At 42.3% G+C, this 72089-nt stretch overlaps 1 protein-coding gene across 2 annotated transcripts; it reads right to left on the reverse strand.

Annotated features, from left to right (window-relative positions):
* Positions 1 to 46539: 46539 nt before the first annotated feature.
* On the reverse strand, positions 46540 to 60369 carry DYRK2 (dual specificity tyrosine phosphorylation regulated kinase 2). 2 transcript variants are annotated; one of them, XM_070409773.1, is made up of 3 exons: positions 59922 to 60369; positions 59212 to 59360; positions 46540 to 52165 (listed from the first exon to the last, which is right to left on the reverse strand). In XM_070409773.1, the coding sequence occupies exons 1-3, from the start codon at positions 59968 to 59970 to the stop codon at positions 50558 to 50560; spliced, it is 1806 nt and encodes a 601-aa protein (XP_070265874.1). In that variant the 5' UTR covers positions 59971 to 60369; the 3' UTR covers positions 46540 to 50557. The 2 variants fall into 2 exon arrangements, with proteins under 2 accessions (XP_070265874.1, XP_070265875.1); XM_070409774.1 differs by lacking the exon at positions 59212 to 59360 and having other exon boundaries at positions 59922 to 59950.
* Positions 60370 to 72089: the final 11720 nt, after the last annotated feature.

Here is a 72089-nt window from a genome sequence, read left to right on the forward strand (position 1 = left end):
AAGGCGCCATTTATAAACCCAGAAGAGACCCTTTACCACACTGGGACTTTGCTGGCACCTTGATCTTGGGCTTCCCAGCCTCCAGAACTGTGAGAAATAAATGTCTGTGTTTGCAGGCCACCCAGGCTCTCTCTCTCTCTCTCTCTCTCTCTCTCTCTCTCTCTCTCTCTGTATGTGTGTGTGTGTGGCAGCCCAATGGACTGAGACAGTTTGCACAACCAGTGGAAAATTAGGAGGGCTGATAGGATACTTCTCTGGGGACTAGAATATAAAAGTCCTTCTTGCCTCTGTCTCGTGTGCTCTTGGGTGACTTGCTGGAAGCCAGTGGAGGGCCCGCCTAGTGAGAAACGGGGGCCTCCAACCAATAGCTTGAGAGCCTGAGAGCGAGGCTTCTTGGACGCAGATCCCCCACCCCAGTCGAGCCTCCAGAGGACTGAGCCCCAGCCCAGCATCTAGACTGCAGCTTCACAGGAGACCCCGAGCCACAACAACTTGGTTAAGTTGCTCCCAGATTCCCGATGCTCAGAAACTGTGTGACAAATAAATGATGTCTTAGACTGAAATGTTTCAGAGCAAATTTTTGTTCAGCAATAGATAACAAATATAAACTCCTTGTCCTATATAACTAATATAACCGCTTTCCCTGCAGCAGAGCCCACCACTCCCAAACGTATTGCTGAAACTCCTCTGAGGTCATCCAACTTCCCTTAGAACAGAAAACAAACAACGTGTACTTTAAAATTATTTGACTGTCATTTTATTACCAAATGGCATATGCAGCAAAGCCAAGCAACCTAACTCTCCTTATCAGGTTTGACTATATTATAATGGAAAGCAAAACATAAAATACATTTTCATTTTTTTCTCTAGAGAATCAAAGTTTTAAGAAAAATACATTAAAAGAACTTGAAGAAAACTGCAGCAACTGGTATTTTGAAAGTCATATGCCCTTGGCCATTATAAACCACAATATGGAAGTTAAAAACCATAAATCAGCCTATTAGGATACGCTTGTCATCCAAACGGAATGTTTCTCACAATAGATTGATACGGTGTACATGATGGGCACACATTCCACTCCTACTGAGTGTCCCCAATGTGCCAGGCACGAGGACAGGAATTTAAAACGTTTCCTCCAGAATCTAGAGGGCCCAGAGAGAGTGGACCATTAGGTCACAATTTTGCAAGCTGTTTTATCACACGATATGTCAAATATGAGCTATTTTAATAAAAGTATTAATTTATAACTACTTGCTACATAGACGTGATCCTCAAAGCAGATGGTTAGAAATGAGGCAAATTCCAAGGAATTTCAAAGTCAGGCTTCACTTTATAAGTTAGAAAAACATGACAGGCAGTACCAGCTACATAATTTGTAGGGGTCCGTGTCAAATGAAACCGAAATCCCTTTGTTTGAAAATTAGTAAGAATTTCAAGATGACAGCAGACCATTAAACAAAGCACAGGGCCCTTCTGAGCGTGGGGCCCATGGGACGGCCCAGGCCGTGCACCCATGAAGCCACCTAATGACGGGGTAAATGATGGAGCTGGTTAGAGGGATTTCTCAGGTGCTAAGTACCAGAAGCAAAAGCTAGGTACGACCAGAAGGCCTCAGGGTACGGGTTATCGAGTGACACAGAGGATCATTGGCTGACTAAACAGCAACAGGTATTTCTGTTGTACTTTATAGTTAACCGTACAGAGCACTTCCACCAGATCCGGTAACTCACTAAACCGAAGCAATTAATTCTGTGAGATAGTAACATTTTCCCTCTTTGCATAGAAGGCAAACTGGGGTTCAAAGAGGTCAAAGCCACTCATCTCACGTAGGACCCAGAGGCAGGTCATCTGCCCTCAAATCCAATTCTCTTGCCACAAAATCAACACAGCCTGGTGCTAGGAGTTGTGTTATAAAGAGGTGCAGAATGTTGCATGTTCAGTGAAAGCTGGAAGGTGCCAGTTGGGGCCCTGGCAGACGGCATCCCCTGGTTGTTTTCACGTCTGTGGTGCTGACACTTCAGAGCAAACAGCAGACCAAATTCCACGTTCCTGATCTCTGCTCACCACCCTCCCCGCCACCCCCACCCTCCAACAATAGCTTCATATCTCAGTATTCCATCAGTATCTGAAAGGAACAAGTAAAACACCAGTCAACCTAGCAATCTCCGGCTAAGGTTTGCCTTATTACAATATCCAGGAATCTGAAGCAAATGTTTACCTTTAAGAGCAGTTTAAAGGACTCTTAAATATTCCAGACATTATCTTAACAGATCCCTCATCTCTTCCCAAAAGGTAGATGGTAGCTAGTATGGAATTTGCCAGCATAATTTTGCACTTGAATAAAATAAATTTAATAATCTTCCTTAAGCTCATTTTATTGTCTCCACTCTTGCACTAAAACCATGAAAATTTATGTTTTTATGACAAATTTTAATTATGAGAAATCAAGAAGCAAATACTAAAAAAATATATTGTTTTTTGTTAGCACCAGTCTTCAATGACATTGCTTATGAATCATTAGCTTGTAATTAGTATGTACACAAACTTGATTAAAATACTTCTGCAACCTTCGTCTATAATTTTCCCTTCTTATTTCATGTTTCCCAGTACAGGAAGTCCAATGTGGAATGTAAGATATTTCCCTTGAATTCCAGCTTTATTCCTGACTTACTGTAAGGCTCTGGCTCCAGTTCTTAACTTCTCTATATTCCGGTTTGCTCAGCTACAAAATCCTAAGTACATAGTGTTGCCTGGCTTGCAAGGATGCTTGGGAAATTCTGGCTGGAGGAGTGCAATACTTTAAAAGCACAAAGTAGCATCACATTTATGATTACAACTTGCTCGGCAGCTTCATTGTGCTGTCTTATAGGAAATATGTATTTCAAAATAATGGCAACAGAAATTGTACAGTTTTGGGAATAAGTGTCCTGAGATCCAGCAAGAGTCAGAATGTCCTTAAGAACAGAGCGAACCTTCAAGTGCCAAGATAAAACTCAAATCCGCAGTTCACTCATGGTGTACGATAAAAGAGAGAAGACTTTTGAGAATGGTATATACTTATTCTCAACTTCTAAGTCAATATCAACATACATTAGGATATATAATGTATCATGGTATACATTATATAACAAATCACATACAAATGTGTGTGTTACTATCAACCTTTGTTTTTATCACTATTATCCTATTTCCTACATCCATTCCTTGTGGCAATTGGATGAGGAGTATGAAACATCAGAAGTGGCCAGTGGGAAAGTTTTATGAAAGAATGGAAAAGCATGGCAAAAAGTGAAGGAAGGGATGTGAAGGGACAGGGCTGAGAACTCAAAGGATGGAGAGAGAAACAGAGGGACCCTCTTGGGAGACTTCCTGTGACATTTGTTCGCTCCTGTTTGGGGCTTTTGTCTGATCTGTGCGGCTGTTTTTGTTTTGTTTTTCTCCTTGAGCCAAAATCCCCAGAGAGAAATTTCCCTAAGGTTACATGAGGAGAGGTCAAGGTCCAAGCCTTTGAATAAGTTGCTTTTCTAATGAATGAAACTCACCTCCCCCTACCCTAGCAATCTCGCAGTGTTATGAGTTTGCTTGACTTTTTCTAGGCTCTTTATAAAAACAAACACACAAAAAACAAAAACAAACAAAAAACACCTTAATTTTTAGAGCAGTTTTAGGTCCACAGCAAAATTAAGAGGAAAGCATGGAGATTTCCCATATACGTCCAGCACCCACACCTGCACAGCCTCCCCCATTATCCACATCCCCACCAGAACGATACACTCTCACTTTTTATTATTCAATATTTTCCCCTGGCTTGTCCCCAAGTAGTCACTTCCTCCCAGTTCATCCTGTGTTTGATTCCCTCCCTATTTCCCTTCATTTGTTTTCCTCGGGGCTCTCCTACCCTTTATTTTGTTTATCTTCTGAGCCATCACATCCTCAATTAGCTGGGGTTATCTCTGGGTGCTGGCTCCTCTCTAGACAACATTCATTTTCTTCTAACCCTACTTTAAAAGACAATTTCAATTAATCATTCATACTTTTTTTTTCTCCCAAAGGGGTGATTGCTCAGATTTGCTTAGTCTCTGCCTGTCTTGCATTGTTACAGAGTTCCATCCGCTGGAAGCCAGCTGCCAGGGAGCAGGCAGGCACACCCTTCTCTTTGCCTAAGGATGGTCCCACTCCTGGCGGTGACTACCCAGCCTGCGTCCACCCATGCCTGTCCCTCCCTGGCTGTTTTCCAAGCTCCTTCCTCCATCACGAGGCCTTGTCAGTTGCAAATACAAGCACGAGAGAGAAAAAAACTACTCTGAATTCCATTCCATCGCAGGACACTAAACATTATCAAGATAAGCTCGGCTTGCCCTGGCCTGATGGCTCAGTTAATTGGAGCGTCATCCTATACACTGCAAGATTGTGGGTTCGATTCCCGTCAGGGCACATACCCAGGTCTTGGGTTCAGTCCCGGTTGGGGCACATGTGGGAGGCAACTGATCAATGTTTCTCTTTCACTTTCTCTCTCCCTCATGCTCTCTCTAAAAAAAGAAAAATCGGTAAAATCTTGGGTGAGGATTTAATAGAAAAGATGAACTCGGTTTTAACCCTAGGTATATTAACTGATGGCTTTTAATTTCATTTCCCCCCAATGACGTCTTTGATGAAGCTGGGTTCATACCCAAGCTGCGGCATGGACCTGGGAGCAACCGGAGAAGAAACTGTGAAGGCAAAGGGACCTTTTCCTCAGAGAGCCTTCTCTAGGGGCTGTTCTCGGCAGCTTTGGCAGCATGTGGCCTGGTGGGGATTTCTTCTGCTTCCTCCCTACCGTGAAACAACAACAAAACCCAAAAACTACTGTGATGGTTTCCAAGCACACACACACCATCTTACCTGGGCTCAGGACGTTTCTGTGGCATCTCTTTTAAAATAGCTGCCTTTTGTCCAAGGATTTAAAGCACTTACAAGACAGGCTCCTGTGTGTAAGGTGGAGAAATGCCAGGGTCGTGGAAACTGGGACCTAGAGAAGCTAAATCACTTATTCCTTAGGAAGGACTGATGGGAACAGCGGGATTAGACATTGAGCTGCTGGTTCTTTCGCTGATGCCCTGTCCCTGTGCTCCAGGCTCAGGTCCACTAGTGATACATTACAGTGGCTGCTACAGGAAATGGTGGACTTCTTAAACCAGAGACTCCTGATATTCCCTCTCATAACAGCACTCTGTGTGGGGGTTTTTCTTCATAACATTGCCACAATTACAATTAAAAATGTATCTGTTGCCCCTGCCTAGGTAGCTCAGTTGGTTAAGAGCAGCATCCCAATACACCAAGGTTGTATGTTCAATCCCAGGTCAGACCACATACAAGAATCAATGAATGGCCCTGACCGGTTTGGTTCAGTGGATAGAGCGTCGGCCTGTGGACTCAAGGGTCCCAGGTTTGATTCCGGTCAAGGGCATATACCTTGGTTTCGGGCACATCCCCAGTGGGGGGTGTGCAGGAGGCAGCTGGTCGATGTTTCTCTCTCATAGATGTTTCTAACTCTCTTTCCCTCTCCCGTCCTCTCTGTAAAAAATCAATAAAATATATTTTTAAAAAAGAATCAATGAATGAATACATAAATAAGTGAAGCAACAAATCGATGTTCCTCCCTCTATCTCTCTCTCAAATTAATAAATTTTAAAAAATTAATGTGTATGTTATTGCAGGGGTAATTTGCAGCAAACCAGCACTTCTGTCCAGTAAAGCAAGAAAGGTCCAATTAAATTCAGACGCCATCTGTTTGGAGGCGGCGGAGAGCTGTTGAGGCAGTGAGAACTGGAAGGGCTGAGACTGGAGCATGTAGACCCTCTGTGCTCAGAGCACGGAGCTGTCTCCAGCAGCCAGGACATCCCCCTATTCTGGTCACAGCAAAGCAGAGAGTCTGGGGACAGAGAAACCAGAGAAAGTCTAAGAGACACAGGGGGCCTCAGACACATAGCTGATTTTCCCTTCACATCATTTCCTGAACTGAGGGTGGATGAGGAGGGGAGACTGAAAAACAGATGCAGAAAGTCTCTGAAATCATCTCAGAGTTTATAGCAGTTTCAGGAGAGGAAAATCAGACAGAGTTCGGGACCTGCTGAGGGGAGGGGCCAGGCAAAGGCCCCCGGCTCCAGGCTGGGCCAGGGATGGAGCTTTACCGGGCCTCACAGCATATGGAAAATTAAAATGAAATGGGTGGAGACCTACATGCAAACGGCAAAGCCATAAAACTAAAAGAAAACAGGAAGAGACCTTCACGACCTTGAGGTAAAGCTTCTTTTTCCCCAGTTAAGAAATATAATCCATTTTCCTCTAGGAGCATTTCAGCACTCTGAAAGAAATCAAACCTTCATATTAGGAATGAGGAAGGAGGTCATCTTTGGGGAGAAGGGGAAGCTTGAAGTGGGAATGAGGGGTGAACTGGGAGCTGCTCATTCTGGGTGGTTATCACCCACGTGTGTTTTCTTTGTGAAAACTCATGGAGCTCCATGCTGGTTATCCATGCTCCTTTGTATTACGTTATGCTTCAATGAAAAGAAGGTCTTAGCTGCTAAAAATACCAGAAAACAACAGAAAGCTGTGGCTTGTGTGTTTAAGGACATCAAAGCAGTGGCTATTCACTATTCTCCTGACAAGGAAGAGTTTTACAGTTTGTTTTAAAACTACCAGGTTTAACGAAAAATGATCAGAGCACTTCTCGTGCCGCCGATGTCCCTTTCCCACAGCTAAGAATATCAGCAGACTGTTCTGTCACTGTAAACAGAAACAGGAGACAACCTGGAGCAGTGCTGACAGGGTTGGCCTCATCCCTGCAGGCTCTTCCAAAGGTGTCACCCCCCCCACCACATCACAGAACCAGTCATGGGCCACAAGAGTTTGCCTACTTTGCTTTGTTCTTTTTATAGATTGTAGATGTATGTAATTGGTAACTCAGGATTTCTAATTGATAACATTACATTACAAGTAAATTGCAAATATATATATATATGTATATATATTTTAATTCCAGGAACATTTTACATTCCCCTCTCACATGAATCTCTTAAATTCATGGAGTGGGGAAAACAAAAGAGTGTCTTCTTATTTTAAAAATATTTAGAAATATGAACTATTTTGAAAGAATTTCTGGGTGTTTGTGACACCCATAAACACATCATGGAGACCACTGGCAATTTCTAGAGCATTTCAAAAACTGCAATGGGATCATTTTCCAGTTGTGGAATTAAACTCAGTGAGAGCAACGGACACCTTCTCACATGAGAGGTGGGTCAATTATGGCATCTGTCCTACATGTATTCACATGGAGACAGTAAAACAGTTTTGTTAATTATTCTCCTGCTCAACCTCTTTATCCCTTTCTCCTCCACCACCTTTTTTCTTGGGAATGTTAGAGGACCCTTTATCACCTCACTTTTCTTCAGATTATACTTGGCAATACCCTTCTCATTCATGTCCTTCAACTTTGTTACCTTGTTATGAGGTGGCTTTTCACTATCACTCAGATTATTCCTTATGTTTTATTTTTTGTCACTGTGTAACAAATTATTACAAATTTAGCAGTTTAAATCATTGCCCATTTATTAGCTCATAAATCTATAGGTCAGAATCTAGCACAGATCAAGCAAGATTATCAGCCAAGCTCTAAGTAAGAATCTCTTCCACACTCATTCAGTCTGTTGGCAGGATTTAGTTCCTTGTGGGTGTAGGACTGTTTCCTTGATGGTTCTTGGCCAGGGCCCTCTCTCAGTTCTTTAAGTTTGCCTGAATTCCTTCTCATGTGACCTCCTGCACCTTCAAGTCAAATCCCCTTCATTCTTCAAACTCTAACTTCTTCTTTCACCACCAGCTGGAGAAAGCTCTCTGCTTACAGACACTTGATTGATCAAATCATAGGTACCTGGACAAACTCCTCATTAAGTCCAGTTCTACCTTGAATACTACACAATCGAATGAGTGAGTGATGTCTCATCCCATTTATAGATTCCAGGGATCAGGATAAAGTATCTCTTTGGGGGCATTAGAAATGCTGCATACCATAATATGTCACGAGTTTTGGGGTCATATCTCCAATGAAAATGCCTACCTTTGTGTATTTAATCTTTGACAGAGCTCTAAGTAGAAGCGGAAGAAGACAGATGGCCATATGAGGGTATTGGGGTTGTTATGATCTTTCTTCTGGCCTCCCTGAGCTGGTCTCCAATCCTTCATTTGTGATCGTAGTGCATTCTCTCTCTTCTGTATTTCTCTTTCCCACACATTGTATTCCACCTCTCAGAGCACTTGGAAAATGCAAAGTGTGCAGGGGTCTCTGGATTGTTCTTTGTATGTCCCTCCCAGCATGTCTTCACACAGAAGGCATGAACAGGTATCTTATCTTTTGGTTTCTTAGGGCTGCCTTTAGCTATACTGACTAAATGGTTTGCTAGTCCAGGCAACACAGTGCTTAACAATTTCCCAGTCTTGCACCAGCTGCCTCCACAAGAACCGCCCCAAGCAAAGATTTCTTAAGACATAAAAAGCAATAACCATAAAGGGGAAAAAATATTGATCAATTGAACTACATTGAAATTAAGAACTTTACTTCAAAACCATTAAGAGAGTAAAAAAATAAGCCACAGACTGTGAGAAGAGAGTTTCAACATATATCTGACAAAGGACTCTTACCTGGAATACACAAAGCATTCCTTCAAATTAATAAGAAAAAGGAACAGAACTCAATGAAAAATGGGCAGATAGCAGAAGAGATACTTCACAACAAAAGATATCTAAACAGAAACTAAATATGTGAAGAGGCATTCAATTTCACTTGTTTTGGGGAAAATGTAGCTTGCTATCATAATGCAGATAGCACAGCATACCCTCCAAAATGGCTAACATGGAGAAGACAGACACTGTAGAGCAACCAGAACGCATACTCTGCTGAGCATTGTGTCAATTGTTACAACTATGGTGGGAATCTGCTTGACAGTATCTACTAAAACTCAACATAGCCATATCTTATACCAGCAGTTCCATCCCTATGTATATACTCAACAGAAATTCACACACACACACACACACACACACACAAGAAATGCACACATATAGCCAACAAATGGCATGTACAAGAATGTCAACTGCAGTATTATTTGTTATAGTCCCAAACTGGAAACAACCCTTATGTCCATCAATAGTAGAGTGGGTATAGAAATCATTGATATTCATACAGTGGAGTAATATGCAGGAATGAGAATAAATAAACTACAATTATACACAAAAAATGGATGAATCTCACATAAGTATAATATTATATTTATAAAGCCAGTCACAAAAGAGTACATGCCATGATTCCTTTTTGTAGAGGGTAAAAGCAGGCAAAAGTAATCCGTGGCTGTAGAAATCAGAAAAATATTTACCCCACTGGTGAGTTGTTGTGAGTGGAAGGGGGCACAGGGAGGTGTCTCGGGCTGGTAAGATTCTGATTATTGATCTGCGTACAGTGATGTAGTGTGTTCATTTTATGATCGGTAACAGGAATAGGGAATAGAACTGCTAAAGTCAATTGAGTTGTACACTTGATTACTTGTGCACTTTCTATATGCACTTTATACTTCAACAAAAGGCTTATATGATGTACCTAATGTCTTTCCTGTCCAAGAGCATGGAACCATACCCTCACTATAATACCAACAGCCCCATACACAGAGCCTAACATGTTGTTGCTTGTTGAGTGGTTGATTAATGACATTTTCAGAGTTTCCCTAATACAACTGTTGCTTTTCTTATCCCTCCTCATCAGTGGAGCAATAGTTACCCATGTTTTACCAAATGTTTTTAGATGATATAAGGCAGGTGTTTGAGGTCAGGTAGACCAGCTTGAAGAGGAGAAAATGGAGAGCAAAATGCAATGAGGAAGTTGAAATTTAAGTTCCCTGAAGGCCAGAACTTTTGTATTGCTCATTCACTGTTCTGGTAACTTTACATGTATGTCATTAAATCCTCACAACCACCAATGAAGTTCCTCACACATGAGGTAACTGGTAGTAAACAGGCTTAGAAAGGATCGGTAACGGGAATAGAGAATAGAACTGCTAGAATTCAAACCATGAATATGAGCTTAATCAGGACATTGTCATTCATGACCTATGAACATGGTAAGCACTTGAAAACTATTTGTGGAAGGAATCCATATCGACCTTTCCATCACCCTTTACTTTTCTCCTCCCTGCTTCACAGTTGCAATTACATACTAATAGTTGGGTCTCGGTGGTGGGTTTGGGGCAGAGCTGCTGGGGGACCGAGGGCAGGAGAGCTTCTCAGCCAGCCTTCCAGGTTAGAAAGGATCTCAAATAAAGACTTTTGACATCGTTCCTAAATAAGCCTCTGCATGCAGTGCATTCCCTCCTTTGACTGGAAGGAGTCATTCATCACACGCCCTTAAATTTGGGTCTCACACTCTATAGTACATCCTACATAAACATTGCTTATAAATGTTGTAATCTCTGGGGGTGGGGTGGGATAATTACATTGCACTTAGTTAAATGCATGTGTTAAAATTACTCGTTTAAAACTTAAACGTTAAAAAAATGCACCACGATGTTTGTAACTCTGTTTTGGCATTTCACTTTTGAACATGCCAGGAGTATTAAGAAAGAAAAACTGGAAGTAAGTCAAGGAGAGACCCTGGAGAATGCACAAGCGGTTTCTGTGTGCACAGCGGCGTTTCATCTCGCGCCAACCCGGGGTGTAAGCGCTGCTACACGGGGAGAGACAAAAGGGGAGCCCTCGGGCTAATGGGAATCACCGAAACCCACAGAAACCGAAAGCCTCATTTAGTTTCAACTCTTTAGCCTGCAAGGCTTGTTACTAGGGTGGCTTTTAAATAGCAACAAACGCTTGATTCTACTTTCACTTCCTTCCTTCTCCATCTCTAGCCTCTCGTGGAGGCTCTCAAGAGGTTTTACTGACACAGAAACAATAACTACACCTTCCACTCACACGGGCTTTCCAGCAGTTTACAAAACCTTTTTGTCCAGGCCTCTCAAGAGCCCTGTCAGCAGCAATCACTGCTCCTGCTTGACATTGGTGATGACTGAGTCCCTCTCCAAAAGGGGGACTTGCCCCCGGTCTCAGAACTACTGCACAGCCAGGCGAGGGTCTCATCCCCCACGATGAGAAAAAGAAACATAATACAGCCCCCGGACCCAGATCTTCAGCATCGCCTTCAAACTGCTTTGCTTATTGGTGCCCTCAACTCCAATTGCAAGGGGGCGGGGGAGGGAAAGGTGTTTTAAAATTTCAGTTTGGCCATTTTACCATTTTTATCTACTGGAAAAAAAAAAACACCTGACTCGTTTTTAACTTCTTCTGATATGCAGCATAAGCCTGTGGAACTGTCCATGTGAAACAGGTGAAAATTAATTTTCATTTGCTGCAGAAATATAAAGAGGGAAAACACATTCCGTAGAGGGTGAAGACATGTTATTTCAAAAGGGAAAAAAAAATGAATATAACATAAAAGGGAAAATATTTCAAGTTTGTAAGGAAAAATATTTTTTCACTAGAAAAATTTCCTCATGCTCTCATTTTGCCTGGCTCAGCCTCCCCGTGGCATTCGGGCAATCTGTCTGTCAGCACCACAGCTGGGAAATGTATGCACTGGAGGAGATTCGGGCAGCTAGAGCCCCCCTTTCCCTAGTGGTATTAGCCTCCTCTCTTTTCCTGGGTTTCTCTGTGGGCAGTGTCTTGCCAATGGCTCTCACACTGTGCTGTCTGAACTCGAGCATAATTCTGTTTTATAGAATAACATTTTAATCTAGTAGAAGTTAACATAATTGGGGAAATGGTAACAATCAGAATATACAGTCACAAAACCACATTGCCATATTTGAACAAATTATTATGCACATTATCATACTTAGAAGAATGGGCTGGTTTAAGAGGAAACCTAACTACAGTTGACCCTGAACAACACGGGAGTTAGAGGCAGTTGAAAATCCATGTATAACTTTTTACTCCCTCAAAACCTAACTAATAATAGCCTACTATTGACCAGAAGTCTTACCAGTAACATAACAGTCAATTAACACATATTTTGTAGTTTATATGTATTATATACTACTAGAGGCCCGGTGCACAAAAATTTGTGCACTCGGGAGGGGGGGTCCCCCAGCCTGGCCTGTGCCCTCTCGCAGCCTGGGACCCCTTTGGGAGATAACGACCTGCAATCCCTAGGTGCAGCCCATGGTCAGGCTCAGAGCAGGGCCGATTGGGGAGTTGGGGTGCCGCCCCCTGTCATGAACAGAGCAGGGCGGATGGGGAGGTTGCGATGCCACCCTCAGTCACGCTCAGGGTAGGGCCGATTGGGGGGTTGGGGCACCGCCCCTGTCACACTCAAGGCAGGGTCGATGGGGAGGTTGTGGCGCCACCCCCTGTCATGCACAGAGCAGGCCCAATCAGGGGGTTGGGGCGCTGCCCCCTGTCACTCACAGAGCAGGGTCAATCAGGGGGTTGGGGAGCTCCCCCCTGTCATGCACAGAGCAGGCCCAAACAGGGGGTTGGGGCGCTGCCCCCTGTCACTCACAGAGCAGGGTCAATCAGGGGGTTGAGGAGCTCTCCCCTGTCACTCACAGAGCAGGGCCGATAGGGGAGTTGGGGCACCGCCCCCGTCACACACAGAGCAGGGCGGATCAGGGGGTTGGGGCGCTGCACCCTGTCACACTCAGGGCAGGGCCAATGGGGAGGTTATGGCTCTACCCCGTTACACACAGAGCAAGGCCCGTGGAGGGGGGCTGGGGCACCACACCCTGTCATACACAGAGCCGCAGGGCAATCAGGGGATTGGGGAGCTCCCCCCTATCAGGCACAGAGCAGGTCTGATCAGGGGGTTGGGGCGCCTTCCCCTGTCATGAACAGAGCAGGGCAGATAGGGAGGTTGTGGCCCCACCCCCTGTCACACACAGAGCCGCAGGGTGATCAGGGGGTTTGGGTGCTGCCCCCTGTCACGTTGATCCCGGTGCCGGGAGCCACGCTGCTCCGCTGATCCCAGTGCTGGGAGGCATATTACCCTTTTACTATATAGAATAGAAGCCTGGTGCACGGGTGGGGGCCGGCTGGTTTGCCCTGAAGGGTGTCCTGGATCAGGGTGGGGGTCCCCACTGGGATGCCTGGCCAGTCTGGCTAAGGTGCTGAGGGCCGTTTTCAGGCTGGTGGGTGACTGAAGCTCCCAACTGCTCCTTTTTTTCTTTTTCTTTTTTCTATTCTGGGCCAGCTTTAGCTCTGAGGCCTCACTGCTGAAAGCAGGTTTCTGGCCTTTACCTTCTGTATTTGATACAATGTTGCGGTCCGGCTGGCTGAAACCCGGCTGACAGCTGACTGAAAGCCAGTTTCTGGGGTTTTGTTTAGCTTCTATATTTGCAACATAGTTGCTTAGAGTTGCAGCTGAGAGGCCAGCAAGTCAGATGGGGAACGTTGGAGTCTGCCATCACTGGAGCAAGCAAGCCTCCCTGTTCGCTTCAGTGCATGGCTGCCGGCTGCCATCTTGGCTGACAGTTAATTTGCATAAGGATATGCTGATTAGCCAATGGGAAGGGTAGCGGTTGTACGCTAATTACCATGTTTCTCTTTTATTAGTGTAGATATCCTTACAATAAAGTAAGCCACAGAAAAGAAATTGTTATCAAGTAAATCATAAGGAAGAGTGAATTCATTTGTAGTATTTATTTAAAAAAAAACAACTGCATATAAGTAGATCCACATAGCTCAAACCCGTGTTGTTCAAAGGTCAACTATATACAGAAATTTGCATCTCCTAGGTTAGGAGTCTAAAAAATTTTTTGTAAAGGGCTAGATAGCTAATAACTTAAGCTTTGCCAGCTCTGTTATCTCTATCGACTACTCAACTCTGCTCTTCCAGGAAAAGCCACCAGAGACAGTAGTCAATATATAAATGGATGGATATAGTTGTTTTTAACTAAATGTTACATAAGTTCTTCCTTATTTGCAAGGGATACGTTCCAAGACCCCCAGTGGATGCCTGAAACTGCAAATAGTACAAGCCTTACATATACTATGTTTTCACTTATACATACATACACTTTATAGCTTCTTTCCTTGATATTTCTTTTTTTTAATGTGTTTTTATTTATTTCAGAGAGGAAGGGAGAGGGAGAGAGAGACAGAAACATCAATGATGAGAGAGACTCATTGATTGGCTGCCTCCTGCAAGCCCTACACTGGGGATCGAGCCCACAATCTGGGCATGTGCCCTGACCGGGAATCAAACATGACCTCCTGGTTCATAGTTGGACACTCAACCACTGAGCTACGCCGGCTGGACTCCTTGACATTTCTTAATTGCCAGCATCACTACTCTTGTACTTTGGGGCTATTACTAAGTAAAATAAGGGTGACTTGAACACAAGCACTGTGATACAGTGACAGTTGATCTGATAACAGAAATATAAAGTGTCCAGCAGGAGGGCAGTGAGTACAGAGTGGATGTACTGAACAAAGGGATGATTCAGGTCCCAGGCAGGACAGAGCAGACAGTGAGAGATCTCATCACTCCACTCAGAACAGCACACACTATTTAAAACTTATGAATTGTTTACTTCTGTAATTTTGCATTTAATATCTTTGGACCGCCGTGGTTGACTGTGGGTAACCAAAACTGAGGAAAGTGAAACCAGGGATAAGGTGGCCTCTGGGGTTGGGCTGGCCTTGTTTCAAATCTTAGACATCCCACTGCCTGTGATCTTGGGTAAGTCGCCACTTTGAGATTGTTTTTATGTAAAAATGGAGATTTGATATCTGCCTCATAGCATGTTGTTGGGATTAAAAGAGATACTGCACATAAATACCTAGCACAATGCCAGCACTTACTTACTAAATAAATATTAGGCACTTTACTATTATAACTTCCTCCTCCCCCTCTTCCCCCTCCTCCCCCTCCTCCTCCTCTTCCTTCTCCTCCTCCTCCTCTGCCTTCTTCTTCTTCTTCTTCTTCTTCTTCTTCTTCTTCTTCTTCCTCTTCTTCTTCTCCTCCTCCTCCTCCTCCTCCTTCTTCTTCATCCCAGGAGGAAAGGATACTAGAAGCAGCCCTGCATCTTCTTACCAGAGAATACAAAAGCAGGAAAGACTTCTTGAAGGGAAACCTCATCATAGGATTCATGTTAAAAGCAGCTGGTGGCATGATTATGCACTGGGAATGAATTTATTACATGAACTGGGATGAGTCTAAAGCAGGGGTCCTCAAACTACGGCCCGCAGGCCACATGCAAATACAAATATTGTCTTTGTTCCCATTTTGTTTTTTTACTTCAAAATAAGATATGTGCAGTATGCATAGGAATTTGTTCATAGTTTTTTTTTTAAACTATAGTCCGGCCCTCCAACGGTCTGAGGGACAGTGAACTGGACCCCTGTTTAAAAAGTTTGAGGACCCCTGGTCTAAAGAGATGTCTTTTCAGTAATTCAGATCCCTAGGAATTTGGTTCAGCTGTGAAACAGGCGTTATGGTGGATAACGTACATCTATAGGAAAGAAGATAGAATTCTGGAAAAACGTGATGATGATTCCACATTAAAAACAAATATAGGAGACCTTGTATGACTTGGATAAAGACTGTAATGTATTAGCAGTTCCAGGAAAAGCAGAAGACAGATTTGTAACTGAGCAATACAAAAATGACAGTGCGGTGCCAAGGAAGAAGGGATTGAGGTAATCAGCTGCCAAGTGCTTTTCCATTTGGGACACACAAGGCTTACAGCAGGCAGCAGGAACAGCCAAAGACTTGATGTACATGAATCTCATAAAATTATCTGAGTATATTCTGGACTGTTGTGGCATCTGCCACTTTTTTTGTTTGGCATCCTTTACTGCAGACAACTGTCCCTGGCCAATTCCATGTGATTCTCTTGAATCTACTAATCAAGGGGCCCCATGCTCCACACCAGAGGGGTGGACTTGTGACCCAGGGTGTTCAGTGCCCCATTTCCTGGGCCACAGTGATTGATCCAGAGGAGGGCACGTGGTCCACGCATGGCCAATCAGGGTTTCCTGGAGGGATTGATGTGGGTGCAGAAAGTTAGCCCGCCCTTTTGAGATTGCTGGCTATCAGTAGCACGTAAGCCTGGAGCTGCTTGGAGCCTTGCTGTTATCACCTAGAAAAAAACAACAAAAAACTAAGAATTAACCCCAAATCTAGACAAGAAAAATTCAAAGAGAAGAGGGGCAGGAAGAAGAGACAGAGAGACACAGAGAGGTGTTCCTGTGGATATTGTTTCATTGCTTGCACCCCTTGATTCAGTCATGCCTGAACCTGCCACTTCTTAGAACTTTCAGTCATGTGAGCCAATGGGTTACTTTTTTGTTATTTTGCTACTTTCAGTATGAATGAGGTGTTTTTTTTTTTTCATTTAGAATCAAAAGAATCAATTGAAAAAAGTTTAAAAGAAATGAAGACTCTAACCAAGTAATAAAGGCAATCTGTGACAAACTAAATGGAAGTACATAATTCAGTCTACCCAAAAAAGATAAATGTTTTAAGATATTACAAAGACCAAGGTAAGGGTGTAGTTTGGGGGTGTAATGGCCAGGGGACACAGTCTGCCAAATCAATCCCAAGAATAGGACAGGAGCCTGGCTTCCCCATGAACATGGCAGATGGAACTATACTCTCTCTGTCTGTGGCATGGGCAGCATTTGTAGCCCCATGACTCAGGTCCTGGTCTCAAACTTCTGATAAGTAACTATATCACAACCCTAAGTCTATCAAGCCAGTAACCTCAGCATAGCTGACCATGATCATGAAGTAAATTGGACTCTTTAGTTATACATTTAGAAATAGAAGTTATAAATTGTGTGTTTAAATTGTTAGAAATGTTTAAGAAAATCTGACATAGTATTACAGAATCTAACAAATTTAGCTTCGTGGTTTTAATTTGAAATCTATACTTAATGTTATTCTCATTGTCTTAAGTTGCAAAGTTCTGATAATTTCATAATGTTTATAAAGTCTTTGAATATCTTAATTTGATATGTTTTTAAGGGTGAATTTTTAGATTTACAAGTATTTTTCCTTTGCTGCTTAAAGTTTAAGTGAGTCTTGTCAGGCATTGGTGTTGCTTGATGTATTAAATTATAAATGTTTTAAAACATTTTTTGGAATTTACTTAATGGCTTATTAAAATGACTAATTGTATGTTAATTTCAACTTGCTAAGATTGAATTAAGTAAGTGGAAGGATGGTTTTAATTTCAATTAAAATTGTTTGGTTTCTAAGGAAAATCAGAATTTCAAAGTGAACTTAAAGGCCTTAGAAAATTATTGTTTCAAATTTGTAATTTAACTTAATTAAATGTTATTTTGATACTCAAATATATATTTTCTTTCTATGCATAAAACCCCTCACTTTCCAACCATTGAAAAAAGTACAACAATCATGGTAAGGAAAATCATTATAGATGCAAAAGCTCAGGATACAAAAGCACTTCCTGTAGAGAATGAGAAGTGTGTGGCTTGTATGAGGCTTGAGGTAAGGCAACTATATACAAATATCCATAAACAATGATGAGCCAACTGGACCAGCTTCCAGGACTTAAAATAAAATCAAAGAGTCATCAGCCAAGATGGTAATACAAAACATTCATTCATTCACTCATTTATTCTTTCATTGAATAAATATTTGCTATATATCTATGATATGTAAGACTCTGTTGCGGCAGTTCTAAGATACAGATGAAGAAAGAAAAATATGGATTACAGTTTGGATGTGGAAAAGACAAAAAGAGAGTAAACGAAGTAATTGGAAATGCAGGAGAGATGCCAGCAGAAGACTGCTTTGGTGGAGGAAAGACGAGGTTGTCTTGTCTCGGATTCCTTAGCTCTGCCTGATGTCAGTAAGCATGGGAAATAAAGAACAGGGGCATCGAAGACATCCACAGAAGGAAAAGAAAAACACAAAATAAAAAAGAAAGAAAACGAGAACAACGCATTCAGTCATAGTAGACTGCAGACCCCAAAGAAGACAGGTGTATGCGGAAGGGAATGGAGCCTGAGACAAGTGGAGGAGGCAGTCAGCAGTCCATCGATGAAAAGGAAGCAGGGGGGAGGGGAAGTTTCAAACAAAGTCTGACAGAACTAATTAAAATAATACAAATATGAGTGAAGCACAGCATAAAATAGGAACAGGCAGTACAAATAACAAGAAGGAAAAAAACTCTGAAAGGGTAAGTCTGTGAGATTCTGAGAAGAAAATCTTCTCAGAACATGGGTTGAGGCACAAGACACAAGACAACATCAGAACGCCTTGTTCCAAAGGACGGGGGTTGAACCCTGCATATCAATCCGGAGAGAGAGGGAGATACATGGTACAGGGCCAGCTCAGGAAGAGAGGAATATGATCACGTTGCAGAGAAAAAGGGCGAACTTGCTCCTGAGACCTTACTGCTGCTAAAGTACAAGACTTTGGCCTGGCCGATGTGGCTCAGTGGTTGAGCGCATAGACTTATGAACCAGGAGGTCATGGTTTGATTCCTGGTCAGGGCACATGCCCAGGTTGCCAGCTGGATCCCAAGTGGGAGGCGTGCAGGAGGCAGCTGATCAATGACTCTCTCTCATCATTGATTCTCTCTCCTTCTCCATTCCTCTCCGAAATCAATAAAAATATATTTTAAAAGTTAAGAAAAAAAATAAAAGTATACAACTTTGGAAGTCTGGCTGATGACACCTCTGGCCATCCTTCCAGTAACCCAGAGGCAAACAGCCAGAAAAAAATGGAATAAATAAAGTAAACGATTATTTGGGGGTTGGGGGGAGGTGTAATTTTGTTCTAATTGTTTTAAAAATATTCTTAATATATAAGTTAAATAAGTTCATTCTAGAAAAATTAGAAAAGACAGGTAACCAAATAAAATACAAGAAAATAAAAGTCATAGCCCTATGTAGTGATATTTCTGAGAGAGAAAGGGCCACTGACTTTTCTAATTAGTTATTTAAAGGTTTTTGCAGGGATTACCAATCCATCTCCATCCTATCCTGAAAGTCAGTAGTGATGGTCCATACAGGAGAAAAGTAATAAACAAGATCCCAAGTTCCAAGCAAGAAAAACGCTTTTAATCAGCTAATTAAAAATATTCCCTTCAAGTACCTGCAAAGATAAGGTGGCAAGATTTGCAGAGGGTTTATCTCAAGAATTCATCAGACTACTGATAAATATGTGCAGGTCAGGAAACAACCCAAGAGCCGGGAAGGAACCATCCTAGGACTAGAGGGAACAGTATCAAGTGCTCACACATGGCTTGGCGAGTCCTATTCCCACCAGCCAGATTGGAAAATCTCAGTTCATGGATCATTGGGCAGAGTGCTCGGTACTGAGGCAAAATCAGCCTTAAATACTACCCTGGTGCTGCCTAATAAGTATTAACAGTATGGCCTGAAAGAATCAAACTATTTCTAAGTAATCTAGCTGCATCCCTAAACAAAGCTCAATAATATGTATAGGACTAAAATAATCCACCACTCAATGTGGAAAAATATTCAATGTCTGCATACTATAAAAAAATTACCAGGAAAACAAAGAAGCAGAAAAAATATAATATGATGAGGAAAAAGAAATCATCAATCAAAACCAAACAAGAACTGAGGCAGATGTTACAGTTAACAGACAAAGCTATTAAAACAACTATTATAGCCAAGCCAGTGTGGTTCAGTGGTTGAGTGTCAAATTATGAACCAGGAGGTCACAGTTCAATTCCCAGTCAGGGTGCATGCCCTAGTGGGGTGAGGGGGGGCATGCAGGAGGCAGCCGATCAATGATTCTCTCTCATCATTGATGTTTCTACCTCTCTCTCTGCCTCTCCTTTCCTCTCTGAAATCAATAAAAATACATTTTTTTAAAAAAGCTATTATAGCTGTATATTTTATGTTAAAAACTTAAGACATGGAAGATATTCTAGAAATAAAAAATATTTGAAATGAAAAATACACTGAGTAGGGTTAACAGCAGATTAAATATTACAGAAGAAAAGATGAGTGAACCTGAAAACATAGCAAGAGAAACTATCCAAAATGATATATATAAAATACTACATGGGAAGCAGAAAAATATCTCTTGAAGGTAGATTGTAATAAGTTAAAGATGTATACTATAAACCCAAAGCAACTAATATATGTCTCTCTCTCTCTCTCTCTCTCTCTCTATATATATATATATATATATATATATATATATGTTTGTGTGTCTGTTATAACTAATAAACCAACAAAAAGATATAATGTGGAATCATAAAATTAATTCAATCAATTTGAAAAGGCAGAAAAAGAGGAAAAAAGGAATAGATAATAGTTGGAGATGGAAAGCAGATAGCACGATGATTAATTTAAACCTTAACGTATCAATAGTTATATTAAATGTTATTATTCAAACATCCCAATTGAGATTGTCAAGATTGGGCCAAAAAGCAAAATCCAACTATATTTTTCCTATAAGAATGCTCTATCCATATAAAAGAATAAGTAAACATAAAAGGACTGAAAATATAAACCATCCTGTTACGGACTGCAGTGTATTTTCCTAATACTCTTCTGTTGAAGCCCTAATTCCCAATGTTTTGGAGACAGGGCCTTTAAGGAAGTGATTGAGGTAAAGTGAGATCATAAGGGTGGAGCCCAAATCTCATAGGAATGGTGTCCTTATAAAAAGAGGAAGAGATACCAGAAACCCCTCTTTGCAAGCTCACAGAGTAAAGGCCACATGAGACACAGTAAGAAGGCAGCCATCTGTATGCCAGGAGGAGAGGTCTCACCAGACACAACTGTGCTGGTACATTTTCCTCAACTTCCAGTCTCCAGAACTGTGAAAAAAATAAATTTCTATTGGTTAAGGCACCAGCCTGTGGTAATTTGTTATGGCAGCCCAAACAGACTAAAAAACATGCCAGGATTAATGGAAAGGAAGCTGAAGTGGTTATATTAATGTCAGACAAAGCAGATATCAAAGCAAAGAATAGCACCAGAGACAAAGTTAATTTCATAATGATTAGGGAGTCAGTTTATCAAGATTATATAACAATCCTAAATGTTTATATACCTAAAAAAGTAATCTGAAATCCATAAAGCAAAGAGAAATAGACAAACCTATAACCAAAGATAAAAATACCAATATCTTCTCTCAATAATCAGTAGAATCGTAGAGAGAAAAATCAGTAAAGATATAGAAGATCTGAACAAAACTATCCACCAACATGACTTAATCAACATTTACTATAGAATACCTCACCAAACTACAGCTATATACACATTCTTTAAGTGCACACGTTACTTAACCAAGACAGATCATGTCCAAGACCATAAAATATATCTGATTAAATGCAAATGGTTCAAATCCAACAATGTATGTTTTCTAACTATACTCAAATTAAATTAGAAATCCATAACAAAGACTTCTGGAAAATTCCAAAATTTTGGCAAACAAAATAATATACTTCTAAATAACCCATGGATAAAGGAAGAAATCAAAACAGAAAGCAAAAAGTATTTTGAACTAATTAAAAATGAAAACAGAACACATAAGTATCTGTGGGATGCCACCAAAGAAGTACTTGGCGGCGGGGGCGGGGGGGGGGGGGGGGAGTATTTCCAGAACTAAATGTTTTTATTGAAAGAGAACAAGTGTCTCAAATCAATGATCTCATCTTCCCCTTAAGAAACAAAACAAAAAAAAAGAAAGAAAGAACAAATAAGTCCCAAATAAGTAGAAGAAAGGAAATACTAAAGATGACAGTGGAATTCCATAAATAGAAATCAGAAAAACAATGAGAAAATCAGAGAAGCTGTAAGTGGGATATTAAAGAAGACCAATAAAAATGATAAGCCTCTAGCCAGATTGATTAGAATAGAAGAGGAAAGAAACAGGAATGGGAATGGTCACATCACCATAGATTTTATAGATATTAATCGTATATCATGAAAGGCTAATATGTAAATTGACTGAACAGCAGAATGATCGGTCACTATGATGCGCACTGACCCCCAAGGGGCAGATGCTCAACGCAGGAGCTGTCCCCTGGTGGTCATTGCGCTCCCACAGGGGGAGCACTGCTGCCTCTCCTACCTCTGCGGCAGCACTAAAGATGTCCTACTGCTGGCTTAGGCCAGCTCCCCCAAGGGCTCCCGGACTGTGGGAGGGCACAAGCCAGGCTGAGGAATGAATTTCGTGCACTGAGTCTCTAGTAAGATAATAAGGGCATATTATGAACAACTCCATGCCAAAATTAACGACAATTTATTTTTATTTTAAAATATATTTTTATTTATTTCAGAGAGGAATGGAGAGGGAGAGAGAGATAGTAACATCAATGATGAGAGAGAATCATTGATCAGCTGCCTCCTGCCCACCCCCTACTGGGGATAGAGACCACAACTTGGGCATGTGTCCTTGACTGAAATCAAACCCAGGACCCTTCAGTCCACGGGCTGACACCCTATCTACTGAGCCAAACTAGGTAGGGCAAAATTATTGACAATTTAGATGAAACAACATTTTTGAGAGACACAAACTACCAAAGCTAATTCTAAATTTCATATGGAACCACAAAAGACCCTGAGTAGTCTAAGCAATCCTGAGGAAGAAGAACAAATCACTTCCTGATTTAAAGATATATTACAAAATATAATTAATATAATATAATATAATATAATATAATATAATATAAAATATAATATAAATAAAACAGTATGGTACTAGCTTAACAACTGACCAATGGAACAGAATAAAGAGCCCAGAAATAAACCCATGCATAATACAGTCAACTGATCTTTGACAAAGGTGCCAAGAATACACCATGGAGAAAGGACAGTGTTGGGAAAACTGGATATTCACATGCAAAAGACAAATTAGACCCTTATCTTACACCATACATAAACATCAACTCGAATGACTTAAAGACTTAAGTATAAAACTTGAAACCATAAAACTAGAAGAAAACATAGGTGAAAAGCTTCATGGCATTGGTCTACTCTAGGCAAAGCTTTTTTTGGTTGACACCAAAAGCACATGAAACAAAAGCAAAAAGAGACAAGTGGGACCACATCACATTAAGAAGCTTCTGCACAGCAAAGGAAACCATCAACATAGTAAAAAGGCAATCTACAGGATGGAAGAAAATATTTGCAAATCATACATCTGAGAAGGGGTTAATATCCAAAATATATAAGGAACTCCTATAATCTAATAACAAAACAAACAAACAAACCAAAAACACCACATAATTTAATTTTAAAAATGGCAAACTACTTGCGTAGACATTTCTCCAAAAAAATACATACAAATGGCCAACAGGTATATGAGAAGATGCTCAACTTCATTAATCATCAGGGAAATGTAAACCAAATCCATAATGAAATACTACCTCACACCTATTAGTATATATACTGTATGTAAAGCAGCAGGTGTTGGTGAAGATGTGGAGAAATTGGGACCTGTGTACACTGTTGGTGGGAGTATAAAAATGATGCAGTCACATGGACAACAGTATGGAGGTTTCTCAAAAATTTAAAAATTCAACTACCATATGATTCAGCAATTTCACTTCTGGGTATATATTCCATTGAAACCAGAATTTCAGAGAGATATCTGCATTTCCATTTTTATTACAGTATAATTCATAATAGCCAAGATAGTAACATAATCTACTGTCCATTGATGGATAAATGGATAAATAAAATGTGGTATATACATACAATTGAATGTTATTTAGCCTTAAAAATAATCCTGCCATATGTAACAACATGGATGAACCTAGAGGACGTTATGCTAAATGAAGTACACCAGTCACAGGAGGACAAATACAGCCTGATTCTACTTAGATAAGGTATCTAAAATAGTCAGACTCAAAGAAACAGAGTAGAGTGGTGGTTGCCAGGGACTTAGGAGAAGGAAATGAAAAGTTGCTATTCAATGGTATAAATTTTCTGCAAGATGAATAAGTTCTAGCGATTCACTGTACAACACTATGCCTATAGTTAATAACACTGCATTGTTCACTTAAAAATTTGTTAAGGGATAGATGTCATGTTAAGCATTCTTACCACAATAATTTGAAAAAAAGGAAGATAAAAGAGTAACGATATAATCTGAGTAGTCCCATAGCTATTAACGAAATTAGATTATTAGATGAAAATCTTTCAACAAAGAAAACTCCAGGCTCAGATAGCTTCAGTGGCGAATTCTATCAAATCAACACAAACTCTTCCAAAGTAGCTGAAGAGGAGATAACATTTCCCTACTTACTCTATGTGGCCAGCAATGCCCTGGGACCGAAACTAGTTAAAGACATTAAAAGAAAAGAAGTCTATAGATCAATATCTCTCATGAACATAGATGCAAAAATTCAAAACAATGTTTTAAGAAATCAAACCCAACAATACATAAAAAGGGCAATACACAGTAACTAAAAGAAGTTTATCCCAAGAATGCCAGATTGGCTTAACATTCAAAAATCAATGTCATTCCATCATATTAATGAGTTAAAGAGAAAAACTATATGATTCTATCAGTAGATTCAGAGAAAGCATTTGACATATTCTAACAGGCATTCCTGATGAAAACTCTCACCAAACTAGGCATTGAAGGGAACTTCCTCAACCTGATAAAGGGCATATAAAAAGTTACAGCGAATACCATGCGCAATGGTGAAAGACTTCATGCTTTACTTCTAAAATCAGGAACAAGACAGGGATGTCCATTTTCAACACTTCTGCTGAACAATATACAAGAGGCTCCAGGCAGTGCAATCAGACAACGAAAATAAAGAAAGAAACCCAGATTAGATAAGAAGTAAAACTGTCTTCATATGCTAACAACATGTTGTTTATTTAGAAAAACAGGTGGCACCTGTAAAAAAGGTAGAACTAATAAATGAGTTTAGCAAAGTTACAGAATACATGAGCAATAGTCACAAATCAATTTTATTTACTACACAGCATCTACAAATATTTGGAAATGTAATACCATACAGTAGGATCAAAAATATGAAATAGGAAAAATCTAACAAATATATATAAGACCTATTCACTGAAAATTATAGTACTGCTGAGAAAAATTAAAGAAGACCTAAATAAATGAGAGAATTATACTTTGTTCGTGGGTCAGAAGACACCATATTTTTAAGATGGCAATTCTTTCTGAATAATCTACATATTCAATGCAACCCAACCAAAATCCCAGGAAATTTTATTGTAGAAATTGATATGTTTGGTTCTAAATTTACATGAAAATGCTAAAGATCTATAACAGCCAAAACAACTTTGGAAAATAAGAACAAAGTAAGAGGATAACATTACTGTTTTCAAGTTCCATGGACTAAAGCTTATGCCCCCAAATCCATATGTTGAAGCTCTAGCCCCCAGTGTGATAGTATTTGGAGATGGGACCTTTGGGAGGTGATTCCATTTAGATGAGACTCTGACAGAGCAAACCAGAAAGAGATCTCTCCCCAGAACCTGAACATGTGGGCAGCTTGATCTCAAGCTTTCAGCCTCCAGAACTGTGAGACAATAAATTCCTGTTGCTTAAGCCATCCAATCTATGGCATTTTGTTAGGGCAGCAAAACAAACTAATACATCAAAACGTATTATAAGATGAATCAAGATAATGTGCTATTAGATCAAAGATAAACAGATCAATAGGACAGAATAGAATCCATAAATAGATCCACATATATTTGGACAACTGATATTTGACAAAAATGCAAAGGTAATTTAGTGAAGAAAACATGGCCTTACTAATAGTGCTGAAACAATTAAATATACATATGTAAAAATTAATAATTTTCTTCCACACATCTTACCATATGCTCATCATACTATTAACTCAAAATTGATCATAGACCTACATGTAAAACCTAAGATGAAGGAACACAGAAAAATCTTAATAACTATGGGTAATACAAAGATTTTGTAAACACAACACCAAAAGCATGATATAGAAAAAGAAAAAAGATAAAGATTGAGCTTCATCAAAATCCGAACTGCCTGTTCTTCAGAAGATACTGTAAGATAATATAAGAAGAAGCTACAGATGAGAAGAAAATATGTTTGGGCATATTGATAAAGTCATATATTTGATAAAGGCTTTACAGCTAAAAAATATAAAGAATTCTCAAATTTAAATAATAAGAAAACAATCCAATTTATATATATATATATATATATATATATATATATATCCAAAACATTTGAACAGACACTTTTCCAATGAAGATTTATAGACAACAAATAAAAAGTGAGAAGATGCTCAGAATCAATAGTCACCAGGGAAATGCAAATTAAAACCACTATACGCCTGCTGGAATGTCTTTAAAAAGACTGACAGCTAAAACAAGGATGTGGAGGAGCTGGAACTCTCATACTCTGCTGGTGGGAATGTAGAACACTTTGGAAAAACAGTTTGGCAATTTCTTAAAAGTTTAAAAATATGTCTATCATATGATTCTACTTCTAAATTTTTACACAAGAGAAATAAAATCCCATGTCCACACAAAGACTTGTACAGGAATGTTTACATAGCTCTATTTGCAACTTTCAAAAATTGGGGGGCGGGGGAGAGGGAGACAACTAATTTCCATCAACAGGTGAGTTTCTGCATTGTGGTTCATTCACACAAAGAATGAACTATTGATGCACTCTATAATATGGATGAATCTCAATATAATTGTGCTTATGAAAGAAGTCAGACAAAGAAGTACATACTGTATGATTTCATCTATATAAAATTCTAAAACCTTAAAACTAAATTAATCTCACAGAAACCAGAATAGCGGTTGCCTTCATCTGTCTTCCTCTCTCTCCAAACTTCCATTCGAGCATGCTATTGTTATTACATTTGTCCTATAACTACAATTACTTTTTAAACAATATATTTTTTATGGATTTCAGAGAGGACAGGAGAAGGAGAAATAGAAACATCAATGAGAGAGAATCATTGATCAGCTGCCTCCTGAACTGGGGATCGAGCCCACAACCTGGGTATGTGTCCTGACCTGGAATGTAACCATGATTTTCTGGTTCATACGTCAACGCTCAAACACTGAGCCACACCGGCCAGGGCTACAATTACTTTTTTAGTACTGTCTATAAATTCATTTTTAAACTAAAATATAATATTCACAATCATATTTGTATGGGAATATCATTCACCACAGAGCCAAGTAGTGTCATGGAGCCTGCAGAGGAGATGGAACTCTTGTCCATAAACCTTTGCCATTGGAAGTAGAAAATAACTTCACAGTTTGGAGAGGGATAGGATGACACCATGTCATAATGACTTAAGAAGACATTGCCTTATTTCACAAGATCACTCAGCTCCTTAATTATTGTTTTTGTTAGAAGAAATCAATTTTCTCCCAAAAGAGATTCTTCAGAGGGCTTCTAACTTGCAGTTGTATTTGGATGCTGGCTTTCTAGGCCTGCTGCAGAGTTCCCGTCCTGGAATTACTTTCTACTACAAGTCTGGGTTAGAGCCAATGTTCCTTGGAGCCTATGACTTCCTCAGACTTGGATTATTTTTTGTTTTGCTTGAGCAGTTCTTTCAGAAATGGTCTGTGGGTGGCAAATGGTCTGAGTTCTTGCATGTTTGAAAATTCTTCACTCGATTGATAGTTTGGTTAGGTAGAGAATGGTAGGCTCAAAAACATTTTTCCTTCAACATTTTGCAAGCCTGCTTCTTGATTGTTTTTTTTCTAGTATCTAGAGTTGCTGATGATATATCTAATGTCAACTGGGTTCTCATTTCTTTTTGAGTGACCTGTTATTTTAGAGTTTAGAATCTTCCCTCTATTCGCAGTGTCTAAAACATCACAAGAACATTGTCTTGGGGGAGGTTTGTTTACACATCCTCTTCTACATTCTCGAGGTCCTTATAATCTAAAGTCCTGTTTCTTCAGATCTAGAAATTCTCTCCACTTCTTACCTGTTCGGCCCGTTTTCGAATTCTAAATATCATATTGGATGTTAGGACTTTCAGACTGTTCTCTAATCTCTTAATTTCACTTTTTCATCCCTATTTTCTACTCCTTTCACTTTTTGCTCTACAATCAAAGAGATTTTCCCCCTTTTTTTCTTCCATTGAATTTTTTCAACAATTCTTTATCTTAAGAGCATTTTTTGGTTTTGATTGTTCTTTTTCTTAGCGACGTATTTTTGCTTTACAAATCCTTTCTCTTGAAATTTCCTTTGATGAGGAATCTGCGTAGAATAACTTTAAAGATATATTCTGTTTCCTGAGTTATCTATCCTCCAGGGTCAGCTTATTTATTTCCACCTGCCTTTTTATCCTTATTTTTTCTCAGAGTTTTATGATCACTGGCAATCAATTTGCATTTGTAACTGAAGCAGACCAGCTTGCTTAATACAGAGCTCTCTTTGCTTAGGCCTCACCTTCTGTCCACATGGGTGGACCTTTTGACTGCACGCTTTGCTTCAGACCTTGAGGGAAAGAGTAGGAGTAGGATGCCCTCCTCCCACCTCTCCCACCTCTCCCACCTCCTAGCCAACATGAGGAATATTTTATTAAAAGTTGGCATCACCCCTACTTGGGCTCCCTCACATGCAGACTATTCTCAGTTATTGTGAAGACCAGTCCTCTGGTTTCAGCCTGAGCATGTGACACAGGGAAGGGAACGTGGGCTATGACTCACAGTTATTCCACAGATGATTGCTTTCCAACTTCCCTCTCACACTCCACGTTCTGAGCCTCTCTGTGGTCTGCTGCCAGGAAAACTAGCTCCAGCCCCTACGGCAGCCTTCTCCTGTGAATGTGATTGAACCTGTTAATTCCACTCCAAGGACTTTTTACTTTCGAGACATTCGTCTATAGCTTTAGGCTCTGATACCCTTTCCCTTGCACACAGCACTGTCATTAATTTGTTACTCTCTGTTCCTCTTTTCTGACGTTTCTATGGCATCTGGAAGCAGAAGGGGGATGTATGCATGTGCTCTGGCTGCCATCTTGAACAAGAATTCCTATTGTGTCTTTGGACATCTTTGTGCTTTGTTTTTGGTTTTTCTTTCTTATTTTGAGACAAAAAAGACTCCACTTAAGGCCCACAGGACCATACAAACAAGGGTTAATTTCTCTTCCACTTGTCAACTCTCCAAATATTTGAAACTGGCTTTATATCCTCCTGTCTTCCCCAGATCACATATTTCTAGTCCCACTAACTATGTCTCATTGAATGTGTAGTCTTCCATTCTTATCATTTTCTCCCGAACTTCCTCTATCTCTGCAAGAATGCAATGCAATGCTTGGGTACAGATGCTAGAGAGGACTTTCAGAGTAACACTGTCCTCCCGACTCACACATCCACACTGTCCAGTCATCCTTACTCCCCTGTCTCAGACACATGAAATGAATGTCATCCCTTCAGCAGCTGCGGGGAACTGTATAATGGTGACATTTTTAAAGCCTTAAAGGTATGGGGAGGTAGCAAAAAGAATTTCAATCCAAAAATGTCCAGGCTGTCTAGCACAGCTTTTACACAATTGCTTTGTCACTTAAATAAAGGTCATTTTAAACCTCTTAGTTTTAGAATTTTGTAAAAAGTGGTACTATATGCTGAGGAAGATATTTGGGATAAATTATTCCTAAATTCATTGAGTCATGCAATTAAACACACACTATATATGTATATGTCTCTCTATATATATTTTTTCCATGTATTTGAAATGCAACTTTAAAATTCTAGCACATTTCCCATTTCTCACTAGCAAAAGTTTTTATGAAATCACTATTAATTAAAATATGTACAGCACTTAAAAAACAATAAAAGAAAACAAAAGCAAGCATTATAACAGTCTGAAATATCACAGCTATGGCCCAACTAGCCTGGCTCAGTGGTTGAGCATCAACTTATGAACCAGGGGGTCACAGTTCGGTTCCTGGTCAGGGCACATGCCCAGGTTTTGGGCTCAATCCCCAGTGTGGGGCATGCAGGAGACAGCCGATTGATGATTCTCATCATTGATGTTTCTCTCTCTCTCTCTCTCTCCCTCTCCCTTCCTTTCTGAAATCAATAAAAATATTTTTTTAAAAAAGAATAATAAATAATTAAATAAAACGTCACAGCTATGGTGACATCCCTTACAGCAGACAGAGTTTTAAAATGTTTTTCAAATGTTGTGTCTGAAAATTACATGGGACAGTTCTCAGCTAACACAAAGATTTTTCTGATGTGTGTCCCTTCCTTATAACATCCCCTGGCCCCAGTTCCTTGAAGAGCATATTTTAAAACTATAAAAAAAAAAGTTTTTGAGTATATTAATATATAGGGAAAGATTTATAAATCAGATGTATTAGAAGACCAAAAATTTTTACAGGCATTTTATAGAAGTTTTCAAAATCTATCTCTTTGTTTCTTAAAAATATTAATTTAAGAAAGTGCTATGTACAAGGCACTTGTGGTTCAATAATACACTAGAAAGACCTGCAGTCTCTATTTTCATGGAGCTTCCTTGGGTGAAAAGCATTCAAATGTGTTCAAGCACATTTTTTCCTTTCACTTTGATTAACGAAGGTAGAGTCAGACGTACACGAAACGATGCCGCCAGGCTCCAGGAAGCAAGAAGCCTACATCTTTTCCATTCTCTGGGCCAAGCGGCCTATGCCAGTAACACTTGTGGAATGTTGACTATGAGGAGTCAGAGCTGAAAAGTTGGCTGGAAGTTAAGAAGCCATCTCAGAAAAACACTCAATAGTTACCCCACCCTTACTTCCTCTGATGGGTGGGAATTTGGAGAGAAGGCATTTCAGTTTCCACAGGTGTGTGGCAGCACCTGCGCTACCTGGCCTTTGGGATCTTCTGCCTTTACAGCTGGATCCCCTGTGAGGCTCCTAAACCCGGTCCTGTGCTCTCACCCTGGACAGCTATTTTTAGTTCCCCACCCAGGCCATGCTCTTTCACACTTCCTTTTCTTCGCCTGAAATGCCCTTGCTCTCCTCATTCACCTGGAGGCCTCCTGCTCAGGTTTCCAGGCTCAGCTCAAACCCTGCTTCCCCTGGGAAGCCTTCACTGACCCCGGCTGCTTAGTCAGCTCAATGCAGTTGTAGCAGCAACTGTGAGAAAAGACAGAGCAGGAAATGGATCTCATTCTAGCTTTCACCAGATGTGGAGTTATGTAAACTTTCTGAACCTTCTTTTTTCCCAGTTAAAAATACAGACACTTGCCTTCCAGGGCTGTTGTGAGGATTAAGTACAATGGTGAAGGAAAAGTCTCGAAACCAAGAACTTGGCACACAGACAACATTCAGTAACTACTGCTTCCTGTCCCCTCCTCTCTAGCCATACCTTGGAATGGCAGAAACTTAAAATCTCATGCTTAGATCAACTGTGGCCCTTATTTTGAAAATCATTGGGATTACAATAATATAAAGTATCAAATTAAAACCAGCATTATAAATCAAAGCTTTTAAAGATGGTCTGATTACTTACAAAGGTCCTTTGTATGAAGAATGACTATAAAACAATCAGAATGATCTGTTACTTGAAGTGCATGCATGTGATACTTTCAAAGATCCTGATCTAAAGCCTCAGCACCGTGTGTCACAGGCCTATAAACTTTAAATAGAGGTTAATGCTATATTCTTAGCAATGACATCTGCTCTTGTACCTATTTTACAAACTCAGAGCTAGACCAAAAACACAGTACATCAATAGCAGAGATTTAAAAAACACACAACTAATAACATTATGAGAGCAATAATTGTTTTATTTAATAAAAACTTTTATTTCTTCCAAGTCTTTCACCCATGCCTTAACACGTTACAAACACTCATCACCCCTCACCATATCCTCGGTGGCAGGTCGGTGGTGCTGGGATAGCTCTGTTGTCCGGTTTCCAGGACTGTGTGCAGAAGTCCTGCCACCTCGGTGTAGCACAGTGATGCTGGCTGTGTTTCTTGGTAGGAGGAAGTAGATGAGGACTATGGGGTACTCATAAACAGGCCTGGAAGTTTCGTGTTCTGTTTTGATAAATTCTGAAATCATTAGTGCCTTGCTCCATCAACTATTTATAAACATTGTGGTTAAAAACATAGAATCCGGAATACAAAGCCTGGGTTCAAATTCCAGCTCTGTCACTTCCTAGCTCTGAGGCTTGGGTGAGTTACTTCCTCTGTCTGTGGGTTAGCGTCCCCATCTGTAAAATGGGCATAACAAATGGTTACCATAGAGCTGCTATGGGGAGCAATGCCTAGCACATAATTAATGCTCCTAATTATTGGGAACTGTTAGTGTTAACTTTTATTCCTATGCTAGACACTGAGATGCATTGGTGAACAAGGCACTCAATAAATATTTAGTGGATGAATAATGCAAAACCATCATAGAGTGAAGCTATAAGTATGATTTCAGATACCCAGGTGGTTTCCGTGAATGGCTGATGTTAGAGAATAATAATTGAAACATTCATATGATTTAGTCTCAGCAACATGCTCATTTGCCCAAGAGCAGAAATAGATCATGTAAAAGAAATGACATTATACACCTGATGTCACAAAAGACAGACCAATGAGAATAGGCCCTCAGCTCTGTGCACAAGTGATTCTTTTTTAACTTGGCTAGCAAATGAATATTTTTTAATCAGCTTATAAACCTTGTTTAATTGCTAGCCAAATGCACTGACTCTCCAATGAGGTCATGTTTGGAAATATATGTAGCAACATTTAAAGAACTCAAAACCATAAGAAAATCTGAACTACTCCAGCCAAATCTGGCTTCAATATTGAAATGTGAGATGTAGAATTAGGGGGAGGCATATGCTCAATTGGATCATTGTTTTATATGACCCTTTATACTTGAGCACGGGGTAAAGGCGTTTCAGGAGATCATTATTAAAACTGCTCGCAGCATAAACCAGTTCAAACCGCTGCTAAAATTTCTAGTGCTGCTTAAAAATGCTCAGCAGAGCATAACCCCAATATTTACATCTGGCTACAAGCACATAATCATCTTAAGTCTTGATTTTAAATACTGAGATTTTCTTCTAAAATTCTTCAAAATATATGCCTTGAGAAAAGGGGGATTTAATAAGCATGATCAAAAGCTGAAGGGGAGATCGAGTTATTAAGGAAGGTGCTGAAAGAGTGAATGCAAGCAATTGGTACAAATCGAAAATGGCACAGAAGGCCAAAGAACAGAGGGGTCTGGAGGAAGAAAATCACCTCCCTCCGACTCAGAGGAGCATGTGTGTACACGTGACTAAGTGCTCTCTGGCTTTTTGTGGGGGTTTTTGCAGGAGGCCAGGGGGAGTTTTGGGGGTTTTTGCAAGAGATGATCAAACATTAGGTAGTAAGTTTGGGTAGTTAGTTAGCCTTTTCAGAAATCAGCATAGATGTAAGGGTTGGTTTCTTTACCAGCTAATAAAAACGACAAGAAAGAATAGAAAACTAGAAAGAATAGTGAAGCCATACTTCAAAAAACAGTAATGGGAAGCTGCCTTCAGTGTTGGACATCCTGAAACCACCAGTGATCCCTGAAAATAACTCTCTCTCTCTCTCTCTCTCTCTCTCTCTCTCTCTCTCTCTGTCACACACACACACACACACACACACACACACACACACACTCAAAAGTAATAATTGATAAAGGGGAGAATTAACTATTACTTAAAAGTTCTTTTCAGGCAGGTATTATATTCCCTAAAATTTTGTAAATTACATTAAAATACAGAGTCCTTAAATATTTTGACTTTTTGTGAGTCTTAGTTTGGACAAAGGAAGTAAAATAAAGTGGATGTGAGATACCCTTTGGTTCCACTTACCCAGTGTTCTCCTGGCAGCTGCTTATCTGGCTTATAAACAGACTACCCTCTGTCACCTTGTTGTGCTCCACATCGCTTTCTCTTTTAGGAGAAAATGGATCCCAAATATATGTGTATATTCAAAATATTACTTTAAAAGTGTTAATACACAGATATTATGCCTTAACATGCTTATGTTGAACTTAGCTTGGAGTTATAACACATTACCATACACTTCAAGGCTTAAACAACCTGAATTTATTCTCTTACTGTTCTGTAGGTTAAAAGTTTGACACAGATCTCACTGGGCTAAAATCACAGTGCCGGCAGGACTGCATTGCTTTCTGGAGGCTCTAGAAGAGAATGCATCTCTTTGCCGTTCCCAGCAGCCGCTAGAGGCTGCTTGCATTCCTTGGCTCCTGGACCCCTTCCTCCATCTTCAAAGCCAGCCACCTTGTACCTCCCTAAACTGATACACAATAATTATCTCTCCCTCTGACTTCCTTTTTCTGCCTCCTTCTCTCATGGTTAAGGACCCCTGTGGTTACATGCTGCTACCTGGACAATCCACAGTAATCTGCCTACTTCAGAATCAGTTGATTAACAGGTTTAATTCCATCTGCAAATTTAACCCACCTTTGTCATGGGTAGTAGTTTGCTGGAGCTACCATAACAAACTACGACAGCCAGGATGGCTCAAACAACAGAAATTTACTTTCTCACACTTCTGGAAGTTCAAGGCTGGAAATCAAAGCTCAAGTTGCCAGCAGGGTGAGTGTCTGGCAATACCTCCTGCCTTGGTTTGCAAACAGCCACCTTCTCACTGGCCTTTCCTCCCTGTAAACACAGGGAAAACTCTGATAGCTCAGTCTTATGGGATTAGGACTCCACCCTTATGACCTCATTTAATCTTCATTACTTCCTTAAATGCCCTGTCTCCAAGTACAGTCACATTGAGGGTTAAGGCTCACTAAAGAAAAGTGATTTTGTACTTATTATACTTCTGACACCAAAAGTTGGGTTTTTTTCTCACCAACAATCAGTTCTTCAACTTTCCAGATACCAACTAGCTGTCCCACAATTTGATTCAATTCTGATACTGACTACTGGACTTTGTGCAGGTCACACCAGTTATAAGGGCTGAGTCCCACAAGACCACTCCCATTTCGGATACCAGTCATAAGTCCCAGGTCGTCACCTGTACTTCTGACTAACCAGAGGTTCCCACAATCTCCTCCTCAGATTCAATAATTAGTTATAAAGGCTTACAGAACTCAAAGAAACACTTTACTTAAATGTATAATCCTATATAATAAAGGCCTATAATGCAAATTGTCCCCTCAACCGGGAGTTCGAGCAACTACCCTCAGCCCCTGCACCCCCCTCCCCTGGCCGGCCAACCTCCCATGTCCCTTCCCCCTGGCCATGCACAAATTTGTGCACCAGGCCTCTAGTTTTATTATAAAGAATATTGTAAAGGATACAAATGAACAGCCAGATGACGAGTTACAAGGGTGAGGTCCAGAAAGGTCCTGAGAGCAGAAGCTTGTGTTCCTGTGGAGTTAGGATGCACCAAGCTTTCTGTACATGAACATAGTCACTGACCCAGAAGCTCTCTGAACCCTGTGGTTTAGGGATTCTAATGGAGATTTCATCATGTAGGCGTGATTGATTACTAAGGCAATCTTCAGCCCCTCTCCCCTCCCCTGAGGTCAGGGGTAACAGCTGAAAGTTCATGCCTTGGTCTTTCCAACCTCTATCCATCCTGACACTACCTAAGGGCCCTCAGCCACCAGTCATCTCATTAGCATACAAAAAACATTCTTAACACTATGGGGATTCCAAGGATCTTAGAAGCTCTTATGTCAGGAACTGGGGAATAAGACCAAATATTTACAAAGGATTTTACTATCACCCCTATCACTCAGGAAACTGCAAGAGTTTTAGGAGCTCTGAGCCAACCACCAGGGACAAGTACCAAGTATACATTTCTTATTGTAGCACAACATCACAAGCTTCAACATATGAATTTTAGGGGGAACACAATTCATGTGATATAACACAGTCACAGGTTTTGGGAATGACTTCATGGACATCTTTGGTGGAGCCATTATTCTGCCTTCCATTTTGCTTTACTTTGCATTGCAGACTCACCATCATGATATGCTTGCTCAGAGGACAAATGAGGGCACCACGTGAGTCTGACCACAGATAGGGCCAAGGAGAGGAAAGGCTGCAGGGGACAGTGGCTCTTTGGCCTTCCCCCCACCTCCCACCCCCAAGTGGTTGTAATTGATGCTTGAACCATTTCCAAACAGAGAACCAGCCTTCCTTCCTCTCTGGCACCCATTCAGGGGAAGATCAATGTGTGCCACTTACTCAGAATAAAAGGTTCAAGTGGCAGTGGTGTCAGGCCCTCCAAACCTTGCAGCTGTAACAGCTGCAACACAGTGGCAACTCACAGGTGCCCCGAGGTTAATCTGAACACTGTTAAATGGTTTGCACTAGCAGCTCCTGGGAAAGGACCCGTGTACTGGGTCTTAAAATCCACATTTTACGATAGCATGATGCATGAAAGAGACAAGAAATAAGCACAGCACTAGTTGTTACAAAGGAGTATGCCTCTGAAAAGTGCAGAGCAGCTGATTCCCAGAGCAGGCAAAAGCTCACATCTTTATATTCCCCTTTTATCATTCAAGAAGGTCACTGGGTTAATCAGACCCATTATTCATCATTTGTGTGTCAGGATACACAGGAATGAGACCATTTTGATAAAGGGCCTTACTGTTCTCAAGGGGAAATAATTAGCCCAGGGAGTAAGATATTTGCAGATTTGAAGCCTAAAAGGACACAGCAAGTATCTTCAGAATGAAAACAACTGTAGATTCCCCCTACCTTGTCATCTGTACTAGACAACCTCTTACCATCGGGCAGAAGCTTGTTAATGAATTTTTTAGCCAGAATTAGCTACCATTATGATAACACACTAAAGATCAAGCAATAGAAGTGTAAAAGAAAGGAGGGTAAGATGACAAGGAAATACTTTCTTGTCCTTCTCCTATCCCATCACACACACACATACACACACACACACACACACACACACACGTCTTATTAAAGAACAAATTAATAAGCTGTGCTGATATAAACAGCATTTATACTGTTCATATTATGATGGTTCCTAAAAAAACAAAACAAACAAACAAACAAACAAACAAAACACCAAGCACCTATATGTTAACTAATATCTAATCTTAGTCATATCCTGAACACCATGTCCTTGCATCAAGACAAGAACTGAAGCAATGCACACTGGAATACAGAAAAGTCTATGCAACCATTAACCTGCCTTTCCTATGCCCATGACAGATATTTCTAATTAATTGTAGCATTATTTCCTACTGAACCCAGAGGAAACTTCATAAAACCAAGACAGGGTTCCAAGTAGCTGCTATCAAGCACTCAGGGTTGGCATATAATGATGCCTAGCTGTCTTCCTGGCATATAACATTTCTAATTTCTTCCCCTCTACCAACCTCTTCCTCACTTCCATCAAACATAAATAGGCTGAACCCTCCTGGCAGTCATCATATCTGAGTTTTCATCAACCCAGCTCACACTGTTCACCTGGCCCTGATGACTCCATGAGACCCCACACCACCCAAGCTGTTTGCAGTGGTCTTTCCATATGCATAGCCTGTGCTGGCTCAGGCTTCAGACTTTTCTAAAATCTCTCAAACAAGCAACAGCTGGCCTCAGTTTGCCCCAGACCTCTCAATAAAAGGCCCTAGACCAGGGGTGGGCAAACTTTTTGACTCGAGGGCCACAATGGGTTCTTAAACTGGACCTGAGGGCCGGAACAAAAGCATGGATGGAGTGTTTGCGTGAACTAATATAAATTCAAAGTAAACATCATTACATAAAAGAGTATGATCTTTTTTTTTAGATTTATTCATTTCAAACGGGCCGGATCCGGCCTGCGGGCCGTAGTTTGCCCACAGCTGCCCTAGACCCAGCACTAGCAGCATCTTGCATTGGTTCACAACTTGGCCTCTCCTGGGTACCTACAAGCACAAAACATGTACAGCCATATGCATATTGCTCTGTAGCTCCAGTTGGGTGGCCACAGGCAGGGCACAAACAGTAGCTGACTTTGCACCTCCCGGGAGGCCCCAGGGCCTCTGCACCCAGTGGTCAGCTTCAGACCACTCCAGATTACAACCATACTACATCCATGAGTGAGCAACACACTCAAGGGGAGACTTGGAGAGCACCAAAGCCCCACTGAAGCAAGTCCTGCTCCACAGGGGGTCTCCTGTACAGCAGATCTTCTGCTGTAGTTGCAGCTGGTATGCACAGAGATTGGCTTGAGGGGTTAATCCCCCCCCAGTGATGCCAACAGCAATCAAGGCTCAACTACAACAAGACAGTGCACACAGATAACACAGAGGTACAGCTAGAGTGCCCAGCTTAGGTGACTGTGGAAGCTGAGCCACTGGGCCCTACAGCACATCTCTTACACAAGGCCACTCTACCAATTCCAGGAGACATAGGAACTCTACCCAATACATAGAAACAAATACATGGGAGCAGCCAAAATTCAGAGACAAAGAAACATGTCACAAAATAAATAACAGAAGAAGCCTCCAGAAAAAGCACTAAATTAAATGGAAGTGAGCAACCTACCAGATACATAGTTCAAAACAATGGTAATAAGGATGCTCCAGAAACTTAATGAGAGCTTCAAGGAACTTAGTGACAACTTCAAGGACTCAGAGAGAACATCAACAACATGAAAAAGGACCAGTCAGAAATGAAGCATACACTAACTGAAATGAAGAATAATTTACAGGGAATCAATAGTAGAGTAGAGGAGTTCAAGTCAGCGATTTGGAATATAGGAAAGCAAAAATACCCAATCAGAGCAGGAACAAGAAAAAAGAATAAAAAAATATGAACATAATGTTAGGAGTCTCTGGGACAACTTCAAGCATGCCAACATTTGCATCATGGTGGTGCTGAAAGGAGAAGAGAGGGAGCAAGAAATAAAAAACCTGTTTGAAAAAATAATGACAGAAAACTTCCCTTACCTGGTGAAGGAAATAGACATACAAGTCCAGAAAGCATAGAGAGTCCCAAACAAGAGGAACCCAAAGAGGCCCACACCAAGATGCATCACAATTAAAATGCCAAAGGTTAAAGACAAAGAGGATCTTAGAAGCAGCAAGAGAAAAATAGTTACTTACAAGGGAGTGCCCATACAATTGTCAGCTGATTTCTTAACAGAAACTTTGCAGACCAGAAGGGAATGGCAAGAAATATTCAAAGTGATGAGAAGCAGGGACCTACAACCAAAATTACTCCACCCAGCAAAGCCATCATTTAGAATTGAAGGTCAGATAAAGAGCTTCCCAGATAAAGAAAAGCTAAAGGAGTTCATCACCACCAAACCAGGATTATAAAAAATGTTATAGGGTCTTCTTTAAAAAGAAGACAAAGAAAGATAAAAAAATATGAACAATAAAATGGCAATAAATGCATACCTATCAATAATTGAATCTAAAAATCAAAATAAACAAACAAGAAATCTAGTGAACAAAATAAACTGATGAATAAAATAGAACCTGAGGATGAAAACATGGAACAGGCTAACAAATCTTAGAGGGAAGTGAGTGGGGGGTGAGGAAGGAAGAGATTAACCAAGGAACTTATAATACCCATGAATACAGACAATACTGTGGCAAAGTCCTAGGGTAGGATGGGATCCAGCTGGAGGGGGTAATGGGGGGAGGGCATCTGTAATACTCTCAAATAATAAAAATTTTTAAAACACATAAATAGGCCTTAATGTCAACAGCAAATATTTGTGGAGTACCTACTGCGTGCCAAGCACTATTTAATGCCCCCAGGGAACACAAAGGTTAATAATCAAACCAGTCCTGACACTGAAGTTTAAGATTTTGAAAGTGGGTGTTGGCGTTATTATGGGAGACCTCCTCTGGAATATCTTTGCTAGCCTGGGGAAGACTGTGTGAGGTGGGGGGACCAGAAGGGCCGAGGAAGCAGTGACTACCCGAGACCTAGCACAGTGGGAATTAGCCAGGAGGAAAAGGAGGAAGGCCACAGTCTGGGTAGTGGGAACTGGAGATGAGAAAGAGCACAGCAAGTGGTAGGAGCAAAAGTGGTTCAGCAATAGGTCAGTGAGACAGGAAGTGAATTCCCCATCATGAAAGCCCTCTGCTCACTCGGTCCATAGAGTCTTCTTTTCGTTTTACTTCTCCCCTTCCAAATACTTTTCTTCTTAATGATGTATTGGGTGTTAAAAAATATTATTAAAATATGAATGCTTATTGTGAAAATTGATGAAAAACTGCTAAAGAGAATTAAAATTAAGTTCAGCTCCCTGTTAACACAATGGCCTATTTTCTTCGGATAGTGTTTCCTATGCCATCGCTCTGCCTGAGTCTGTTTTGGAGGGAGGACATTTCGTTTTCTTTCCTATTTTGGGGGTGGGGGGGGGGGGGGTGGGGGGAATTTGTTGGGGTTTTTTTGCTGAATATTATACAGTGAACATTTTGTACCTCAAAACATAAAGTTATAATTTATGACCTAATCCTCTATTGGTAGCTACAAATTTTTTTTTCTGTTCGTGCTACTTGATATGGTTATGATTATTCTTATACATAAATATATGTTTACACCTTGGGTTATTCTGAGATAGAGTCCTGGAAGTAGAACTGTCAGGTAAAGCAAAATAAAAGGAGCATTTCTAAAGCTCTTAGTCAGATTGCCAGCTCTTAGTCAGAGGGCCATGTTGCCTTTCATAGAGGTTCTGCTAATTTACACCCCAGCAGCAGCTAATGAGCCTTTTGTGCCACCCCACAGCTTGCTAGCATGGAGCAGCACTGTTTCATTCACGGGTTAAAATAAACTCGTTGCTTTAATTTGTATGACTTTGATTCACAATTTTAAATGTTTTCTTTGGGGGAGGGAGGGAGTTGATTTATGTTTCTCACATAAATTATTTAAATATGCCACATGTTTTGTTTTTGTTTTTAATGGCTTGTCCATTTTTTCATTGTGTTTTTTAATGTTTTCTTACTGATTTAAAAAGTCCTTAGCCCGGCCAGTGTTGCCCAGTGGTTGAGCATTGACCTATGCACTGAAACGTTGCAGGTTCCATTCCCTGGTCAGGGCACATGCCTGGGTTTGGGGCTCCATCCCTAGTCGGGGGAGGGGGAGGGGGAGATGCAGGAGGCAGCCAATGGATATTTCTCTCTCATGGATGTTTCTCCCGCTTCCTTCCTCTCTCTCTAAAAATCAATAAAAACATATTTTTAAAAAATAATAAAAATAAAAAGTGCTTAATAGATTAATTGAACCTGTGAATCTTGAGATGTTGTAGGCAAATAGACCTCTCAAATTTGTCCGTTAAAAACCTTTAAGGCTTGTTTGTAATTGAATATAGTCACATTTAAAAACAGGTTTTTCCCACCTGTGCCACTCTAGTTATGGAATAACACCACAAATGGTATCTTCAGAATCCTGCATGGTCTTACCCACAGGTCACCTCACTTCCCAAGCAGACCCCTGGACCTGGGACCATTACTCATTCCATCAAGTTATCTCCCCCTACCTTCCCTGCGGTGGTTAGGCCTCCTCAGTCTCATGGAGTCCCACCATTTCTACTTGGCTCCAAGGAAAATAAATAATGACTTCTTTTTAAAGATCTTCTTTAAATGCTTCAAGGGTTTCCTGGTGTAATGAGGAATGTAAATTCCCAGTTCCTCAATGCGGTGGGCACAGCCTCTCCAAGGGCTGGCCTTGCTTTCCACTCCCCTCAGCTCACCAGATGCCAGGCACGTGGCCTTCTGTCCTGTCCCAGAGCTCAGGCTCCGGATCGCTCTTCCCTGGGTGGCTGAGCTGCCCTCTCCCTTCAGAATGCCTCAAACATGCTGCCATCCCATAGGGGCCTTCGCTGACCTCCTGTCTATTATTCTTTCTCACAAAATCTGGCTACTTCTCCTTCATGGCACATCTCATAACTTATAACTAACATTGTTGCGATGATCTGTTTAAGATCTGCCTCGCCTACTAAAATGTTATCTCCGGTCACCACACATACTTTGTCTGCAGCCTTAGCCCAGAGGGAAAGATGGAGGGAAGCCGGGAAAGGATTCCACCGCTTTCCTCAACTCAGTTCCACTCAGCTTTTGGCTAGCAAAAATTCCTCCCAGATGTTAACACAGAAGTGCCAGTGTTAGCTTTGGCCCAGCCTCAGGTAAGGGAGGGGCTTTGCAGAGGAAATGACATGGGGTCTGCACTGAGTCCCACAGGACGCTGCTGAGATTGGGGAAGACAGAGAGCACCTATGCGCTGAGAACAGGGCACATGTGAGGAATCCACTAGACAACAAGGCTTCCCCTTCCCAAAGGAATTTTCCTCCCCTCTGCACAAACCCCAGCCTCTGCCACCCCTTGCATTATGCCAGGAATCATATATATAGATGCTCAATGACTATTGGATGATCAGGTGAATGAATGATACATGACAAGGCTCAATTAAAGCAATTCTCTTCTCCTGCAATGCTCCCTTTCTATCCATCTGTGATCCAGCAAGACCTGCCTAGAGACCTACCTCCCTGAAGCTGTTCTTATCCAACAGCAGCACAAATTACCTTCACTTGCATGGAATTTTGCCTTTTATTGTTCTCAGATTAATGCTTTCTGTCTAATCTTATCTTCCCGATTGAACATAAAGTCCAAGAGCAGAACTCCTCCTTCCCCTTCTCTTCCTTTTATTTGTTTGATTGTTTGGTTTTGGTTTTCCAAATCCCCTAGAGAGTAGATGTTTAATTTTTTTTAAAAAAGGCAAGCGGGAGGGAGGGAAATCTAACCAAGAAGATAGCTGACTGAGGGGAATTTGGTTAGCTGACTTCTACAATCCCACGTCTCCATCCTTATTATTATTATTATTATTATTTCACAATCCCTTGAAATCTAAAATGTCCTCAACAGATTTAATTAAATTAATAAGATTTTCCTCCAAGGCTTCAAGTTTCAGCAAAAGATAAATAGCTTACTAGGACTTCATACAATGTAAATAAAGGCATTAATTTTCACCATCCTCTTTTCTCTGAAAGATCAGATACTGTAATTTCCTTTGATGCAATGAGACGCTAAAATAGCACCAGCTACTTTTCATTCACAAAGAAACACTACTGTCATTTCTACCTGAATATTTCTGCATCCTAGAGATCTCAAATCCATCCTCTTCCTTACATCCCCATCCCTGCTGTCTGTTCTAATCTCCTGTCACTTGCAAGCACCCCCCATTGGTCTTCCTTCATCTACTCTTACCCTTGCCAGTACGCTCTATTAAAGACAGCCAGGGTTCCACGCTGCTCATGCATGTCCCTCCTTAAAAGCCCTTGGTGGCTGCCCTTGCACATTAATGAAGACCTTCAAGGCTTGGCATGGTCTGGGGCCAACCACTTCGCCAGCTTCATTTCACCCCATCCTCTCTCATTCTTCTGGTTCCTAAGGGCTCCAGCCACAGGAACGTCCTTTCATTGCTCACACATACCTTGCTTCCTCTAACTCCAGGGTTTCTGTGCATGCGCCCTTCCTCACTCAACAGCTATTTATTTCCTAGGGAAGCCATTCTTGAACCATTCAAGACAATTTGACCTCCCTCACCTCCATTACACATTACACACACACACACACACACACACACACACACACTCAGCACCACCTGCTTTTCCTTCATAGTACTTATTACATTTGCTATTGTGAATTTGTTCATATAATTACTTGTATAACGCCTTGCCCTCCCAACCAGTTTAAAAACTGTAAGGAAAGAAACTATGTTTGTTTGGTTCACCATTATATACCCTTAGTGCCTGAGCAGTACCTGGCAGGTAGTAGATATTTAATAACTATCTGACAAATGAGTGCCATCTGCAATAGACATTAGTAAGATGGATGTCTTTTTTCCTTTTTAATCTAAGGCTACTCAAGCCAAAATTTCAATAAATTGAAATCGAGGGGAAATTAGGTTGGATATTTCTCTTCAAATAAAAGGTTGACAAATTAGCCCAAAGTTACCCATACACTTATTTCCTGTAAGTCTACATAAATTGCTTGCACACTAATCACATTTCCCCCAAAACAACCGAAAGCAATTCAATAAGCTCTTACCTAAATGTCCTGAGCCTGCTCCTGGGTTTTGTTTGGTAAATAACACACTTCATTTCACAAACAACAACAAAAATACAGTCTAGATATTCAAAACTCCTCAAACTTAGGAGGGGAAGTAATTTGGGATAAAAAGCAAGGAAAAAAACACAGTATTTTATTTTGTAAAATTGGTTTATTTACAATTTGGTGTTTTAAAGTTGTATTTGGAATTTTAAGTTTTATATATTTCCCTAGCAGGCATTCTGTTTTCTTAAATATGAAGGCAAAGGATAGGACACCTGAGTAAGTTTGAATTTAAGAGATTTACCTGCTGCTACCGTCAGTAAAATTTAATGTTTAATCCCTGAGAACTAGTAAAGAGTCAAGAATATTCTCGCACATTCAAATGTAAAAGGCATTATTTTAAGAACAGAAATAAAGCTACTATAATGACCTCCCCACATATGGCAATATAAAAAGTCCCTCTTTCACAAATAAACCGAAGGGGTGTGTGCACATGCATTTTAGTTATTAGGTGGACCTAGAGACTAAGATGGTCTAGTCCGGTTTTGGGTAGTTTCTCCCCTTTTAAAAAATATTCCTGGACATGGATACACAATTCACTCAAATAATGGTAATGCCCACTGCTCGCTCAATGTGCCCTCTTTCTAAATTTGTGTGTACTTGTGCTGTTAGCGATTCTCCTTCACTGCCCCAAGACCAAAATTCTTTATCTGACTGCAATCCGAAGCCCAAACTGTTTTTGCAAAGTCACTTTGGAGCAAGTCACTTTAGTTTCCTCCAATATCAAGTGAGGATAATTATAGCTCATAGGGATGTATAAGGCTGCACTGATGTCTAACACCATGGGACCTGCAGAGCTTTCTTCATAAGGAGCCATGCTCTGGAACCGGTGATATCTATAACACATCCTGCTGCTCATGATTATAGATGGCTAGTCAACGCCCTAAATGTCAGCTTTCTTCAGGAGTAAATATTAATTCATTAGTTTGCCCTTTAAACTTTTTGAGATGAAAAGGAATGGCAATTATGCCCCTTCCCCCATATGTCAAGTGTAGCACAGATAGCAAGTATGTAACCACAGCAAAACAGAAGAAACCAAAGAATTAGCAGTAAGATGCAAAATTTTTTATGTGTGTGCAATCGTTTTTCATTGTGGGCAGTGTTAAGTATTACTAATGACAAGTGTTTATTTGCCTAATGGCCCAAAGGAAACGCAGTGCAATTCCAACTTTTTAAAAACAACAGTGAAACAAAGCCACAAATACCCTTTCTTGAAATGTCTCTTCATGCTTTCCATCCAAAACAGAAAATAATCAAGCGAACTTCCCTCTCTCTAAATGACCAACATATTAATGCCAGCTAGGAACATTCTCAAGTGCTAAAGGCAACCTTTAAGTCCCAAGAATATTTATTGGTATCGTTGTTGACTCCAAGAGGGAAAAGATTACAGAAATTACATTTAAGAAAGCTTTGCAAAAAAAGAGAATGAGTGGGAACTATTATCAGATCTGAGGGAAGTCAGATCTGGACAATCTAAGTTGCTGCTTCAGCACCAAGTTTCAATGTTATACCTTATGTGCATTTCTTAAAACTTTGTTTCTATATGCATAGAGTTTCTTGGTTGGTTGGTTGGTTGGTTGGTTGGTTGGTTGGTATATTTTCACAGGACAAGAACTCTTAAGTAACAAGAGAAGCAAGAATGGAAGTCCGTGGCATAGGCTATGATGGTATGTGCGGGTTTGGGAATTCCCACAGTATGCTCTCGTTTTAGCAAATCCCACTTCCGCCGCAGGAAGCCACACTAAGTCATCCTTTGGCTGTTGGTGGCAGGAGGGGTGTAAATAAAAATGTGAGGTAGTTCTTCCCACAAGAGGGAAATATTTGTCTACATAATACCCCTGCATGTCTGACAAATTACTAGAGCATCTGCTTGCTGTCATCTATCTGTAAGTAAACTCTAAGCTTGGTATTAACTGAACTTGACAAATTATGAGCTGGTTGCAGTTCACAGGCCTTATTTTTTGATCCAGCCATGATAGACGGAGACACTAAAACCCCCAAAAATGTGAACCATAGAGACCACCAAGTATAAGAACTGCAGAAGCATAAGCGTTCAAAAGTATATGGGGGAGCTGGTAAGAACACATAATAATTCACCAGAACTGTGCATAAAAAAGAATGAAGGCTGTGGGGATTAACTTACAGGCTCGGCTCCCACAGTTTAACTGTCACCTTGAAGGTTTAAAAAAAGAAAAGATTTGAAGTTCTAGCATAATAGAAAATGTGGCAGAGGCTAGATAAAGGAAAATTAACATAGAGATATTAAGGGCAAAGGAATAGAATATCCTGAGAAAAGCAAGAGTTGTCCAGCAAGAGTTGCCCACGAAAACGTTTCGTCTTTCCTACTTGGAGTGTGCACATTAACAAGGAATAAGAAATTCTCTATTGCTGAAAATATTTGCATTCTACACTTTCTTTAGGCTACTGGGCCAAGAATACCAGAAATAGATCAGGAGTAAAATTATAGTTAGAAAAGGGGAGAAAAGGTAAGGTAGGACATTAAAATTTTATTCTGAAATTATCTCTGGCCACGACAATAAAATTTAACAAATAGTCACTGAACAGTCTTACTCCTGTCATCAGCTGTACAATACATACAGTATCATAGAACTGGCCACTAGGATTAAAATCCACTAGAACATATTTCATGTTAAGTGGCGACAGCAGCATCTCACAGAAATTTTTACATACATATATACACAGTCCACATTCAACCATTTTCACATATTTTCAGTACACACAGTTGCAGCATATTACAGTCACGTGTCTAAGTTGTTGCTCGATGAAAACCCAAGCCACTGCCTAGACATAACTGTAGCAGTTGAGCTGAGTATAATTACAACTAACTTCATATATGTCCATAGCAGATAGATGTACAGCCCCTAAGAAACAGACTTCACAAATACTGTTGTTGTTTTAAATGCTACCACAGCATTATGTTGGGCAATATTAAAACCTTTACCAACTAAATCAGATTTTTGTGTGTGTGTTTTTTAAGGTCTTCTGCTTATCAGAAATATTCTTGATGAAAAAATTACAAAAATGAATGCTCTCTTCAAAATAATTCACACTTCTAAGATTCCAATATGGCCCAATGCTACTGATGCCTAAAGTGTTCCTAACATTCTGATGGAGTCTTTTAACCTGACTCCAAACCACCCATTAAGTTTAAAAGTGGCTTAAGTGCCTTGCACCCAAATTGTAAAAATCCCTGGCCATCCTTGCTAGAGCCAGGCACATAGAAAAGGAATGCACTTTGGTTCATACCAAATGCCCTGGGATTAATCACACTAGAAAATTAAATGGGTTTGAGGTAAATTTTTACAAATAGTCGATTTTTTGTTGTCTAGTGTTAGCATAACAAAAAAAAATGTCATTTAAAAAAATTCAGTCTGATGTTAAGATACAACGAAGACCTTCTTTAACCCCTTAAACATAGGAATTCCCTGTGTAACTAAGCAACGGTTACTTTTCTCAGTGCCTGATGATGCTTCCCGCCTTATGGTTTCTATTAAGGCCTAGAAGTAACTGGATATTTAAGACAGATGTATCTTTGCAGAGGTGGGTTCCATCCTTACTGCCCAGTATTCAAAGAGTTAAAGAGGCCAAAAAATACATGCCCTACAACATGGCATTCAGAACAAAAGGCACATTGTTAACACTAAGGGCACGATTTCTCCTCTATGTTAATCTACACTGTCTTGCATCACTGTTGTTCCACTGTTGTAGCGACTCACTTGCGTGGTGATGCACACTCTGGCGGTGCAAGAAGCGGAGCCAGATGAGACTGCAACCAAAGACAAGACGACTGTGCTATTCCTAAACCTGAAAACAGCTCAGACACCCCTAGACAAGGGTAACCTGTGCGACCTAGGACTGTTTCCAAGCCAACTCCTAGTAGCTTAGCAGAGCCCTTCAGTTAGTTATGTGTGAAAATCACAAAGATGCAACATTTTCCTCTTTTTGACATTATAATTAAGCTAGACTTTTTGAAAAGTGGCTCTATCCCTAAACACTGAACAGGGTGGCTCCTGTGAATCAATTTCATTATATTTTGGGGGGCAAACTATAATAGCGCTGCACATTACAGTTTGGCTTAAAAGTTTCCGGTTACATTTGTGAATAAAGAAAGTCACAAATGCACTGTTGACATGTTAAGAACCAGCTTTGTGTGGTGGGGGAAGACAAACCATATTAGTACATTTATGACTGTCCACATGAATGATCATTGCAGAGGGAAATTCATATGCATGGCAGGCTCAGGTTCATAGATTTATCACTAAACGTGGAGATGAGACCGAACATGGAGGAGGAGCGTTGCAAAGGGAAAACAGCCTTTACGTTTTTATTTTAACAACCTAAAGAAGCTAACTATCATCAAGAGGCTTGTGGTTTTTACAAAGCCATCACATCAAGTCTGACACTTCTTATGCCTTTAAGCCAAAATTTTAATAATAAATACATGATCCTTAAATTCTGTAAGCCACTGATTGGGGGTATCATCACATGAGCATCATTTAAAATGCACATTACTAACACATTGCGCTTCCACGGATTACACAGAAATGTGTACAACATGGTAAAGAATTTGACTAGGGGGAAGAAGCTATCATTTTTTAAATACAGAAGTACAAATTAATTTATCAGTAACACCCTTAAATAGTAAAGCAAACATCAACATCACTATCTTATTAATAAGCTAATCTTATTACTGTTGTGTGGTTTTTTTGGCAAATATTCGTAGTTTTTCCTGAGCATTTTTCTCCACCATCAACTGACAAAGCCTCAAAATAAGTGTTTTGTTCAAAACTACTTTTTTTTTTAAGTAAGAGAAACTCCAGGATTTATATATATATTAAAAAAAAAAAAAAAAAAAAAAAAAAAAAAAGAACTTAACCGGAAACTTTCTTGGCCTCACTGGGGACCATGCTTTAAGTACTTGTAAATCAACTTACAGGCAATACAATAATATCTGTGCATATAAAAGAGTATTTACCTTAATTTTCACTATCCAAACCTATTTCCAAACAGGCAGACATCTTTCTATATTAAATTGCACATACTAAAAATTTTTTTTCACGTGCCTTGCAATTGATATATATCACTGCTCATACATTAGTGATAAAATACTGAAATTTCCACTGTGAAAATAATTATTCAGAGAAGAAAATATTCTTTTACTTTTAACTCTGTGACTTTTCCAGGTAAAGTGTCATTCTCACAAAAACCATCAGTGCAACCCAAAAGGAAGGAAAATGAAAGAGAGAAATGCAATCTCTGTGGCTCCTCTACTGATGCGAAGACTAAATCAAACCATTTACCTTGAGGTTGAACTTTTCCTCCGCTAAATTTGTTGTTCAAATTAGCCTTACAGAACAGCCACAATGACTTCCATTTAAATCGATTTTCAACCCTTCCCCCCGCCTTTTTTTTTTTTTTTAAGAAAGAATTGATACTTTCCCAGGCTAAGAGAACCCTACAGTGGCACTTGGCAAGTGGGAACTCATGCTGATCTGTTAAACCTTCTTTGGAACTGTGGAAATCCCCACCTTACGTAGCTAGGCTGCTGTTCTTTTTTAATTGGAATATGAAACGATGGTCATAATCATAGCTGCAGTGTCTCTTTTCTGTATTAACAGTCTGGGATATCTACTTGAAGGGAGGGGGGAAAAAAAGAACCAAATGCAAGCAACAGATGTGTGGTAAGAGAGTAACAGGAGAAAAGCAGAGAGGGGAGGAACAGTTCATGTAATACATTTCTAATTTTAGGTGCAAGACCAGCTCTGTAATGTGAGGCTTCTTTACAAAACAGCTTGCTGATCATATTAGAAGATTTAGAGGAACACACACTTTTTCCATTTATCCACCAGGTCTGGTTGGCCAGCTTTGCGACTGTCAGAATGCTAACTGGTCACTTAAACCTTGGGCATTTTATTATTTGAGCATGATTTACTTCAGAAAATGAAAAAAAATCTCTAAGGTGCAATTTTCCTTAGAACATCGTTTTCATCCTGACCATTCCCCTCCCTCCATAACTACCACCCAGATAACCTACGGGAAACAGAAGCAAGACATGCTACACCTGTGCATGAGTCTTGAGCATGGAGAGAGAAGGGGGTCTTTGGGGGCAATCGCCTGGAGGAGAATATACTATGAACCATAAAAACGTAGTGAATGTCTTTGACACCAATCTGTAAGTGCATGGCAGTCACGAAGGAATCAATGGCCTGCCACTGATGTTTATTACTCTGCCACACCAAATACAGTAAGGCTCATCGTACTTTTAGAACACAAAAAAACGTTTCAGAAAGTATAAAAACTTAAAGCATTGTCCCCATGTATTTTATAAAAACAAATGACTTTCTTACATTAAAATAAGTGCTGAAGAGATACAAATGAGTCGAGTTATTGAGCAAATAAAAACATGTCTGAGCTACTCCTTTGCAACCCAATAAGGCTCAGCCACATTGTATCTTTCAGATTACCAGCATCAGGGGGACTCAGCTCAGCTAACAAGTTTTGGCAAGACTGTCCTCTGCTGAATATTCCCATTGGCATCTGTCATCTGTGCCAAATTAGTCCTCAGTTTGGAAGCGGAGCTGGAAGGTGGAGGTAACTTGGAAATGGAAGTGATAGCACCAGTGGTCTCAGTTATCCTTTTCACTGCCATCTTCTCCCCGGAGGGAGGCTTTGGCAACCGCCTCCTCAGCCAGGGATGCCGCAAAGCCTGGCCGGGGGTCATGCGGACCACAGGATCCCATTCTAAACACTGTTTCAAGAAGTCCAGGAAGAGGGGATCATCGCACCCCTTCAGTGCATTCCCCCACTCTCTGCTCTCCGGTGGGCCCCTCAGTTTCCCCCTCCGGGAGCGGCCTCCATTGAGGACCACAGAGCCGTCTGAGAGAGTCGTGACAGTGCAGTAACGGGGATATCCCTTGGAGCTCACAAAATTTTTGGCTCGTTTAGATGCATCCAACAGTTTCTGGGAGGGCATGCCCAACAGTTCGATCATACAGGCCAGCTGGTCCCCTTCATCTTCCCCAGGCAAGAGGGGGTACCCGGTCAGGAGCTCCGCTAAGATGCAGCCCAGGCTCCACATATCGATGGGCATGCCGTACCTGGCGCCAAGGATCACTTCCGGAGCCCGGTAAAAACGGGACTGAATGTACGTGTAGACGCGCTGATGCTCGTAACAACTGGAGCCAAAATCGATCACTTTGATACCGCTTCTACCCTGCTGCTTCAACAAAATGTTCTCGGGCTTAAGGTCACAGTGAATTATTCTGTTTTTGTGCAAAGCATCCAAGCACTGCAGAATGGAGTGGGCGAACTTGCGCACCAAAGGCAGGCTGAAGCCCTGGAATTTATTCTTCTTGATGAGCTCGTAGAGGTTCATGCTCAGCAGCTCGAACGTCATACAGATGTGGTTGCGGAAGGTGAAATTCTCCAGCATGTGGATGACGTTCATGGTGTTGTCCTTGTCCTGCTTCCGCAGATGTTCCAGGATCCGGATCTCCTCCGCCGCCTGCCGGTGGAAGCGCTTCTCATTCCGCACCATCTTCAGGGCCACGTGCTGGTGGACTTTGTGGTCGTAGGCCTTGACCACCTGCCCAAAGCTTCCCTTCCCAATGACCTTGAGGACCTCGTACCTGTAAGCCACGTGATCGTGGGGCACCTGCACGTAGGATCCCTGGTCATCGTCGTAGCCACCGTTGTTGGACCCGCCTGTCATGCCCTGGCGCTTCTTTGCATTTGGACCCAAGAAGTATATTTCAGGGTAGCTGAAGATCTCGTGGTGCTCAAAGGTGGTTAGTTTTTGCATGTATTGCTTCATTGCTTGCTCAGGCGTCATGGGGGTGGCTTTCACCTTCCCCATGCCTTCCATAGACTTCAGAGAGGTGGAGCTCCCCTGCCGTCGATGGATGCTCTCCAGCTGCCGCTCTGGCACCACCGGCAACCCGGCTTTCCCCACCGTCGTAAGCCCATTGGGTTGTGTCGTGAGCACAGTCCGCTTGTTGCTGTTATCCTCAAACAGCTGCTGCACCTGGATCTGTCCGTGGCTGTGGCTGCCCACATGGAGGTGATCATTCATGGTGTGCTTACCGCCACCAATCTGGAATGCGGAAAGGAAACATGAATAGAATGGAAGAGGTCTGTCTGTTCAAATGGGATGTCTTATAAGTCAGCCCCCTACCCCCACCTTGACCAAACCCAACGTGGTTGGAATTTACAGTCCAGCATCAGGTTTAATAAATGGTCCAAGAAGGACCTCAGGAACTCCCTGACAGGGACAGCGGATATGATGCTGACAGCCTCTGACAAAACAGAGGAAACAGAGGTTAGTTGGCTGGGTAAGGCTACAAAACCTGGGATCCTGAAAAAAGGATCCCATTATATGGTGCACCTAACAGACAAGCAGCTTGCTGTACACACTGAGGGTCCTTAGAATAAATTCCCTGTGGAGGCAGAGAATATCATTCTTGCTTATCATCCTATACCTAACATTTAGCACGGGGCCTGGCCCAACACAGGCATTCCACTCAATCCACACTTAACATCAAAATGGAAATAGGACACAGAAAAAGCACCAGCATGGAGACTCTCTGCTGGCTCCGCCTCCCCCAGATCCTAGCACCTTTCCGCCTCCTCTAATAGCTCCTGATTACCACAGGGCAGGGACTTCTGACTTGTCCACTTCCCTTTCTCCATTGTTTAGTTGGCGCTATTCTGAAAACACTGGTGTGTTCATTCCGGTCTTCGCTACTTGGAAATCTGATTACACCTAAGAAAATGCACGATCCAGTGGCAAAGAAAACTGTACTTTTAGGCTTGAGAGATTACCATGCAGATACACACTGCAACCCCCTAACCTATTTTTAAAAGTTTCTGGGCTTCACTAACTGTGATGACCATTTAAGGCCATTCAGCCCAACAAACCAACTGTTGCAGTTTTTTGGGCCTTCCTTTGGTCAATGGCTCAGCTCTCTTAAGAGCTGCATTTCTCTGGGTTGCTGGGATATTCAGCTTTCCAACAAGAAATACAAAGTAGCGATTTCTATTTTCAGGCACACATGCCATCCCTGAACATTGCTGTCTAAACAAAATGGATGGTGTAAGCCAAGGCTCCCCCACTACCCCCCACCCCCACCCCGGCCCCATCTCCACAGAGAATCTACTGGGATTTCTTTTTTCTTTTTTTTTTTTTTGCATTATCATTGCAAAGAGGTGAGGGGTGGGAGAGGACTAACAGCCAGGATCCTCTCCCAGTTGGGAATTCTTGCCATCTTAGACAACTACCCACAAGTCTTAAAGCACCCCACTAGAAGATTTTCACATGAAATCTTAAAGATCCGTTTGTCATCCGCAATCCATCTCATTCATCCCACCACCATTAGCTGAGGTCTAGCCACATAAGTGGCAGTCCCTACCCTCAAGAAGCTTACAATCAACTCGTTGAAGTCCTTTACCATCAGTATTTTTTTCTATTATCTCTTCCTAAGCCCTACCTTTTGGGCTTTATCTACCACTATAAGCACAGAAGTGCTCTGCACATGTAATATATAACAGTTCAGGGAATGGCTTACGATCACCTAGCTTATAAAATGAAATTCCAAGACCTTACTCGCAGACTAAGACCTTTAAATTTTCTTTCACTGACACATGCCATGCACAGTGACTATCTGAGCAGTGCGACTTCTCTCTGCATCCTTCCAAAAACAGAGCAGACTACAGTATAGTACTTGGGCATGTCTGAAGTGTGATTTCATAGACTGAGGGATTTTATTTCTCAGACAGATTTCTCGAAGACTTCTAATTGATCCCTCTTAGTACATACATAGATGATATTCCAAGCTAAGTGAACTCATCTCCTGTAAGGGTAGCTGGACAGGTTTTTTCCTTGTCCTATGCCAAAAGCAAGAAGTCCATAAAAATGAGGAAAACCTTAGCTTTATATAAAATTAGTATAGGTTTGCTCACTGCTGCTGTTCCCAAGCCTCACTCTATGCACCCCTCTCCCCACTGTAATCTTTTGAGCACCAAGGAATAAAAGGACCTGGAATTAGAAGTATCAGAACCATTCTCTTTAAGGCAGCATGGAGCCATGTCAAAAGAAAACCTACTACAAAAAACATGAGGTTTCATTAGGGACAAAATTAACCTTGGGGCTTTAGGAATTCCTAAAAAGATAGCAAAGTAAAACATTCTGAGCACCTGAAACTGACTTCAGTTTTTGCAATAGCAATTTTAATGTCCTGCATCACTTAAAAAGCAATCACAGAAGTTTACTGACTAGTACTAAAGAGAGCTTGCCCATTCACTTGATCACTTCCTATCTTTCCAACGGTCTTCTCTTGGTCTCCTCCACAGTATCAGTTCACCTACTTAGAGGTGGTGCAAGTGTTCCACAGGGCTCAAGCCTCAACTCCCATGGCTTCTCACTCCCATAGCTCTCCCTGGTTGACCGTGACCGCAACCCTCCAGGGGATGACATCTGTCACATCTGCACCTCTAGCTCAGACCTGCCCAAGCTATGTCTGAGTTCAACACCCATATGTCCAAGCACAGATCAGCTGCCTATCCCACGGGCAACTCAAACTCATGATTTTTCTACCAAAACTATTTCCTCCCTCCTTAACCCTCAATTTCTGATAAACAAAAGGCTTCGCCTCCACATAGTCACTCAAGCTATACACCTGGATGTCCTCCTCTGTGTCTCACTCACCTTCCCAAGTCACCCTAAGCCTCATCATTTCTTTCTATCCCACACGGACTCCCCTCACACTCCTGTCGTCTTTCACTGGGACAACTCAAACAGCCTAACTTGACCCCTTGCTTCTAAGTCTAAAATTCCTCAAATTTCTCCTCTCCAAAGCACTCCTATGGTTACTATTCAACAGTGTCACTCTGACACTGCCCTTGCTTTTGCTCAAGGCCCACAACTGCACCCAATTCCACAGACAGTACAAGAACTCACAGGCAAGAACACAAGATCCCAAAACATGGAGCCGAAATGACCTGAGTCCTTCCAACATCATCTACAACACCCACTATTCTCTCCAAGGGTAACAGAGCTGGATTCCCCACACCTGTGCAAACACCACTGTTTTTTTATGCTCCTCTGCTTCTGGTGAAGTTATTCTCATATGGTGAGGAGTCCGGGGATTTTCAAGCAGACACGTGGGAAATGAGTCCCAGTTTCATCGCTGATTAACTGTGACTTTGGGCAAAGTACTTAATCTCTGAACCACAGTGTCCTAATCTGTAAAAAGAAGGTAACTTCAGTGGGGCTAGTAGGAGGATAAGTAAGGTAGTACTGAGTGAAAGAGAACTATTATTATCATCCTTTCCTTCCTAACCATACCTAAGCGGTAAACTCCTAATCAACCCTCAATGTCCAGTTCAACTCTCACCTCCTCGGTGAAACTCCCTCTCCCTTCTACCGTGCTGATATATGGTAACACATTTCATTTTACTGCGATTGTTTTACCACCTGATGTACCCAGCTAGCTATGAGCAATTCCAGGGCAGGGTTCCTCTTATCTCTGAAAGTCCCTATTGATATAAACCCAAACATACAGTAAGCACTCATAATTATCTGTTGAATGGAAAAAGGCACGTCAATAAGTCCTTGTTAAGTCACATCTTTGAATTATTCTTTTTTTAATTCATTTAATTCATTTAATTCATTAATAATAATTTTTTTAAAAATTATTTTTTAAATTTATTTTTTAATTAATTAATTAATTTATTTTCTTATTGATTAAGGTACTACATATGTGTCCTTAGCCCCCCATTGCCCTCCCACACACACACTCATGCCCTCGCCCCTCTGGTGTCTGTGTCCATTGGTTAGTTAGGCTTATAAGCATGCATACAAGTCCTTTGGCGCTGAGTTATTCTTGAGAAGTACCTTTGTACCTTCCTAAGAAAACATGAAGTTAACGCCCAGGGAATTGCAAATTGTCCCTGATGACCCACCTCACAAGATGTTAAGTTTGCAGCGCATTGGGGGAGACCTGGAGGCAAATGGCAACAGTTACAAAGTACCTGTAGCAGATACATCAACTAAACACCTGAAAGCAACATGTGGTGCCTTAAAAACTTCCCAGGTGTTAAGAAATTCATGGGAAAGGCTCTAGTAAAGGAGGACTTTGAGTCTCAAACTCTGTAAAACTCTTAACATCAAAACCAAATTTGGAAGCACCTTGAACTGGTCTCTAAAGAGGGGAGGAGACCCTAGAAGAGCCAAAACATTTCCAGAACACATATGCCAGGACAGCATCATAAACTGAAGGATCCTGAGAACACTCACTCTCACTCGGCCTCCTGAAGCCTGAGACTGTGGCTTCTTCCTGTTTGCCAATGCTTTCCTAGCACAGTGCCTGCCACATTTAAAAATGTACACTGAGAAAATGCAATTGTTAGATACCAACAATGCATGTGTTAAAATGGAGAGACCCACCGCAGCCTTCTCTGACCACGAAATAGGTATCAAAAATTAGGTAAGAACAATAGTCTCACCAGTTTTGTAGTTTTAATCTCTTCCTATGATCAAATGGAAAACAGCAGACATTACACTGTGCTATCATTTCTGGGCATTTAAAAAGTTCTCTGAAGTCATCTTAGAAATGTTGTGTCGTGTTATGGGAATAGAACCGCGTCCAAAAGATTGGAATTTCAGCTCCTCCTCAAACAACTGACGGTCTGTGTGGCCCTGAGTCAAATGTCTACTTCTTCTTCAAGATATTACAGTTTTGAATAGGAATATTCACTCTTCTTCCATTCTAATTACTTCATAAAGGCAAACTAGCACCTTGAAAATGCTTTAAACATTAAGACACTTCTAAAAGTGATACCATACTAATATTTGGGAGTTAAAAAACTAAGTATATTAATATCTCCCACACCACATGAAAAAAAAAACCTAGTAGTTAAAAAGATAGTTATTGGATAGACTTTTAGGACAGAGATAAACAAAATGACTAGGTGTACAATAATATATCCATGGAGATAGGAAACAAAGAGCAATGGACTAAATTCCACAATTCATAATCTTTATAATCATACATTTATCCGCCTACCATGTTATTTACAAGGGAAAATATGGGCGGGCTCCTATGACAAGATTATTTTCCTCTCATTAATGCCCGTTCTCCCCACTCCTTCTAGAACAGCTTTTCCCAGCTGCCATGGCTGTGGGAAACACTTACACAAACCTAAAGCCATATGGGAATACAGATCTGCAAAGGTTCCTGCATTTATAATGAAATTAATAAATATAATTTCCTAGAATTCGCAGTGTCAAGCAGTATGTCAAAGCTAGACTCAGGAGGGCCTGGCTGGGGCTCCAGCCTTGATATGAACTGGCTCGGGAATCTTGACCAAACCAGTGAACATGTCAGCTTCCTCCTCTGTAAAATGAAGGAGGAGGATCACATCAATGACGTGGTCCTTTTATACTTCCCTGTTCTAGGAAATCTGCAATGTTGTGCAAATAAAATAAAAATTAAACAACAAAATCCCAAATCACACTTTCAAAAACCACGCCTCTAATGATCAACAGCATACTGAAGCTTACAGGTAAGTTACAACGAGGTAAATCAGACCAATGCCACAGCAAATCCAAGTATCCCGCATCAGGAGTCCTAAGGAGCATCCTCACATCTGTTCCTTTCCGGTCTACCACAGGCTACTCCTCCAGTTTTCTTTAATCCCATGACATATGTCCATTGCAGAGAGAGACTGATCAAGCAACGCCAACACTTATAAAACTGGAATCCAGATGCAAACCAAGTATTTTTTCCCCAAGTCATGGGATTACATCCACACCTGGGAAAATGGATGTTATGGTCTCCAACTTGTCAGGTGATTCCAAATAAACCAAACCCTTAACAACAATGGCCAGTCCTCCACTAAAATGTCACTGTGACAAGAACATTCAACCATAAGAAACCACTCGGCCTACCGGCAGATTCTCTTCCACCATCAACGGTCCAACACAGACGAGTTAAACTTCTGTGTCTGGATGTGTCAGGAAAGACAAAGGCAGAGAGAAATGAATAAGACTAACAAAACGTTTTCCTATGAAAGTTGTACACATCTATCCCGGTCTCAGAGGACAGACTCCACTCTAGCCATCCTCTCACAAATCCTCCCCTAATAAACAAGTTTCTCCATAAGGCATTCCCCTCAGAGCTGCTCCTCTGTAGGCTAGACATGGCCTTTTCTACAGCTCTCCACCTCCACTTGACAAAGCTCAATCCTTAGCAAGCATCCCTCATCCAGAACCATCTTAGACAGCTCCTCTGGGAAGATCCGATTGGAAAGAAGACCTTGGAAACCTTCACCTCCTCCAAGTGCACCCCTCCTCTAGGCTGGCCGGCACCATCCAAGGGCCATCACCGGGAGCTGAGAAGAGGCACATGCTGAAGTCAAGCCCAGCAGGCCAATCACGGCAGCCACCAGTCCCGCAGGCTCTCCCCTCCCTCTGGCCCGCAGAGGGACCCCAGCATCTATCAGGTGCCCTGCCCTTTGCTTTCAAATAACATCCAACTGGGTGGCTTGTTGTTCTTCTGACTGCTACTGCGGCTCTTCTGTTTGTTAATGTTAATTACAATTTCTGCTGTGCTCAAACCTGTAGCACTCATAAAACATGCTTCTACACGCGGAGGACAAATGAGGGTGCTCCCTGCTGGCTGGAGCCAGGCCTGGGAGGCTCTTTGGGGGATCGATTTTCCCGGCAGGACTGTCTGGCTGTCCCCTAACATATCTGTTTCTATAAATACCCACTATCCAACGTGGGGGAGGAGAGATGTTTACCGGGTCAGGGAAAGGAGCTCTGGGAAGCAAGGACAAAAAAAAACGAGGGAAGAGAAGGGAAGCCGCAAGGAGGGAAGTTCAGAGGCAGAGGAGCGCAGGGGTGGGCGGGCTCCGGAGGGGAAGTGAGGGGCCCACGCCACGAATCTTCCTTTGTGGCTGCAGCTCCGGGCTCGCCCGAGTTACAGAGGGCGGCGTCCAGGGGAGGCCACTGGCCAGGGGCGTACAGACACTGGCACTTCGACCTCTCTTCTCTGGCGTCAGAACCCAACAAGTCCGGGTGTGGATGGCCCGGCCCCTCCCGCACCCCTGTCCCCAGGCCGCCCGCGGGCAGGGTCTCACCGTGTGGGCTGCAGCCGCAGCGTTGCTGGCCCGGAGGGGCGGCAGGGCGATGGGGGAGGGCGGGCCGGTCCCCACTCCGCTCCGGGGGGGGCCCGCTCCGAGCGCCGGGGAAGCCTGAAGCTGACGAACGGCGCTGTCCCCTCCTCGGCCTGGGAGCCACGCGCGGGAGGAGACAAAAGAGGGTCAGGGGGGGAGAAAGTCACCGGACCCCGTGGCCCCGCCCCACCCCTCCGGACGGCGAAGCCCGCTCTCCTCGGGGGAGACACGGGATCAGTAAAACCGGGCGCCCGGGACACAGATCCCCGGCGCTCACCCAAGGGCTGGGCTCGGGCCGCTGCAAAGTTAGGTCGGGCCCGGGTGCGCGAGTTCGCGACCCCGCGGGAGCCGCGCCGGGCACGGCTGGGCGGCCCACGTTGCAGGCGGCGCAGGCCCGGAGCCGGGTGGGCCCGCCGGCCGGGGCGCCTCCGCCTCGCCGAGCCCGGACGGTGGGAGGCCAGGAACCCACCCCGCCCGGCCGGGTCGGAAAGCTCCCCTCGGAGCAGCCCGGGGCCCGCGCGCAACAATGAGCGGAGCGAGGCCGGCGCGCCGTCCGCCGGGGAGCCGCCGCGGCGCAGACTTTGTTCGAGGTCCCGCAGGTAGCGGGCGCCCGCGCCACGAGGGCTGGCCCGGGCCGGGCGGGGGCCGGCGGGGGCCGGCGGGGCCCTCCTTACCGGTCGGGTAGGCGGCGGGAGCGGCGGCCGAAGGTTTCCTGGCTAACATGGCCGCTGGAGAAGAAAATGCATTTCAGGGCTGCCGTCTCCGCCGCCGCCGCCGCCCGTCCTGCTGCTACTTCTGGCGGCCGCCGCCGCCGCCTCCTGGCCGCCCTGCCCGCAGACCTCCAGCGCCTCCTCGCCGCCTCGACTCAGCTACTGCCAGACACACACGGTCCGCTGCATCCCCTCGGCTCGGGCCCGCCGCCGCGAGCCCCCCGCTCTCCTCGCCGCCGCCGTCCTCCTCTTCCTCGGGCGGCTGCTGCACCCCCCGGCCCGTGCACATGCCTCGCCCTCCCTGCGCCGCGGGCCTCCCCGGTTCCCTCACATGGGGCGCGGGGGAGCGGGCTGAGCCGCGAGGACCTTCTCGCTCGGGAGCCTCCTCCCGGCTCGCGCGCGCGCGCCCCCGCGCACACTCGCTCCGGCGCCCGCGCTCGGGGCGGCCGGGGCGGGCTGCCCCGCCTCCGATCCAGAGGCCGCCGGTGCAGGCCCCGCCCCGGACTCCCCCCGAGCCCGCCACACACACTCCCGCACACCCCACCCCCACCCCGCCACACTCCAGAGTCCCTCCTCCCACCCAGTCATCTGCATGGCCACCCCTCCGCTCCCCGGAAAACTCCGCAGCCCCGGCTGGCCCTCCGCCTCTCCCTTCTGCCATCGGCACCGCTCCCCGGCTGACGACCTTTTCCCCGCCACGGCCCCTCCGGCCCCTGCAGCCCCCCTCCCTCCCGCACCACCCACCGCGGCTCGCCTCCCACCAAAATCGCTGCAGAGACCCCTCCCCTTTCCTGCGCGCCCCCAAATCCAAACGCGTTTTCAGCTTTCGAACCTAATGGCTGCTCGCAAACAATGCTGCCCCCCTTCCGTGGCTGAACCACCCCCTCTTCCCAATTTATCTTGTAAAATAACTTCGTTGTGCAAGGGTCACCTCTGTAAGTCAAGCCCGGTGGAGGGCCGCAGTATAGCCTGGTGACCCCCTCGAGCCTGGGCCAAGGAGGGGGCTGTTCTCCCACCTTCACCTCCACCACACACACCCTCCCGATTTACTGACGCCAAGTGACCGCTGTCCAGTCGATAGGACAGGGGGCGGCAGAAAGGCAGGCGCGTGTGGACGGCTGCTGGGTAAGCAGTTGGCTGTGGGTTGCTAGGCAAAAATAAACATCAGACACACCTCTCATTTCCTTACAACTCCGGAGCCCTTCCCCAGCGCGGCCACAAGCAGAGGGACACACCTTCCTCTAAGCTCGCTGCAGCAAGGGAGCGACACCTTTCGTTCCTCTCATCCCCAGAAACAAGTCTCTCTCCCCTTTCCTTCCAAGACACGTGGAAAATCCCCCTGCCTTTTTAACTTGCTATCTACAGCCTCTCTTCCCCTTGCAGACTGAAAAACTGTTTGTCCAACTCACACCGTGCCCTGTCGTCGTGTGTGAGGTATATGCCTTTGTCCAAAGGTCACAGGTTTTGTCACTTCAGCCTTTGAGGGGGCTGGGGCGGGGAAGAGCAGGCAATTCCTGATGACTGGGTTAAAAGCTATGCTGTGCATTTCCTCCCTGAGACATGCCAGGTTTCTGAAGTTCTCCTGGGGACCTGGATCTTTTATGCTCTTTGCCTTGGACATCTGCCAGCCAGCCCCTGGATGGACCAAGTTTGCAGGCCTGAACTACTGCAGATTAAAATCAGAAGAAGGCCACCTCCTGCGGAGTTCCATCATCCCTATTGTTTGCAAATTGTCATAGCAACCTCCCTGAGTGATCACCCTCAGCTTTGTACAGATGTCAAAAAATGGAGTATATCAAAGGTAAAGTGTGACCCCACTCAGAGTCTCCAGGACTCCTACAAGGTGTATTAAAGATAGGGAGCATTGGCAGAGGGAACAGGTGCAAAAATCTTCTTGGGGATCTCCTAATAAAGTAGAACCACACTGAAATAATCAATCTAATAATATGCCTTAATGATGACCTGATTCAACCCCAGAAAGAAATAATCCCCTTTGCTTATCTTCATGGACTATCACGTTCAAATTCACTTGGGGAAACATTTAATGTTCAGAATTAACTAATGAAAAGATGCTACTTAATAGCAGAGAGTAAGTTAGAACCCATTTCCTTACTCCCACTGTGATCCCACTATGCTTTCTAATATACCACCTTGGATTTGTAAGAGCCTCACATCACTTTTCCTGTTTTCTTGTTCAAAACAGTTACTGTCATACCATTTTCCTTTAAAAAAAAACTTTTTTTAAATTGATTTCAGAGAGAAAGGGAGAGGGAGAGAGATAGAAACATCAATGATGAGAAAGAATCATTGACTGGCTGCCTCCTCTACACCCCCAACTGGGATGGAGCCTGCAACTAGGGCACATGCCCTGAATCTAACCATGAACTCCCGGTTCATAGGTCAATGTTCAACCATTGAGCCACACAGGCTAGGCCCATTTTCTTTCTTTTCTTTTTTTTTTTACCACTGATGTTCAAAGGAAAAATATTGAAGCAATAATTTAATTTTAATATAACCTGATGCCCCTTCTCACTTAAATTATTCTTTCAATACTTCAATAGAAGCTAAGTATGCTAGTGCTTTTTCCATGAATTTGAAAAATTCTACAAGAAATTCTATAAGTTTGTGAATTATATTACTCTGTACATTAAACATTGTTGGGTTTGATCGAGCAATTGAATCAATACCCCTCCCCCAGGAACTGGCTTTTCACGTCATTTCACTATGGACATTCCCTTTGCTGAGACCACATTTCACTTGTGGTGACCACATTCCATTATCTCCTCTCATGGTATGCATAAAGAAGTCTCCGCCCAGAAAAAAAGTCCAACAAAAGTCCTTTAAAAGCCACTAACTTTCATCACTGGGGGCTGGAGCCATCCAGGCTCAGCCATCAGGTGGGCGGATGATGGAATAAATTCATAATCCTTCATCATTCTGGCCTCGTGCGTTCCTCCTTCGGTGACCTAACAAACATGAGGACGAGGAGCACTGGGACACACATTTATGAAATTTATTTTAGTATATTTGTTGTAAGACATGATAAGTAAAATTTCCATTTTATATTTATATTTTGGTTTCTGACCCTAAAGAAAATTCGCAGTTAGTCTAACTTTTGACTATTTTAATTATAAATGATACACCTCTCAAGATTAAGTTCTTACTGACTAAATATTAGTATTTACAATTATTTGGATTTCTCTCATTCTGAGAAATATTGATGACCTCAACCAAAATTAATGTCAAATAAAAACATGTACAAATGTACTCCCTGAGCTTCCAAGGAGAATGAGCTGGGTAAATTCAAAGAATTATTACCCTCAAACTTTATTATTCTAATGCATTATTATTCATTTATACTGTACATTCACTTCTTTATAAAACCCTCCCACAAATATCATTATGGGTAATCTTTTCAACACATAACTGGACCAGAATTATATCGATGTTAAATAGTAGCCTCTTCAGGTGCCTCATTCAGTTAGTAAGCATCTGCTCTTCAGTTCTTCCTATTGTAAAAACTCCATCTGTGCCCTAACTGGTTTGGCTCAGTGGATAGAGCGTCGGCCTGCAGACTGAAGGGTCCCAGGTTCTATTCCCGTCAAGGGCATGTACCTCAGTTGCAGGCACATCTCCAGTGTGAGGTGTGCAAGAGGCAGCTGATTGATGTTTCTAACTCTCTATCCCTCTCCCTTCCTCTCTGTAAAATATCAATAAAATATATTTAAAAATATTTTAAAAAGAAAACAAAACTCCATCTGAAAATCCAGATTCAGATAACAAGTAGGTAGGTAGGCAGGATGTGGTAGAACTGAAGATAAAGAAACTTCAGGGAACTCAGAAGGGAGCCTTATGGAAGGAAGTTGATTTTTCACTGGGAAAAGTACTGATATCAGAAAAATCAGAAGTGAACACGAAAGTTGCTGGTTTCAAAATACGTTCAGTGATTTCATTTCTTTATCCCAGAAACATTTACAAAGAATTTATTATATTCTAGGCCTAGGGGATATGATGAATCATCAGATGTAGTGGGCTAGGTTTCAGTCTGGCAATCCATTAGGACTTCATTCTTCAATTAAGCAATAAACAGTAAGCACCTCACATATTTTTGAAATTATTAGTACTGGGGCTACACAGTTAAATGAGTAATCCCTGGTTCTGGTCATTGTTATTAAGAAGTTCACAATCCAGTAAAGAAGACAAGGTATTTCATGACGTGATGGGGCAGAAATCAAGGCATATAAAAGGCACAGTGGTGGCACACAGGAGGGAGTGATGAGTTCTACTTAAGTGGTGCCTGACATCAAAGGTCCTGTGGTTTTAAAAATGCCTGAGTATTTGCCAGTCAGATGAGCCAGCCTAGGACCTTCTAGGCAGAATAAGTTGAGCAGAGGCTCCAAGGTATAAGAAAGCACAGTGTATTCAGGGAGTATAAGAAATTCAGAATCCAGGAAACTTGAAGTGCGTGGGGGGAGCGGGGAAGAGAGGTGTGGTACTTCCATCTTTACAAGGTCAGGCTTACAGATGATGGGTTAAGAATTATCCGAAACTTTACCAGCTATGGAAATGTAAAAATAAGGTACTAGGTCTTTTTAAAGCAACTAGAAAAATTACTAAGGGATTGACTCATTTTGGGTAACAGACTCGCGGGTAAGCTGTGCCTAACTTTCATTAGAAGAACACTTGTTGCTAATGGCACCTTCCATGTGTCCATCACCAAGGTCCGGAGCCACTGAGAGAAGAACATGAACCTGAAATTCATGAATATAACCTCCTCAGGTGTAGGGGGCATGGATACCATAACCAAACGGCCAATAGGTATTGTATTTGCCTCTGTGGCTACTGCTGGTGTGGAAATCAGAAAAGATTTTATACCATTAGAAAGTAGGTGATCTGAAGTTTCTGGACATGTTGGTCATGTTTTGGTCAGGGTACTTACAGAGCCCATTTCCTTAGTCCAAGGTGAGGGAGAATGAATTTGTCCCCTAAGTTAAGCTAGATATCTGGAAAGATTAGGGGTGTTGTCAAGTGTTTCTTGGGGACAGTTCATCTGCTTTTTCCACGTGCATCGTAAGGACAAAGTTAATGTTTAAAAATAAGTAAGCCAAAAATAAAGAGAAAGCTGTATCCTGGAGGTGGGGAGTGCTGTGACAAAGAGCCCAGTGGGACCGCTACTCAAATTCTACCTTTGATTTACCAGGACAAACGCGAACAGAGTGATGCCCAGTGTGTCAGGAGCTTCAAAGGAATGGAGTGGCATGACTAGATAGGGTCCCCAGCAACCGACCCCCAGACCAGTACCCCCACGAAGCAATTGCCAATGGAGTCAGGCTCCAGGAAACAGGCCCATGAGAGTACACTGGGAGCAACTAACTAGGAACAGGCTGATTCCAGGGCACCTGAAATCACGCTGGGCCCTGCACCTGGTGAGGAGTGAACAAGGCAGAGTGGTAACAGAAGCATTGAGAGCAACTCTCTGCTAGGGAGTTTGCTGTAAGAGAAACAGTGCTGCAATTCTGCACAGTGGAGAAGAGTATGGGGAGAGGGGATGTGACAGGTCTCAGGATCTTTGCTGCCACTCTAACCAAAAGTAATGCCATCTAGTAGCTAGGAAGGGATAAGTGGGAAGGAGAAGCCTTGAGCATTATGAGGCTGCACTAGGTACTACTGCTGATTTGCCTTAGCACAGACACAATAAAAACTTACTGCATGGGACTGAATTTATTTTAGCCAAAAATGGGCTCAGGGCAAACGTCCACATCAAACTGTCAGAACTGCCCATAATCAATGAAAAGGATCTCAACTTCACTTTATCATATATTACATATTAATCTTATAGGATACATCTATATTACATATAAATTATATGTTACATATCTATATTATGTATACTTTTTTTATTTCTATACCAATATCTATATATATAAAAGGCTAATATGCAAAGTGTCCCCTCGAGAGTTCAACCCAGGAGATTGAAAGTTCAATCGCTCTCTATGATGTGCGCTGACCATCAGAGGGTGGCACGGAACAAAGGAAGGCCCCAGCAGGCAGCCAGCAGCCTGGGAAGGGAGGCCCAGGCCAGCAGTTGGAAGGCCCTGATCGGCTCTGATCACCTGCCAGGCCTAGGGACCCTACCCATGCACAAATTTCATGCACCAGGCCTCTAGTAGATATATAACCAATTATCAAGTTCCTGCTATGTGTCAGACACTGATCTAGATATTTGGAACAAAGCAGATGAAGTCCTTGCTCCATGGATGTTGTATTCTAGTGCAAGGAGAATAACAAATATCACATGTGGTGGTAAGTAGTATATGGAAAGTGAAGTGATGTAAGAAGATAGGGAGAGATGGGAGATGGTGCTGTTTTACTTAGGGTCATTGGTGAAGGGCTCCCTAATGAGGCAACATTTTAGCAGACTTGAAAGAAGTGAAAAGCATGTGGAAATAATCCAGGCAGAGGGCCCAGCAGATGCAAAGGTCCTGAAGTGAAAACATATTTGGAGCAAGAAAAACAGGTGGTTGGAGCTGTACGTGGGCAAGAGGGAACAGTATTGAGAGGAGATCAGAGAGATAGCGAAGATCCAGGCCATGTTAAGGAATTTGAGTTCTACTCAGTTTGAGTTGGAAAAACCTCGCTTAGGTGCTTGAAAACATACCAAACCAAGAGTGGGAGGTTACAACCTTTTTTTTTTTTTTTTTTTTTTTTTTTTTTTTTAACAATCTCTAATGTATATGTGTAGGGTTTTTGTTTTGTTTGTTTTTTCATTTAATTGATTTATTTTTATTTACTAGGGAGCATTTATTTATTTATTTATTTATTTGTTGTCTAAAGTTTTACATATGTGTATATGTGTTTTTATACATTTTCCAACTCACATTGTACTAAGCACCATGGAAGGTAAGAAGCAAACACAAGCCGTGGTCTCTATTCTCAAGGAGCTTTCAGTCTAGCTTGGGAGGGAGAAACGGTGCTGCAAAACAGCAGAGGGAACATGATAACCACACAGTCAAGAGCGTGTGCTATTTCCCGTTGTCTCTCAGATCCACTCTTCCCCACCCTGCCCTGTGCCACCGAAGGCTTTACAGATGGCATCAGTGGGCTCCCTTTCCCACTAGCTTCTAGTTGGATTTAGCCAATGAAATGTCTGGCGAGAGACCCAAGGGCTCAAAGACAATGAGGTCAAGCTTTTTACATCTCTGGCTCCTCCTATGCCAACTTGCCACAGATTGGCCATGGCCCTTGACCGAGGACAGCGCCCTGCAGAGAGCCCTTTCCTGCAGCTATAGCTACTCTCTTGGAGTTCTGGACACCATTCAGTCCCCTTGTTTCTTCAAGCCTCGATGTGGTGAGCATTTCCTACTGTTGCTAGCTCTATGGTGTTCATTTTCCCCTGCTGATTTCCCTTCACCTGTGTACATAGTCCTTTAGTTAAACTCTGACTCTGCCATGTTTTTGCTGCCATATCCTGACTGATGCAGAGGACCATATAAGCCCTATAGGGTGTAGGTTATGGAATCTAAATGCCAAAGAGCTCTAGAGGGCGAGGAGAACCTGTGTTTGTTGGAAAAGTCAGAGCAGGATTCCTGGAGAAGATAGAATTTGATCTGAACCTCAAAAAAATGGGCAGAATCCTTTTAATGCAAAGAAAAGGCACTCCAGGCTGAGGGAGCAATCTGCATGAAGGCAGAGAAGTGGGAATAAGCACTGCAGAAGCCGCAGCAACCCGCAGACCAGAGATGGGAACCAACGAGGTCTAGAAAACAGGTGGTGGGGAGGGGAGTGGGGCGCATCTAGGTCATGCACTGCACTGGAAGCCAGAGAGAGGCGTTTCCACTTGGGTGGATGGAAACAGGGACCAGTGGATATTTCTGAGCAGTGAGTTGACCTGAGGAACGTGCGAAGCCAGGAACGTAGATCGATTTAGCTGCAGAATGTTAGAGAGAGTGGAGTGGGAGGGACTAGAGAGGGAAAAGACCCGTTTGGAGATGGTTTCCAAAAGCAGCTGAGGGCGGTACCTTAGGGAGGCAGGGGCACCTACCTTTTATCTTGATGCTCTCTCCAGAGCCCAAGAGAGGGGCCTTTGAAGTGAGGAGAGGCCAGAAGTAATGGGAGGGCCAGATGTTTTCCTTGCTACCTTTGGGTTTCAGAAGTATTCACAATTCTTAAAGCTGCTTATCTAGGCATTTTGCAATAAAGCTCATTAAAATAATCAGCTAAAATGAGACATCATTAAAAGATAACAGGTCATGAAAACTTGGAATCCAAAAAGATTTCCCCATCAGGTATTTTCCCAGTGGTCTGTGGACATGATTTATCAGTCACTCAGGGAGAAAGAATAGATATTATAAATGAATAAATAGTGGAGCCTAGTTTTACTAACTAATGTTTGTTTCATCTACGGAGAGGACTGAAGCATTGGCTTCCGACTGCTGTTGTGTACAGAATGTTTAAATTTAAACTAAGGGGTAGGGGATATTAAACGAAAATGCAAAAATCTGAAGACCCGTCCTTTATTATCTTTCTTTTAAAGAGATGTTATAAAGAAAGGGACACTCAGACACAGCAACAGGATCGGGAACGATCCCTGCCCAAGTTCCCTAGGCAGCCCTGGACGCTGAGGTCCCATGCAACTTAGAGGTATGAGCCAGTCCTGCATCTTTGAGGCCTCTGGCTCCAGGCCTCCATAGGCCAAGTCCAGGGATGCAACTTTTGGTCTCCCACACATACAGGTCTGATATGAGGAAAGTTCAGGAGAGTCTGGTATAGTATAGCCCTGCTCATCAGGGAAACCCAAAGGTGCTAAACTGACCCTGGTTCTGAGGGCTTCTGAGACCTAGGTTAGATGGGAAGAATGCAGCAGGGGTCTAAGGTTAAGGGACTCCCCCAAAGAGTAATGAAAGCCTTGTAACACCTTAGCTGCCTGAGTAGCCTCAAAATAATAGCTACTTCTTATATAAGGCACTTACATATGTAGGTAGCAGTCTGGGAACTTTACCCATGTAAACTAGTGTAATTTTCACAATCATCTGGGGACTATTATTAGTTTAGAGATGAAGAAACTGAAGCATGAAGAGGTTAGCTAACTTGCACAAGATCACACACTTAAGACAAGACAAGGCAAGTTCTCTGGCTCTAGAGTCTGAGCAGTTGCTGATCTCAACCCTAGGTAAGAGATTTGACCAGGTCACCACCATGACCACCTCAGTCTCATTACTGCCATCAGTAATGTTTCATGCCACAAAATGAACTTTTCGGAGAAGCCCCTCATATTTATAAGGTCATTCGGCTCTCTGGCTATCCTCGGTAGCCTAATACCCAGGACAAACTTACTTCATAAATGAGAATCATGAGAGGAAAAGAGCTAAATGGCATCATGCCGAGAGCCACAGGCAAGGGCAGAGTGTGCATTAGGCTCAGAATCCAGGTTTTTCAACTGCTGACAAATCCTCCCCCGACCCCCCCCGGCAAAAAAAAGCCCCAAATTATTATAAAATTTCCTCCATTTCAGAGATGAAGAAATAGGTATTCCTGAAAGCACATGCCACTTAATGAGCAAGTTTTGACATGTTGGGACTTTGGGAATAGCTCTTCCTGTGGCTTCCTGAAGGTTGATTTGAGTCTGGTCATTACCCAAGGCGGGAATTAAAGAATTAACTTATCCATATTCACAAAAAGTGCAAACACAAATCAATTCTTTCTCCTCTATGCCTTGAACCCTGAGGACTAAGAGGTGGCTGCCTGGGCTCAAATTATTTTTTAAAAAAGGAAAAGGAAAAGAAAAAAGAGCCTAGCTATTTCTGCACTGGGGCCTCTTACACAAACTGCACTTTGCTAGGCTGCCTGCACTGTCTGCCACCTGAGCCAGCCCTTACAAAGGTTTCCTCTGAGGCTTTCCCATTCAATCAGAGCTGCACAGCTCTGACCAATCAGAGCGCTTCCGTTCTGACCAATCAGGGACCAAGGATGCGACTTCTTTCTACCAGCTCCCCTCTGGCTCAGAGAGCGCACATTTTACCTAAAACACCAAAGACATTTCCAAAGACTGGCACAGAACAGATGTGCAGAGCAGAGCTGACCATAATGGAGCAGAGCTGCCTGGCTGAAGTGGGCGGGGCCTGGCCGCTGTGCAGCCTCACAGCCCTGCTGTTTTCACAGCCATGCTGTATTTCTGTCAAACTGTTGGCACTAAACAGGGGATTCCTATTGGTGTTCGAATTGGTGGCAAGGACCACCTTTGACAATCCTATTGTAGTAAGTCAGCCCCTCTCCCTCTAGCAAATGGAAAAAAGGAGGAACCTGTGGCAGTAGAAGTAGGTCCTGTCAACCAACATGGCCAGCCCATGGCGGTATCCTGACCACCCTAGATCCTTGAGGAACTACTTTCCATTAAATCTTACATGTATGCATATCTGCACTCTTTTTTTTTTTTAAATATATTTTTTATTGATTTTTTACAGAGAGGAAGGGAGAGAGATAGAGAGTTAGAAACATCGATGAGAGAGAAACATCGACCAGCTGCCTCCTGCACATCTCCTACTGGGGATGTGCCCGCAAGCCAGGTACATGCCCTTGACCGGAATCGAACCCGGGACCTTTCAGTCCGCAGGCCGACGCTCTATCCACTGAGCCAAACCGGCTTTGGCCATATCTGCACTCTTACATTAAAGCCTGGGTTGACAATGAGCTGGCTCAGTTAGATAGTATAAATAATCCATAGATAATCTAAGCCTAAAACCCTAGCTGTCTTCAGTTGGGTTGGCAAAGGCAAGAGAAATCACTTTTGGTGATTGAATAATTTGGGCAACTGTTGTTAAATAATCCTAAATAATTTTTTTAAAAGTTCTATTCCAAATATTTTTGATTGAAGAAAAGCCATTTCGCATATCATTATACACAAGGCATTGTGCTTGTGAGTTCTCTCTCATAAGATGACATTGGTCAGGCCCACTGTTCACACAGCCGTGTTCTCTAATAAAGGTTTTGAAATACAAAACTTCTAAAGGCCTGTACGCAAGCACTTGCATTTAGCTCATATGCAGGTGAGTGTCCTTGATTGGTATCTCCAACTGGCACACATAATAAAAATTAGCCAAGAATAATGAACTACCAGCGGGCAAATAATAACAGATATAAAGAAAAGATTAAGAGGGAATTTGTAAAGTGGCTAGTGAAAAGAGGATTGCTTTTGGAGAAAGAAAATATAGTCTTATAACCTGGAAGAAACAAAAATAAAGTAGCTAGCAGGCAAGAGAGAGCAATGGTTTATTTTTCCCCCCATCACCATTTATCCCCTCTATGCCCTCTTCCACCTCCACCCCCCCCACACACACAATCACCATACTCCTCTTTTCCATGTCCATGAGTTCTCTCTCTCTCTCTCTCTCTCTCTCTCTCTCTATCTCTCTTGAAAAAGCAACACTTTAAAAGAACAGCAAATAAATCATAGCGGAGGTAAGAATGAAGAGCAAGAAAATGGGTGCAGAGAAGGAGCAAGAATAAGGGAGGAGGAAGCAGGAGAAACAAGATGGGCATTTTTTAAGGAAGGAAGGGACATGATGAAATGCATCAGGTGCAGTGAAGCATAGAATAAGGGTGAAAAAAACAAAACAGAGAAGTAGGACTAGAATGCTAGAATGGAATGATTTTCTTGTGATACACATGGTTATGCCTGGGGCTTACCTTATCTGAGGGTTCTTTCTGCTTCTTTGTCTGCCTGAGCTATTTGTGTTCTCCCGCTCACTGGGGTTGTTCCATTCCAGCCAGTTTTCCCTTCTCCCTCCTCTCATACCAATGTTCTGTTATCCTTTCCTCTTTGCCTAATCCATGGTGAGTGAGGAACCTGCCAGACATGTCATCCAATACATACTTTAGAGAAAGGAATTCTGTGATTGTTTTATCCTTGACATATGTGTCAAGCCCTGTCCTATGTGTTTCTCCTGAACCATCTCCTTGAGTCTTCATACAACCCAATGAGGCAGGTATGTTATCATCTTGATTTTAGAGACAAGGAAATGGAGTGTCCAGATAGTTAAGTGAGTTGTTGGTTATGGGCAGTGACAAGGAAATCTGATGTCAAAGCTCACTCTTACCCACAGATTGTGTATTGCTGTGGGCAGTTCCATTTGACCT

The sequence above is a fragment of the Myotis yumanensis genome, unplaced genomic scaffold (assembly GCF_028538775.1).
Source record: "Myotis yumanensis isolate MYYU_CA2020_CCGP unplaced genomic scaffold, mMyoYum1.0.hap1 SCAF_3, whole genome shotgun sequence".
Taxonomy (NCBI): Eukaryota; Metazoa; Chordata; class Mammalia; order Chiroptera; family Vespertilionidae; genus Myotis; species Myotis yumanensis.

Bases quoted from the DNA above. Each gene is read 5' to 3' on its own strand.
- DYRK2 (XM_070409773.1), bottom strand. From the start codon at position 59,970: ATGTTAGCCAGGAAACCTTCGGCCGCCGCTCCCGCCGCCTACCCGACC. The intron at 59,361-59,921 runs GTAAGGAGGGCC...CGTGGCTCCCAG, and splicing joins TCCCGCCGCCTACCCGACCG to GCCGAGGAGGGGACAGCGCC. The intron at 52,166-59,211 runs GTGAGACCCTGC...TCCGCATTCCAG, and splicing joins CTGCGGCTGCAGCCCACACG to ATTGGTGGCGGTAAGCACAC.